Genomic DNA, 54,958 nt, shown 5'->3' on the forward strand with positions numbered 1-54,958 from the left:
AAAATAAAAATAAAAATAATTTATAAAAAAAAAATTAGTTAAAGAAAATTTAATAGTAAAAAGTAAAATTAATAAAAGAAAATTTTCTTTTTAACTAACTACTATTAGTATTATACTATACTATTCTTTATTATTTTAATCCTCCCCCTAATTTATAAAGTCCTTATACTTATCTAGATTAAGTTCTAGCTTTTCTAAAAATTAAATTTTAAAATATAATAGAAAATTATAATTATTATTTTTTTCTAAAACTTTTTTAACTTTATTAAATATTAAAATATTATCTAGTAAGTTTATCTTACTTATCTATTATCTATTATCCTTATAAAACTTTTTAATTTAATATAATAATTAAAAGTTATTAATTAATATATTACTAAGTTTTTTTAATTTTAGATTTTTTCCTTCTTTATAAATTTTAGTAATTTAAAATAGCTTTTACTATTTTAATTTAAATTTATTTTTAGTAAATATATTATTTTATTTTATATTATTATATAAAAAAACTAAATTATTAAATTTAAATAACTCTATCCTTTTCCTATAAATATTATTTTTATCTATCTTTTAAATTAACTTCTTCTAATATTTTATAATTTTTTACTTTACTAATTTTATATTAATTTCTTTTTATTTAAAGATCTTAATTTATAATAAAATAAGCTAAATATAGTTTATAACTTCTTCTTAATTAATTAACTTCTATATAGAAATTTAGATTTTTATTAATAATATTAATTTATATTTAAAAATTAGATAAAATAAACTATATTTTATTAATATCTTAATAGTAACCTTATTAACTAGTAAAGTAAAATTAAAAAGCTTTACCTATCTTCTTTCTCTTTCTCCTAACTTTATAAAAATACTAATAAGAATATAGTAACTAGCTTTAACTATTCTATTTACTAAAAGATTATATATTATAATCTATATTTAATAGATTTTATATTTCTTTAATAACTTTATTAATTCTATTTTATTTTCTAAATTACTATTAATAATAATATTTAATAATAATTTAAAAAAACTAATAACTAACTTTAAAAACTATTTAATAATATTTTTTACTATAATATTTATAAGATTAATAGTTATTATATATCTTATTAAATTATATCTAGCCTCTACTAAAAAGTAATACTTATAGCTAGAAAATATATATTAGATATTAATATAAACCTTTTAAAATAAGTAATTTAAGGAGATTAATATTACTTAATTTTAAAGTCTTTTAATATTAAAACTTTAATATTTTAAATAGCTCTTATATCTTTCTACTACCTAGCCCTAAACGCCTTCCTAGTAATAAAACCTATTAATTAGCTAATTTATATTATCTCTCCCCTTATAACCTAGTTTCTAATATAATTTTTACTAAATAGTTTTCTTCTTTTCTTTACTTTTAATTATTTTTCTTTCTCTATAACTATTATTACTTCTTAACTATAAAATACTTAATTTAACTTAGAATTTAAAAATTCTATTTTTAAAAATATAAAATTACTTAATAGTTATATTACTTAGCTTTTTAAAGGAAAATAGAAATTAAATAATTTATTAATATTTATTTAAATAGCTTTTATTAAGAAGTTATAAGATTTTTATATATAAAATCTATTAATTAATAAATTTATTTAAGTTTTACTTATTCTCTCTCTCCTATATATTAGATAGGCTAGGTTCCTTTCTTAAGAGGATATCTATTATTATATTATCTTTTCCTTAGATATAGTAGACCCTAAAATTAAATAGTTAAATATATATAATCTATTAAGTAATTAGAGTATTTAGGATTTTAAAAAATTACCTATTAAGTTAGTAAGTAAGAACTTAATAATTAGTTTTGAGGATAAAATAGATTTTTATTAGATAGGTTTAGAGCTTATAGAAAGTAGCTAGTACTCCTTAGTATTTTTACTTAGTCTGATTATAATTTTACTTTATTAATATCTATATTCTACTTTTAAATCTTATAGGGTATTATTTTATTCTAAAAAGTTAGGCTAGAATAACTCCCTATCCTAATAGTAAAGTATTAATAGTTAAATAGATTAGCCTAGTATCTATAGAATAGTCTAAAACTTTTAAAATTAGCTTAGATAAAAGAGTTTTCTTTAGAGAATCTATAGCTTCCTATTAATTAATAGTTTAGATAAAGGTAGCTCCCTTTTTTAAGAGCTTAGTAAGAAGTAATATAACTATAATATACTTAAATACTTAGATCTTATAGAATTTAGTAATATTAAGAAATTATTAAATATCTCTAATATTTTTATAGGTCTACTATTCTATAATCTTCTAGATATTCTAACTAATTAGAGATCTCTTTCTATAGTTATAGAGATAGCTTATAACTTTATAAGAGAGCTTTAACTATTTTATCTTTTCTATTAAGGTTATATAGCTAGCTAGTTTTAAGTTTAGAAGTATTTTATTAATATTCTATAGATACTTAAGGATATATACTCTTATTCTAAATAGTTTAAAAACCTCTTTTTTATTATATTTACTTATTAACTTTCTTATAACTATATTATTAAGATAAGTTATAATAATATAAGATATAAGATTATAAAAAACTATAGTAACTATTTTTATAAACTATCTAATAGAATTAATAGCTCCTTAGAGTAGTATATATATCTTTAGAAGCTTAATAAGGAAATTAAAAGCTATTAGATCCCTACTAATTTCTATAAAAGGAACTTAATTATAATTAGAAAATAAGTTAATAAGTATAAATATAAGATATTAAGCTACTTACTTTAAAAACTCTTTAGCTTTAGGAGGAGTAAAGATATCTTATATTATCTTCTAGTTTACTTTTTAATAGTTATTAATTAACTAGGCTCTACTATTTTTTTTTACTATAAGAAAGATCTTATTTCTATAAAGCTTATAACCTTACTTAAGTAGTACCTTATTTACTTTCTCTTTTAAAATAGAAATAATTAGCTTAAGTATAGCTAGTAGAATATAGATTAATAGTATTTACTAAGCTTTATAAGAGATAACCTTAATCTCCTAAAAAGAGGTAATTTTTAGTTTTATTTATCTAATCTTAGAGAAATCTTATACTAAGACTTCCTTTCTATTATAGAAGATTTTAATAAAAAGATCTATTTCTTTTTTTTTAATTAGAAGTTCTACCTTAGTAAAAAGTCCTTCTAAATATATAGTAATTAACCTAGAGCTCTTTTAGAACTTTATAAACTATAAAATAATAAACTTTATATATTTAATAAACTTAAAATAAGTTTTTATATATTTTAATATATATAGTTTTTATTTTAAGTCTACTTTTAAAATTAATCTATTAAGTAATATATTATTAATAAAATAGATTTTAAAAGCTTTTAATTTATAAAAAGTTTATATATAAATAGTTTTTGAAATTTAATTATTTAATTTTAAATTAGTAATATTAAAACTTTTTATTTTACTTATTAGATATTAGTTAATTAATTAATATATATTTAGTTTATTATTATTTATATTTATTTTTAATAGTAATTATAGATCAAAAGTATTTTTATATATAAAGCTCTTTTTTTTAAGTTTTATTAAGACTTAATATATTCATTTAGCTATATTATATAATATTTTATAGATAATATTTTTATTTTATTTAAAGAAGTTTTTAAATAATTAGAAAATATCTTTTAAAGTAAATAATAAGAAGAAATTTAATAGTAAAGAAGTAAGTATTAAGATAGCTTTTAAAAAATTCTTGTTAATAGAGGATTTCTCCTCTAGTTTTTTTAATATTTAGCTACTTTAAAGAATCTTAATAGTAATATAATAAGCTAAGTTTTATTAATAATAAGCTTCTTTTTAATAGAGATTAAGAAATTATTATAATTAAAAAAATATTTTTATAAATAATATTCTTAATATTATAAATATTTTTAAAAAGTTATCTGTAAAGATATAAAATCTAATAATAAGTTTTTAATTCTTTATTTATATTAAAGTCTTATAATAACTTTTTAAAAGAAAAGATTATTAATTATTAAATAGATATAAGATTATATTAGTTTTAATATATAGAAAGTTATTTTTTTTATATAAAAAGTATAGAAAATATTAATTTCTATTTTAATATTAAAGATATTAATAATAGCTTTATTTATAATATTATTAATTTTAATTTTTATATATAGTAAATATTATATTAAGTAAATTTTTACTAGATTAAAATTAACTTTTAATATTTATATATTAGCTTTTTAATTAGGAAATAGTTAATTAATAACTTCTTCCCCTATAAAAAGAGATTTAATAATATTTATATTAATTTTAGAAAATATCTCCTAAGTATTTTTAGCTTTTATTTTAAATACTTTTAATATAGTTATTTTAGTTTCTTATAAAGGTTTCTTTTTTTAGTAGTTTTCTTTCCTAATTAGTTTCCTAATTAGGACTTATATCTAAATATTATTAGTAATATTAATTTCTTACTTTTCTAGTTTTACTATTACTTAAGAAGATAATTATAATATTTTTATTATAGTTAAATTAACTTTAAACTTAAAAATCTTATTTATAATAACTTCTTTTAATAATACTAAAGATTTTATAAATAATATTTTTTAAAAAGCTATTTTATTAGAGCTTTTAAAGAGATTATTTAGTTTAGAGTTTCTTAGCTATTTTTTATTTTTATCTAGATTAAAATCTAATTAATTAATTAAAGTTTACTTTCTTTTAAAGTTACTTATATTAATAAAAATATCTATAGCTTTTTATTTTTCTTTAGTAAAAAAGTCTATAATATTAAATTATAATTTTTAGTTACTTATTAATTTACTTTTCTTTTTTATTAAGATTAGGTATATATTAACTTCTTTTCTTTTTTCCTTTTTATTTTTTTTTAGCTACTTTCTCTTTTTTTTTTATTTCCTCCTTAGCTTATTTTACCTTCTACTTAGCTTTCTTAAATTTAAAGAACTTACTTTACTTTATATCTATCTTTATATTATTTTAATAGGATTTAGTTACTAACTTATTATAAGTTAGCTTTTTAAAAGTATTATAGAAGTTATTTACTTTAAGTTATATCTTCTTACTAATATTAGAAAATATATATTTATACTTATTTAACTAATAACTATCTCTCCCTAAGATATTTTATTTAGATAGGACTATTATAATAAATTCTATATATAAAAGTTTATTATATTAGATATTTATAAAGATTTTCTTAAAAATAAATAATTAATATTTCTTATATTTACTTTCTATTTTTAAAATTAGAATATTAATATAAAGGTTATAATTATAAATTTTATTATTTTTATATATAAAAGTTATATATTTATATTTTTATATTTTTTTAATAGTAATAATATAAGAAGTTATTTTTTTTAATTAATATTATAAATACTTTAGCTTTATTATTTTCTTTAAAAGCTTTATATTTTAATAAAAGTCTTATTTATTTCTTTTTACTTATTTAAAAGCTTTCTTTTTATTTTTCTATATATATAAATTAAATTTATAATTTATATATTTTCTTTATTAATTTATTAACTTAAGTATTTATTATATCTTTTTTAATATAAAATAGTTAATTAACTACTTTTAATTATTAAAATATTTTAATTTTATAATTAGTTAATTATTTTTCTTTTTTAAAGTTAATTTTTAATTTAAAAAGTTTTTCTTATTAGTAATTAATATTATCTTATTATATATTTTCCTTTTTAAACTTATTTTTAAAAATATCTTAAATATAATTAATTAACTTATCTAAAATCTTATTTTTAAACTTTTTATAAGATAGAATATAGTTTATTATAAACTTTAAATAAAAGATATTATTTATAGCTTTTAAGAAATCCCTTTTTTTTATATTAGTTAATAATAAAATCTTATATTTCTTAATAAGTTATTACTAATTTCTTATCTACTTAATAATTCCCTTTTAGCTATATTTAAGCTAGCCCTTACTAATTAATATTATATATTATTTATTATAGTTCTTATATATTTCTATATCCTTATCTTTAAATTAATAGATTAAGTCCTTCTTAGCTTCTAATTATATAGAACTTTTAATAGCCCTTTAAATTACTACTTTTATAGTTAGAGGGGCTTTTTAGATAGTTTTTCTAAAGAGTATAGCCTTTTACTTATTATCTTTTCTTAAGAAGAAAGTATTTTCTTTATAGTATTTTATAAATATTATAATATTTATCTTATTAAAGAAAGAGAACTTTTTCTTATTTTTAGTAATTTATATAATAAAAATATAAATATATTAGGGGATATCTTATAATTAAAATTATTATAAGGCTTTATTAAATTAAGAATACTTTTTTTAGTTATTTTTAAAATAAGATCTTTAGAAGTTATATTTAAATTTAAAATTAAAATAAAAGATAAAATTAATTATAATATTAAACTTTAAGTTTTAAAGAAATAGGTATTATATTAGTATATTAATAATAAATAAATTAATAAAAATAAAGATAATTATTATTTATAATATTTAAAGCTATTAGTAAAAGCTTTTCTTATTATATTAAAATAATTATTAAAGAAGCTTTTATAATAGTAAAATTCTTCTTTATTTATCTTATTTTTAACTATTAAAGCTATAGAAATAGTAATTATAATATATTTAGGGGCTTTTATTACTAATAACTACTTAGCTATTAAAGCTATTTTTAATAAAAGTAACTAAATAAAGATTTTAATTATAATTTCTTATATATTATTAAATAATTTCTATTAATTAATTAATTTAGATATAAGTTTTCTAAATTAAATAAGATTAGATTTTAATTTTCCTAAGTAAGCTAAGAGAAAATTTTAATTTAGCTAGATCTTATAATATCTAAGCTTTCTAATATTTAGGTTAAATAGGTTTTTACTAAATTTTACTATTTTTAAAAATAGTTAATTAATAAGTTTTCTTTTAACTAATATATTTACTTTACTTTTTAAATATTACTATATTAAGTTACTTCTATAATCTATTATATCTCAATTTTTCTAGTTTTAGCTTAAGTAACTTATTTACTATAATAATAGTAATAACCTATAGATAAAGCTTATAGAGCTTTTTAAGTAAATCTTAATTAGACTTCTAGATAAAATAGAGTAGTATAGCTTACTTGAAATACTATAAAAAATAAAAAGAAATAGTTAATTAAAAAGCTTTAAAATAGTTTTTATAAGAAGTATTATAGTTCTACTTATAAGAATAGTAATAGATATTGGAAATAGTTAATTAATAGGAAATAAAGCTATATTATAACTATTAGAGGCTTCTAAATAGGGGGAAGCTAAAGATTATAAGAGTATTAAATAGAGGATACTTATATATATAAAATAATAGGAGAACTGTTAGAAGTTACTATATAAGATAATTTATGAGAACTAATAATAACTAAGTTAATTAAAAGAAGAACTAATAACTAAAATAATTTAGAGAGCTTGTAAAAAACTAATTAAAGAATTTGTTTCTCTCCTTCTAAGGGAGGGAGGGAAAGAAAAGAAATAATTATAGCTATAGCTTATAGTAAGGAATAATATTCTTCTGCTACTATGTACCTTTATAAAATCTTAAGAATGTCTCCTTTTTTACTAACATCCTCCTTTTTACTATTATAATATTATAATAATATCTTTAATAAAAATAAAACTTTTAAATATCTTTATTATTATAAAAAATAATATATTATAATATAATTTTTTAAAAATTTTAAATTTAAATTAAATTATAAACTTTAATTTCTTTATAATAATTTATAAATTATTTACTTATTAATAAAAAAACTATATAATTTTATATATAATTTTATTATATAGATATTTATTATTATTAATTAAAGTAAAAAATATAAAAAAATATATTTTAAAATTATTTAGATTAATATAAATAAGATAATTATTAATAAATTAATAAAATTTTTATTAAAAGAAAAGTTTTCTATTTTTATTAATTAGTTTAAACTTATTAATATAAATTACTGTATTAAAAAATAATACTTAACTATTAAATTTAAATTTAGAATAGCTTTACTTACTAACTAGAAGATATATTAAAATATTTATAAAAATATAAAAATAAACTTAGTTTAGATTTAATTAAATAATCTAATACTATTAAATATTATAAAATTTTTAAAATATAACTATAAAATAGGCCTTTTTAGATAGTAAAAGGTCTTCTAAAGTTATATTAAGGTTATATTATGGAAAAGAAGATATTTTAGAAATGAAAACTAGTTTTAACTAAGGTTTATAATATAGAAACTATTTTAGTAAGGAAGAAATTACTAAGATAATTTCTATAGAATTGGCCTACTCTTTCTAATATAAAACAGAAGGCAGCGAAGGGCCAATTCCTTCCTATCTAGTCAATGCACTAATGGCTTCTTCTACAATTATTTAATATTACCTCTCCTCTCTTACAACTGAGTAATCTCGACTATTCCCCTCCAGGCCCTAACTCTGAAGATTGATTCTTGCGGCGATTCCTGCGGAACTCATTTTGCCATGACACCAGATCCGCATGCCAGTACAGCACCGTCTTCCACTCTATCTTATCCTCAATTAACTCACCACTCCACTTGACGGATTCTGGCAGCGCTGGGCGCTCGAACCACTTCCCTGCTACAAAGGAGACGAGCATCCGCGCCCAGGGTGGGTACGGCTTTTCATCAGCACCCTGGTATGATAGCTTCAGGAGAGGCTTGCCATCCTCGCGCGCCTGCATTGTTTCGAGGTCGAGCACCCAGAGCCATACACTGTTACCGCCGGCTACCCTATACGCTTCTAATGTATCCTCAGGTGCTGTATGTGGAGGTTCTTTAGGCAGCGTCAAGAGGGTGTCAAGGGACTTGTCATCGATGATTAGGCACTTAGTATTCCGTATAAGCTGAAGCCTTTCGCGTATAAGTAGTCCGGTCATTTCAGGTTTCCCATGCACAGCTACTGAGGCGATAAATGCGCGGCCAACAGGAGAGAAATCCTCAGCGCCATTAGGCACATCAAGACCAGCCACAACAGCCTCGCGGTCTGGATAGTCTTCTATGATCTCATTCCAGAACCGGTCAGCTACGATATGCCCCGCCGTGTTGGTATCCCGGATGCCGAGGGCCTTTTTAGTATAGAGAAAGTACCAGCAGACTATAGCTTCAAAGCGGCGGAGACCCTCAGCAAAACGGGCATCGGCTTCGGGGTCTTGTCCAGCAACAGCCTTAGTTGCACGGTAGATAGTAAATCCCCAACAGTAGGGTACATGCGTAGCGTCTGGAGTGGTATATTGGGCGAGAAACCATAAGCGTCCGTAGCCAGGAGATTGTGGGTTATAGTCAAAATATTTGGGCTGCTCGAAATTAGGTGGTGCCTTGTTAGCAGACATTGTGTAAGAGACGTTTCGATTAACGTTATGTGTATGTTGAATTGGCAATAGTAAAGAGGATAAAGGACGAATATTAGACGAGTGCAATAGCTACTTTCAAGGAGGGAAAGCTCAATTGATGTCTTGATAAACTCGAGAAGGAGGAGTAAAAAATTTTTTCCTTGGCTAGACGGGGATATATATACCTCAACTGTGTCTGGCGATTCCTATTCGGAATTTGGGTTCGGCCTGGAATTCCAGGAAGTATCCTTTCAGATAGCAGCAAGTGTGCTGCTCCCTTTACTTCGTATATAAGATTCTGTCGGGAAGAAAAAAGGCTTCAGTTGCTTTAACTAATACCCATAATCCACCAGCATCCAATTTCTACCATTAAATCAAGCTTCTTCTTTCTCTCGCAAATCAAGCCTGTTTCCATTGTGAAATTAAGTCTGTTTCCATCGCCAAATCGAGCCCCTTTTCGTCATCAAAGTGAGCCCAGATTGACAGGAATATGAAGACTTGTCTTTTAATAACAATCTATCAATTGAAGTGCAATTAAGGCACTTACGTCTTGTCTTGAGATTATTTAATTTATAAACTAATAACTTATGGAGCGTGGAGAGAGACCGCTACCGAGGCGGCATTCTATGGATCTTCTTCAGTCCCCGCTTATACTCCGACAACAGCCTCTCGACTTAAGAATGCATTGAGGAGAATGTTCAGGTGGAGGGCAATGAGAGATGCCACTTATTCTCCTCTGACAGCAGCATCTCGTTTAAGGAAGGCAGCGAGGAGAGTGGTCATCTGACCCTAGATCGCCACCATCGTCAAAGTGCCGTCACGTCTCACCCGTCCGTTCCACCCTTTATTTCCCAGATACCAGTGCTACAGTAATGACCACCGTGGAGCATGCTCCAGAGCCCACCCTCAACGAGCCCACCCTCAACGAGCCCACCGCCCTCATCTCGTCTAGTCAGCTCGAACCATCTTGCGACTGGTCATCTTGCGTCGTACGGGTTATAAAGTGGATCCGCTGTTGGTAGAAGAGAGAAGCGGTGTGGCAGATGCTTAGGATATTTCAACAACCCAAACCGACCTACAGAGAATTGTCACTGCGCCGATGACCGGAATAGCTTCTCTGACGATCACGGTTATCGGTGGCGACACTGACGGAGAGTCGTGGCTCATGCCGCACAACCCACAAACTCATTTATATTATACGTACCTGCGTTGAACTCCCGCGTGGATGACACCATGCTTATGGTCGCTCCTTTCCCGTTTCATGAGAGACGATAATCATGCATTTGCGAAGAAGTCGCAAAGGCTGTTATGTTTCTTGTAGCAGCCTTGGCAGACTCGTGCTTGAAGAAGCTCAAGAGAACTGAATAGACGACGGGGAGGGTGAACCCGAGGGGCGGGGAGAATTTTCAAGCCCATGGAGCTCACTCAAGGGCATTGGTGGGCGATGGTGGTAGGGATGAACTGGAATAGGTGCCTGAGTAAGAGGATATGCGAATAAGGAGGACTATCAATTGGTGCAGGAGAGAGACTTGCAACCACCGCTGGGGCGGTGCGAGACGTCCACATCCCCCCGATGTCGTCTTTGGGCTTTCTAAAGTTGTCCATGCCCCGGAGTTCATTGAAACTTGAAAATTGAGAGATCAATAGGGTAATTATAAATTTCCAATTACAGCTGGTCAAGCAAGGGTTAATACACCAGAAGCGAATACATCAAAGAAGAGGCTCACACCCCGATACTTGAACCCCAAGCCTCAGACAAGCCAGCAGCTCCCGGAGCCCCATTGGGAGGCGTTGACGCTGGGGGATACCATGTCGTCTCCATCAGCTGCTGATAAGGAAGCAACCCCACAGAAGTCCATGGCGAATTGACCGGGATCTTGAGCAAGATCCTGGCTAGCTTCTTGGCTAGGTTCCTCTGTAGATTCCAAAGTGTTTGCATGAGACGAGTCTACTATTTAGTCGTTGGGTTCGCGGCTGGGAGCTGCCCTATCATCTTCGCAGGTGCATCCAGAGTCTGCCTCTAGAGTCCCCATAACTAGGTGTTCTCATGCTAGGTGGAAGTGTGATGGCATCTTCCATAGTGATGGTAATCTCAATCACTCCGAGGGCTACCATAATCGTTTTCTATTCCACAATTCCGATGTTGAGTCCGGGAGGCAGTATTCTAGGTTCGCCTTGGGCCTCGGCCACAAAGCAGACCGAGGGATCTGGCTCCCCGACCTCCGATGAGTCTGAAGGTGAGGGAACCCGAACCTGAACCGACCAGAGTTGAAGGTGAAGGGTTTAACTTCTCTATACTAGAGGGCCTTGAAGTCAGAAGATGTGGATTAGGAGCCAGAGGGGTCACCCCCGTCAAGCCCGGTAAACTGAAGTCTGCATTACTAGTGAAGGATCTACTGTCCCGGCAGCATCCTAAGCCACGGCATATAGTGCCAGGTTCTCGTTCATCTTATTGGACATTTACTACCAAAGCGAACCTGGGCCACGTAGGCTGCGCTGCCCCCTACATGTATCCGTGTCGGTTCGAGATCGGTCCTAATACTAGTACCATCCCCAGGGACATAGGCCCTAACGGAACAATGCCGTGGAATTAGATAAACCTAGCATATCCCGTGTTGGCTCATCGTTACCCCCTTGAGGTTGTTTCCCGGCCTCTTACCCCAACGCTACGACCTCACATACACATTGCTACTAATGAAGACTCGATCACAGTTATCGGTAGTTGGGGGGATTAGATTTCTTGCTTCAGATGAGTTTATCTATGATAGTTTGTTGATGCAGTGGGGGATCAACATGTTGGGCCGATATTCACAGACTGATGAAGGAGAATGGCCTGTGTCTATGTCAGTCTCTATATCGAAGTAAGATTACCCTCTTGGCATGGGATGATTTCACTTGTCCTGCCAGCTTCCAATGTCTTGAATCCGAAGGACTTCGTCATCCGTAGCATCCACGCGCCGAAAGTCCACCCCTCGTCTTGTCGTACAACAATGCGCCGCTTACTCTAGAACTGTAGATAGATCGAAGTTTACTACGGATGCAAGACATGTATTCACGGTCACGATTCCGCGCCAAATAGGCCATGATCCCCGGATAGAAACGGCTGTCTCCTCTGAATCGATCGAGTGGGTATCGCCGATCTGAACCGCATTCGCGCCACTCAGCCTAGGGCTTGTCCTGTTGGTAAGCTGGTGAGGGGAGCGAGCCGTCTCATTCACACCCGGAGGCGCTGTTGGCCTCAGTTTGTGCCAGACCCATGTGAGAGTCTCCTTTAGAAGGCACCGGGAGGAATTCTATAAACACTCCTCATAGAAGAGGTATAAATCTTTTAACTCGTCTCTCTCATAAAATCCCAGCAGTCTGGGTAATCGATGAATTACCCGCCATGAATAAATTTGTAACTTGGTGGTGGGTAGGTGCTGTTGGTGAAGCAGAATCTAAGGTAAGAGGGATTAGACATGGGATAAGATAACCTGGGAGGACGAAGAAAAGAGAGATCCCCGGAGGGTCAATACGTAACCTCTCCCGATTTATTTGGATAAATCTTGCGCTCCTCTCTCTCGACTCGTCACTAACCGAGCCTTTGGGACGAGTAGGAATACACTGCACTGTGAAGGCAGAAATCGACAGTCTTGTCCCCTATTCTAATGTTGGAGATTGGAAAGAGCGATCCTTTGGTGGGAGGAGGAACCCCTGTGGACTGGCGAAGGTTTGTACAAGAGGCATCATCTCATACTCGCTTTCCGGAAACTGTTCACCTCGGCAACCAACTATCTCGGTTATTGTAGCCGTTGTTGTCGTTGTTATTTCTATGAGCTTAAGCTAGAGCTGAAGCAGTCTATCTTACACCTTCGCCAGCCTCTCTGCTTCTAATTCCCTCTCAGCCTGCTGGTAATACTTTGCTGTGTCAACTCCGTGCTGGTTGTGGTTGACAAAGTTGAACCAAGGCATGATGGACATGAAAAGCGACGAATATCTCGACTGTCTAGCTGCGACTCCTTGCATATGTGGTGTGAGCTGGCTCTCTCCGTACAATGGCTCGCCTGCCTTCACCTTGGCAACCATTTCTTTCATATCCATCTCAATCTCGCGAGAATTTTCCGTAGCACCATAAAAGCGAACTTGGGGTTTGTTAAAACTAAATCGTATTTTCTGTATGGAGGAGGATGAAGAAACGTACGTGCTGATCGCTGGTAGAAGTAAAGAAATCCTCCAACGGCGCCGACTGCTCCTGCCAACCTCATGGCAGGCGCAAATCCTCCTTTGCCGACTCGCGAGGGAGAGAACTTCTCCATGAAAAGAAGAGCACCCGGCCCAAAGGCGGCCGCGACTAGGCCGTGGACATAGTCAGACGGCCTGGCGTATCCAATCACCCGCGTAAAATGTCTTTGCCGAGGTCAAGGTTAAGGTTAGCAGATATCGGAGGGAAAGAGACTCGGGAGGGCGCGTCGGCATACGGGTCATTATCAATCAGCTATAACCGGTGGTTAGAATCAACTTGCTAAAGAGCATCTATTGGAAGCTGAGCCGCTTCGTCCTTGTGGGGTTGACGTACAGGATACTCGGTTTGGATAACCTTGCTTGGAGCGAACGGTTCTCGCTGAGGTGCCGCCATTATGACTCAAGCAAGTACAATCGGCGAGCCTCTCGAATGCTGAAATAGATTGCGCGGGTCAGTGACCAGTGTCATACAATCCCTTTTGGTTGTGCGTCTGGATTTCGATCAACTGATGCGAAGGTTGATTGCAATTGGCGTCGATTACCTCAATTCTCGGAAAAGAATGATGCAGCTTTGAATGATGCCTAATATACAAGGCCGCAGAACTATCACTGCAAGCCCCCGATAGATGCAATTACCCCGCGATATTAAGACGCGTGGGAAACGCGTCTTTAATGGTTCAATGGAGACAGCTCCGAATCCCTTCTTACTACTTGAACCGCAGATGTGTGCGTCTTTGGAGAGTACAGAGACTTGCTCTCGTCATAACCGGAGACCGCCTGTTTGAGTAGAAAGATGGTGGCCGAAGAAATTTCAACCCACCCGAGGAGGCCGAACGATCTGGATGACTACGATGTTGAACTTGAGGATATTTTTCAGGAACCCAATGTCTCCTCCGTATCGGATGTTTTGGGAACTCGGAATGAGCGTGAAGGTCTAGGCCTGGAGGATGCGGTATCCGTGACGAAACGTGCTCATATACCGCGTGTGAAACTCGATGATCAAAGGTGCAGATTAGCCTGTTCTGTACAGCAGGACCCCTCAACATAGAAGCTTCTAGGCGCTGACATATGGTATCACCAGATTACTATCAGAGGCTGGCATTCCCAAGCTTCGAAATCGGGCGAGGAAACTTCGATTAAAAGGGAAAGGGCATGAGGTAAGTCCCTTTGTTTCTTACCCAGGGCCGAGATGAGAATTGCTGACCACGCAAGGGTCCTCAGTTTAGCGATGCTGCCCGCATCCTCTCTCTCTACCAATTATGGCTTGACGATCTCTTTCCCAAGGCGAAGTTCTTAGACGCCCTGTCCATGGTTGAGAAGGCTGGTCACAAGACGGCACTGTTTAAGCAACGCCAGGGATGGATCGACGAAGAGATACGAAGCATGTCGGCTGAGGCCGATGACCAAGTGGTATCAACTCCACCAATTAGCGCTGCACCAGCCGACGACGATGATGATCCTGACGGTGTCTACACTGCGACACCACATGGAGGAGCAACCAGCCCTGCCCCGCACCCCGACGAAGATGATATGCTCGAGTCACTGATGTTGGAGGTGGCTGACACTACTTCCTCCAACGCAATAGTTGATCCGGAAGCCGACATGTTTGCGGATGAGGAATCCGCGATGGCACAAATGGAGGATCTATGGTAGACAGGGAGGGTTATCCGCCCACCAATTGCATGTTTACCCCTGAGGCGTTTCTGGAGATCGGGTTTTCACCGTGGAAGCGTGCGATATGAGAATTACGATCGGTTTGGGAATATTCTGTATTCATAAAATATCGTTGGATTGCTCTTTTCTGGCTGATCCGCCCATAAATATTGCTTGTTGAGGGAAAATGGTTAGCCAACCGCCCATTTCCGATAATATAACCCCCCGTGACGCCTCAGATACTATAACTAGATGCCCGGATTCGCGACAAACATAAAAAAGAGAAAGAAAATGAAAAAGGTTACAAAGAATGGAATCACCACTGTACTCAGCCGAAACGCTGTCGCTTTTCACCCCCTCGCACTCTAGGATTAATCTCCAGGTGCCTCTTCCGACTCTTGGCGTCAATTTTGCTCCTATACATATTCGCGTTCCAGTAATTACCAAGACTGGTGTTCGAATTTGAAATCTGCGACTCCAGCTTGCGCTCCTCCATCTTCAATGCCCATAGGAGGGTCAACAGTGCTTCGCGAGATGGCAGTGAAAAGCCGTCCAACCATTGAGGGGGCGCGGGCTTATCGTCGCGCGTTGCCGAACTCAAACCCGACAAGTCACCAACTCGATCATTGCAACTCTCAGACACCAACCGCAATGCCTCCATCGTCGCATCCTGAAGCGGACGCGCCAGAGTGGGGCTGCAGGTTAAGATTTTCCGAAGAGAAGTGATTCTCAAAGTCGGCGAAATGAAGGTCGAGTTCGGCTTCCGCTGCGACGGATTGGCCGTTTGCCGCCGTGGCGTCGGACACGACTCCGTTCCCATCTTCGTGAAGGAACTGGGAGATGTCGAAGAGGTCCGTCGGGAAGAGCGCGGCCGCGTCACCAGCCAGATAATCGTTTTCAAAATCGACGGAGTTGGGGGAAGAGAGAAGCCCGCTTTCAAGGACATAGCTATCTGTGTCAGCGGCCGTTGGCAGGTTGAAACAAGTACCGACAAAACGAGGAGAAACATCTGGAACTGTGCGGACCGTGGCTGCACCAGATCCATCTGCGACGTTGTCCACGACCGCGGAAGATCCACCGAATGTTGACACTGCAGGTCGCACAACATCGCTGCAGGACGTTGTGTCAATTCGGTGGCTCGATCCGAGGTCGAAGACGCAGAGGCTGATGTGGTCGCCGGCGCGACTGGGGTTGGTTCCACGGCTGCCAACTCCTGCTCATCCACGTCGGGACTTAGCTTGGGCGAGAGGGAGGAGGGATCAACAGTAGTGCTGGATGGCTCGTTGAACATGAGCTGGTCGATCAGGACCTTGTGGCTATCTTGGGAGCTGAACAGCTCGGACGTCAGGGTAACGGGGTTTGATTGAAGAGAGTCGAGAGGCGACGAGGATCGAGTCACGACGCCTGTGGTGCGCCGGTATTTGTTTAATTCCTCGAGCAACAGGAGGTTTGTCTTTTCGATGCTGAGAACGCGGGCCTCGAGCTCCTTGTTCCGCTTTTCGAGAGCTTCAACCTCCTGGCGCTTGCGTTCCCGAGACGATTGAGCGGCCCTTCGGTTGCGAAGCACCCTCTCGACTCGGCGCTGCTCCTTCTCATCTTCGGTCTTTGCTCGTTTCCTATGCACCTGTCAGCTATGACCGCCTTTGGGCCTGTGGGCAATAGGTGCCTGCTACATCCTCACTCACCTCGGAGGGAGATTGGTTTTGGGCTCTGGGAGGACCTGGCCCCATGATTTCCGCTTTTTCACCGGCTTCTTTTCCGACGCCGGGGTGGATGGTGCCGTAGTATCTGTGGTTTCTGTCGAAGTTGGGACATTTGTAGGGGAGGCTGTTGGTGAGAGGGCAGCTAATGCTATTGTCTCTGGCTTGGATTCGGCTGAGAAGGGAGGTGGTGTCATCATGTCGATGGGATTCATCGTATTTGTTGAAGATGTGCCCGACGCGGTGAATAATGACGGATACATCTCACCTGGCGTCGAAAGAAAAGATTCTGCAGGTGATGCCTCAAACTTCACGACGGGCGAGGCTTGTTCTTCCCAGGTGGCCATTCTGGACAGACGTATCTGGCAGAGGAAGGGGTGGAAACTAGAGATTGCGTTCTTCGTCTTGTCACGATATAGGACAGGAGTAGCAGCGGAAGTTGAGGACGTTGACGACGATCTCGCGGTTCGTCACAATATCTTGTCAAAATCTCAAGGTGAAATATGGCCAATGTCGAGATCTCATGGTTTATGTGAAGTGCATGGTGCCTGCAGGCTCCAGCGAGTAGAGAGATTGACACGCCACAAACACAAAAGGTGACTCAGTGAGGCAGCGTGGTGTCGATGGAATGAGACTGGGAGATGGAAAAGGCCAAGTGTCGGATTCTGTATGGCAAATCGACAGGTTGTTGGAAAATATGATGATTCATCGACGAAAGGTTAAGGGGGAGCCCGGGCGCTTTTATCTTGAGGACACGTTTGCTTTCTTCTGGGGGAAGGACAGCCTTTTTGGCCTGAGGCATACAGGAAGCACCAATATAAGACGGCGCAGGAGGCACATTTATAGGGTACGTCGCTACTCAGGGGCGGGTTAATTTACTTCGTACTTCCGAGTGTAACTTCGCGCTGATGTCCATACTTCGTAAGCTAGTACTCGACCCACCCATACTTCGTGACACTATTGGTGGTATCGACGAGGTACCAAGGGGCGTGGACTGTAATTCGTGTGTCAAATGTACTGAAATAAGTGGGTCGTCTTAGTATCAAAGTCCTGCACGAGTGCCCCTTATTCTTGCTTTGTTGGTATGATTACGAAGGCTGAGTACAAAGGTCTGAGTACACTAGTACCTTTGTACAGTGGAGTGGAAACTACTTCGTACACCCACCTGCGGGTGGAATGTCGCGAGGCGTCTTCAGGAGAAGATATTCTAGTTTAGGGGTGCATTCCCAAGTCCTTCGTATGGAAGTATTTCACATATTCCGTCCAGAGCATAAACTATTTTAGAGACTGGGAAAGACGAGTGGGGTGACGAGACTGCTCTCTCCGATTTTGCATGGTGAGACGTCAAATTCCTCCCCCTAAACCCTCCCCCTTCCGGCCCTTCCCTTTTCAGTTTTACTTCTTTCCTTCCTTTTTTCCAAGAGACTCACCGACTCCTCTGAGCGAAAATGAACTGGCGAAGTACATACATCGGTACGCACAAAGTATGTTTCTGGACCACTTTTCTAAGTATTACTTTCAGACACGAGTCTGAAGGATGAGGCTCCTGTCACACACTCAACACACAGCCTTCAAGGCTCATCCTTTGCTGTTATTTATTTTTAGCGCATTATGAAGTGCCTGTGTATCACCCCCCCATCAACCTTACCTTCGTATATTGCCCCAAGATAATAACGTTAAATGACTTTTGCTAGTAACTTCATAAAGTGAAATAAATCCCTGGTGAGGAGGAGGAGTCGAGTTCTCATTCGAGCTATTATTAAACTCCCATAATGTTTATGACTGCCGAAGGCTTACGAGTACGGTTTCGTGCAGTGATGGACCTTGCGAATTGCTTTCAACGATACAAAGGTATACGAAGGTACTTTGTGCTTCGAGGTTTCCCTCAAATCGGAGTAATTAGTGCCATGTATGTCGTAGGATTCAAAACACTTCGTCAATTATTCCGTCCAGGCAGTGCTTGTTGAGAGACGCCGCGAACTCAAAGGTAGTTTACTTTACAAAGGTACAGAGTAATAAGTAATTCAGTCAAATTCGGGCCTTGGTTGATGTCTTGTTGAAGCCATGTCCGATTCTCCGCTTCTTGCCATCAGATCGCCCTCGCAATCCCATCATTCTGCCAAGATTCAACAGTCTCAAATCCATTCCAGCCACTCGCAAGGACCGACGCCTTTCCATCCTGGCCGTGAGCCCGCATGAAACGCCTGGCAATGCGGGATTAAGGTAGTCTCCACCTGCAGTACTTTCCCGCGCAATCTTCTGGGAGGCTCTTCTCTCGACTGTGGGCATATTAGGCTGAAATTTGCCTTGTCCTAAACCAGTGAACGAACTCATCGAGGATACTCTTAAGAATTAATGCCGATGGCATCTACATGTGGGCGTGGAACACTTCTTCCGTGTTTAATTAATCCCAGATGGCAATTCTCTACGTCGTTTGGGATGGCAGTTCTCGACATTGACCCTTCCGGGGTATGAACTAGACTTGATATTTTACATCAATACTATACAAATTATTATTGATTGCTCCGGGAGGCCCCGGGTGGCCAGCATTGTCATGACCACCTGGCAACGGCATACACCCGCCCGGAGTCCGACCTCTACTGAGGCTACGTGCTAATAGCAGTAACGCCGGAGGGGCAATCGTATGGAAGGCGTTTGATAATAGACCCCAGATGGAGTTGTATCGATCGACGTTAGTACCCATATCAAGGTTCGATGGGCGGAACCCTGAAGGGGACGGACTTGTAAACTAGAAGGGCTTCGGATTTTATCGCCGTTATCGAGCAGCACCTATCGCAGGCATGATAAATCATCGACGAGTGTAGGAAACGATGGTCTCGGAGGGTCTTCACCAGCCATTATATTTCGCCGAAACTCTTGACTTAAGTGGCAAAGGAGCTATGCGGTGAAGTAAGCACGAAGGACTTACTTTGCCGCGTAGCAAGCCGATGGGCAGTAATACTCGTAATAAGAGAACGATCGGTGACTAGACGGAAAATAATCGCATTGACAACTCAGCGAAAGTGGCCCGGTGGGATTCTCACAATGCAAGGTAGATATAATGACAATTGGGCTTCCCAGTATGCCCTCGGTAGTTGGACATTGCGTGACTATGCGGGTTTCCATCAGTGGCAACAACGTGGCGCCGAAATTGGGGAACCTTCTCAACCTCAGACGGCGGCCTGCCGGGAACCGCTCTGTATTCCAACTTCTGGGCCAGTCTTCAGTCGACTGCGAAGCATTTAACGCAAGGCGCCATGTACACCGGCTGCTCCGAAATGCTCAACCATCCTGGCGTCTCAAAGGCGCAACAGATAAACGATGTATCAACTGCCTCGAAGGGGGAAGGGGAGCAGACACCCCGGGAGGAATCTCTAGACGCTGATCAAGATGAATTGTGACTACATCTGGCGTGGGAGGAAAAGACTTCCAGAAGAAAGGCACATCAGTGGATATGTGTTACGCGGCGAGGAATGTGACGATCTGGCGCACATGCTGCGTTTTCGGGAGACTCCAATAGTACCCACCCCGTCATTCATGGCATGGCCGTGCTGTGTAGAAGAACCCCATCATGGCCTGGCTCGACCTATGTTCTAGCCGGAAACTTCCTGGGCCGAGTGTGGGAATCCAAAACAGCGTCTAATCCTGACAGCATATCCGCCATATACCTCCAGTAGTCAGATGCCCGCAACATCCTTCAATGCAAGCCAGTTTCACTCTTGCTCGCGATATATTGATTCATCTGCCCGGTTTAAATTGGATGACAGTGAAGGATTAAGGTAATAGAGGGGATACAACATGAAATACTGCGTACGAAGCATGGGGGATATAGTTGTAGAACGAGGGGCCTTTGGGGATCATGAAGAATTAATGTTGACATCGTTTAGCAAACTGGAGGAACATCAAACGGGTTGAGTGAGCAAGTCTATGTTCACTGTTTCTTTCAAACTCATTGTGACCGATTGATGCTGCACAGGGCAATGATAAGCGGATGAGCTGCGAAGTATGAAACGGCTGAAGACGTACAAGGAGGAGGGCACGTAATCATGGCTGACTAACCACAAGAACTCTTGAGTTCATTCAATTGTTGTCCGAGGTCGTTCGTCCAGAGCCTTGGCGGGACTTGAGGCCCTTGTCAATCAGTGTCAAACCCCACTATTGGGGATAGCCACTTCAGTTTGCCTTTGTACTCCGTGTCCCATGACGTTGACGAGACCAAGACCCATCAAGATTTTGGACGACTTCAGCGCCACCATTAACATCACTATCAGAGCGAAGTGCGAACATCTCCTCAACACTGAATTTATCAAGAAAGCCGTCTCATAGCCACCGCCCAGCCATAGTCCCCCCAAAAAATGTCGAACCGACAACTTGCCAGAGATATGCAGGTGGAGTTTCAGGCGAGGGTATGTCTGCCTATCCCAACCACCATCACTGCAAACTGTCAGCCAGGTACTGATCCTCTTCCCAGTTCCAAGCCAAGCAAGCCCGGAGAGAGGCGCAGAAGGCCGCAAAGCAGGATCCTATCCTGAAGAAGCAGATTCAGGATGTTCGTAGTACCACTCCACAAGTCCGTCCTCTCCTACTGCACTGCCCGGCTAACATCTCAACTCTAGCTCCTGAAGAAAGGCGAAACCGCCAAGGCTTATCAAAAAGCAAAGATGTTGCTTTCGAAACAGGCACTTGCGCAGCAGATGGATCAGATGGCGGACATGGCGGAGCTATCAGCTGCTCAGATCCAGGCCAATAACGCAATGAATCGCATGACCCACATGATGGCAAACTCGTCGCGGACAATGTCTGTTGCGCAGAGGAATGTCAACCCGGAAAAGGTACTGTTTTCAACCATGAGAACCCCGAGCTTCACCATTCATAGCTAATGTCCTCTCACGTCACAGACTCTCCTCACGCTTGAGCAGTTTAAACAACAAAACGAGGAATACGCCATGTCCAACGGCATCTATCAGGATGCCATCGCCCAGTCAACAAGTGCTCAGGTCTCGGACGATGCTGTCCACGAACTTCTAGGAAAGCTTGCCGATGACGCAGGCGTAGAACTTAGTGCGGAGCTCAATAGCCCGAAGCCAGTCGTCGCCGAACCGGTTGCAACGGAGCCGACCGCCGAGGAGGAAGATCAGCTGCAGCAGAGGCTGCGGGCTCTCAGGGCATAGATCTACTCGACCCCCCCTGTTGGGGTCTTCTTTTACGCGTAATGGTGGATTCAAGTCATGATGTTTCGGTGCGCGGAAGGTCAAATTGGAAAGGCGTTGATGGAGTTTTAACGGTTTACATGGAGGACATACATAGCATTGGAAGGGCACCGAATCACGATCCTAGAGGGGTTTACCCCCAGATATATATAAACAAGAATAGGAATTTATGCGTTTCGGGACTGGAGGCCTGGTAGGTTTGTCTCTACTTTCCCCTAGAGTTGGGGCTCGGAAATTTGTTTTATAGGATCTGTGCCGTCATTTCATCTCATCATAAACAGCCGCGCTGATAAAAGGCCCCAACGATGACGTGGCTACGAAGTACTGCCCATGAGACATAACAGCCAGGTTTTTTTTTTTGGACCCTCGATTACCACTTCCCCTTTTTGGGGGGTTTTTCTCTTGTTTCTTCACATGTATAAGCTAGCGACTGCCGTGATATCTCGCTTGATCATTTCCTGGGCGGCCTGCATCTTCTGGTAAAGCTCAGGGTCTCCCACAATGCGCGCCGCGTTCTTTACCTCGCGGCATGTCTCGTCTAGGCGGGTGATGGTGCGGACAATAGTGCCTTCGAGGACGTCGGTCAAATCCGTGATGTTTTTGAAACTCATCCCCCTAGCCCACTCATAGACAACTTCCATGAGGCCAAACCGGGGTTGCGACACAAAGTCGTTTGATTCGTCGGAAGATTGGATAACTTGATGCAGCGTCTGGACTTCGTTCACCTTCTCGCTGATTTCCACGATAGTTGCTCTGCCCCGTTCCAACTTGCTTGTCAGTGAGGGCTCACAATCAGTCTTCTCCTGGAACACGAATGCAGAAAGAAGGGCCGCAATTTCTGCTGGTTCGTAGTCCGCCAGGACATTGTCCAGGATGAGCTCAGTGAGGACAAGTTCGTCTCCTGAATGTATCTCGCAGGCAACCTTGCCCTTGAGTTGAATGCGCGTGTCATCGTCGATGAACTTGAGATCTTTAAGTACCTGGATCCGCTGTTCGTAATCCGGAAGGAGCTGGAGGTTTTGGTCCGAAAGAGCCTGGCGGAGCTGGGAAATGTGATCTTTGATAAGCCACTGGTCGTGACACATTGCGAACTAGATAGAGTCGACAGTCGTTAGCGTTCGCTAGAATTGCTTTGCAGGGTACACTCCTAGACAGGTATGGCCCCAGGGAAGGTGAAAGTACTTACGTGTTTTACAAAGTCGGGGCAACGTAAAGCGGGCGAAGCTGCTGCCGTGGCAGCCGCCTTCTTTCTCCTCTCCACCAACTCCTGCAAATATAGGCTTTTGAATCGTGACATGTCCGCCTCCTCCCAGATACCATCCCATGAGCGGCATAGACCATGAATCCGTTCCTTTGCTCTGCGGCCGGCATCCCCACCCTGGAATATTTCGGGCACAATGCCTTTGGTAACATATCTTGTGAGGCAGATGATGTCCTCAACCGGGACGTGGGCCGTCTTGATATGTACGTGTTTCTTTGCCTGTGGAAGAGGCGTAAGAAGGCCCCAAAAGGCCGATACAAAAGGTAAAAGATCTGTCGAATCTCTTGTATCCCTGACGGTTTTAATCTCGAGAACATGGACCATCGGGTTATTGGGGGAGCCCTTGATGCTGGTACCTTCAGCGAGTAGGATACCGGGAGTCCGTATTCCGTCCCTACTGTAGACGATCAAGCGCTGGGCAGTAAACATCTTGCGTCCGATAGGGATAGCCAAGAGCCCTTTATATAGCTCGGTCGTCAACTGGCGATATGTTTGCGAGGCCCCGTGGCACTCGTCCACGACGCCATCACAGACGTCGCAGCTATCTCGCTTGACGCGGGCAAGGTCGGCCTCGGACAGTCTAACAGCTTTCTCATGCTCGGGGAGAAGCTGCTGGGTGGCATGCTCCGAGAAGCTACGCTTAATCATCTCCTCTATCTTGAGCGCCTCAACCCGCAGAAGGTTCAATATCATGTTGTAGGTGAGCCTGAACTGAGATCGCAACTTGGACGGTTCGCCCAGGATCATGGTCCGCAGCTCGCCGGCAGGAGGTGCCTCGTCTCCGCCTGGTGGTACAATTATGACAGAACCAACACTGTCCAGCCCTCTCCGACCAGCCCTACCCGCCATTTGGGTGTATTCACCGGGAAGCAAATTGCGGAAGGAATGGCCATCATGCTTTCGATACCCAGAAAAGACGACAGTGCGGGTGGGAAGATTAAGGCCCATGGCAAAAGTTTCCGTCGCAAATAGGACTTTGACGAGTGTTTGGGCGAACAAGATCTCGACCAGTTCCTTGACGATAGGGAGTAGACCACCGTGGTGTACAGCGATACCTCGGCCTAAAAGATCTCGTAGGCGGATGATTTGGGGAAGCACCCGGTCTTCGGGCTTTAACCTCGCAATAGACTTCTCGATCGTCATGTGGATGGCACTCTTCTCGGATGCAGTGCAAAAATCCTGATTGCTAAGAGCATCGGCATTCTCCTCGCATCTCCTCTTGGAGAAGACAAATATACAGGCCGGGAGAAGGCTGTTCTTCTTCAGGAAATGGACCATGTGGACCCAGAGCGTTTTGTCTTGGGCAGCGGACGTATACCCACCTGGACGTCCGGTTCTACCCATATGACCAGGAGCGTGGCTGGCACGCGAAGGTCCACCTCGGCCTCCGCCCCGGCCACCGCCTCCTCGAGAAGAGTTTCCTCGCTGCCCAGAGCCCCTTTGGCCGCCTCGCTGGTTGCCACCTCTACCGTGGCCCCGGCCTCCTCCTCGTGCCCCAGCAGAACTCTCTGTAAGGGTTCTCGTCTTCCCCTGAAGTGCATGGTTGGCATCTTTCCAACCTTGCTCCAGGAACCGCTTCTCGGAATCGACTATTTTGTGGATAGCCTTGCCCGCCCAGAGGTAATGTTCCAATGGCACTGGCCTCTTGGTCGTCGAGATGACGTAAATATCCTTCTTCTTGGTCCGGCCTACCCATGAGGCGAATTCATACGTGTTTGGGACCGTGGCAGAGAGGAGGATGAGGGACACATGGTCCGGTAGCATGATGATAACCTCCTCCCACACGACGCCGCGCTCGAAATCATTGACGTAATGGACCTCATCGAAAATCACGAATTCGACGTCTCGAATCAGGTCAGCGCCACGGTAGAGCATGCTCCGCAAGATTTCTGTCGTCATGATGAGGCAGCTAGCTTCGGCATTGATCTGAACATCTCCGGTGAGGATCCCAACATCGTCGAAGGTAAGACGGAAGTCTCTAAACTTTTGATTGCTTAGAGCCTTGATGGGCGAGGTATATATCGCCTTGGTCATGTGCTTGGCAGCTAGGGCGATGGCGTACTCCGCCACGACTGTCTTTCCGGCTGACGTATGGGCGGCGACGAAAACGGAGTCGCCGTTTTCGAGATGATAGACGGCCTCCTTTTGGAAGGTATCGAGCTCGAACGGCCATTCTCTAGCCATGTCCGGCACTAGCTCTGCGAAGTTTGCCATTTCTCGTTTGATGTCTACCATGTGTGCATATTCCCGGCCAGCCCTGCGGGTACTGGATGCCGCCAGGATTCCGTGGGGCTCCAACGCGGGGAACTCGACGGGGAGAATGGCATCGATGTCTTCTTCCGCATCCTCGTCAGATTCAGGACTCTCCTCCCCAGCAGCAGGCGATACGATTTCTCCGTCGACGCCTTCGGAGACATGTATCTGATCCGGCTCCTCTCTGAGCTCTCGCACCACTTGCTGACTCTCATCTTCCTCAGCCAGAGGTGTTTTCTTTCCAAAATTGATGCCCCGTGATAGTCCGGGTGCTACTTCCAACAGCCCACCCTCGGCGCCTAGGGTAATGACTCTCTCCAGCTTGTTAGAAGCACCTGCCTTGGTGTCAGCGCCATCGGCAAGCTGCAGATCCTCATATGCAGCAGCAGCCTCGATACCGTCAAGGCCTCCCGGAGCAAAAGGGAAAAAGCCGGCGGCGCCGCGAACAAAGTCAGCCCTGCCTGCCGGTTTCCGCAGGAAAGAGGTGGAGTTTTTGGCAGTGGCGCTGTTCGCCGGCACCGTTACACTTTTGTACCCCGTCACCCGGCCCTCTAGGCCATGACGAACAAATCGTGTGACTGTTCGACTCTGGGTTGGAGCGAGGTGGAACAGTTCCGAGAACTCTACCAGGCTCTCCCAGCGTCTGAGATTGAGTGAGGGGGTGTTAGTTAGCTAGGGCCGATTACATCTCTGGGTTTGGATGCGACCACAGTGAATCGGGCAGATATGATGGCGAGGGGTAGGGCTTGAGCAACGTACTGTTGAAACCGATCCAGCCACTCCGGGGGAAACGATGCGGAAGGCGCCAAAAATTCGCCCTCGAGCTGTTGCTTCAAGTGCTCGTTGCTTATAGTGGCAGGTTTCCTTCGATTCACTGGTCTGGGTCCTCCAGCCAGTAGGTCGTCGATGACGGATACGGGTTTATCCTCTCGTTCCTCAGCGCCACAGCTCAGAACCGATAACCTCTCCATACAGGCCTGCAAGGCATCCTCACAGGCCATGGCGTGGGTGAGTATTCTCAATGTCCTAGAAACATACACCATATGGTGAGATTTGGGAGCTCAGACGTTCTCCGTAAGGTCGTAGGGGAATAAGAGACAGAAAGAAAAATAGAAGTTGAAAAAAGCAAGGCACGTTTGTGGAGAATGGATGATTATGAGAAGGTGCAAATGGATTGCCAGGTCAAGCAACAAACAATCATGCTCCCACTCCTCAAATTATCGAGGTTAGCTAACAAACGTTGACCAAATATGCCAGCATTGAGCCCTGAGAATTAAGACAGCAGAAAACTAAGCTTAATCGAGTCGGAGCAATCAGAAATTCCAAAGTCTTTTTTATCAATGATTGACTGAGCACCCTTTAATGTACGACATCCGTGCCGCCGCCATGCTGCAGGGTGTAAATTGTGAAGATGATGAATAGTTTTTTTTTTAATCTCGCGCTGACTATTCTCATAGAACCTATGAACCTATGTCCTGCTGAACCTCCATTTGCCCCAGGCAGTAGAATATCCCATCCAAAAGAAAATAGTGCTTGAATTGCGAGTGCAAAAGAAGATAGAGTTACAGCTAATAGTTTCCGAGCCTCCCAGACTCTAAGTAATGTGACGGATTACATGGGTCGAGAGTATGTAATTACAGTTTTCGGAACCGATTCACCCCTTTCCACTGTCCTGTTCCCAGTTCCCATCATCGCCCTAGTCTACGCGACATCTGGTCCCCTTTGCCAATGTTCCCCCCTCCGGTGGGTTGGTTCTACTTTCCATTACAACCCTTGGGCTCTCCCTTGTTCTCACCGCTGCTAATCTCGCCTCCCCCTCTTACACCCGAAGCATCTTGGCTGCGTAATTCTCGATTAACTGCTCGGTCGGGAAACTCATCTCTTCGAGATTCTGCGCGTATGGCGTCGGAACCTCAGCTCCGGTGATACGCTGGGCCGGGGCATCCAGATAGTCAAAGGCATATTCCATGGTCAACGCTAGAATTTCCGAACCAACGCCGAAGGCGGGGAAGCCGGATTCGACAGCAAGTAGTCGCCGTGTCTTCTTGACGGATTTGACGATAGATTCGACATCCATGGGCTTGACTGATCGAAGGTTGAGGACTTCAGCCTCAACGCCGTACTTGTTCTTCAGATTCTCGGCCGCGATCATGCACTGGCCTACGCATCGAGATAGCGACACAATTGTAAGGTCCTTGCCGACGCGCTCAATCTTGGCCTTTCCGATTGGAAGCACGAAGTCATCCTTCTGGGCGGCCTCGGACATGGGGAAAGATTGACCGTACATCAGTTCGTTCTCGAGGACAACGACAGGGTTGGGGTCCCTGATAGCTGCTTTGAGGAGACCCTTTGCGTCTTCGGCGCTCCAGGGGGCGACGACTTTAAGTCCCGGGATGCTACCATACCAGGCAGAGTAGTCCTGGGAGTGCTGAGCGGCGACACCAGCAGCGAAGCCATTTGGACCACGGAATGTGATATTGCATGGCTGGATACCTCCAGACATGTATAGTGTTTTTGCTGCCGAGTTGACGATCTGGTCTATCGCTTGCATGGCAAAGTTCCACGTCATGAATTCGCACTAGACATGATGTGTCAGGGTCAGTTGACGAAGAGAACAGGCAAGAAAGCATGGCGATAAAGTGACAAAAAATAACTGTCCAGAAAACCGGAGGGGATCAAACGAGACAAGACGTACAACAGGGTGAAGACCACTGAGGGCAGCGCCCACAGCCAGACCGGTGAATCCGCTTTCAGTAATGGGTGTATCAATCACCCTCTTATCGCCAAACCTGTCGAGCAAACCCTTGGTAACCTTGTAGGCTCCGTTGTATTGGGCTACCTCTTCACCCATCACGAACACCTTCGGGTTGGACTCGAGCTCTTCCGCTAGCGCCTCATTTAGCGCATCGCGAACGGTATACTCCTTGGTGGCCGCGGAAGCAGAGTAGGTTCGGGCAGCACGGATGGCGAAAGCTGGAGTCAAGGCGGTCCTCGCAAAAGTGGCAGGCCTTGCGGAAGCAGCCATTCGGCTAGCACGGAGAACGTACCGCGACATTTTCTGGATCCTGTTTGTCCTGGACACTGCTAAGGAATGAATGTGTGAAGATGTGGATTGTCTGGACGTGACGATAGAGCCGTGATGACGTGGAAACGAGATAGGCCGGGGCGGAATTGAACGCTATAAGGCGAGCGGCAAAATGGTCCTTGTCCCTGGGACGGAGAAGACGAAGACAAAAGTTCAATTGCCTGGATGATAAGTCGTGAGGAGAGATGTGGGAAAGGAGGTAATAGGTGAAGACCCGAACCGTTTCGGCAGAGGAAGGTTGATAGGAGGGAATTTTTCCAAAAGTTGAGTAAAGCTCAACAGCTTACCTTTCGCTGGGGCTAGAAGCGGAAAAATCGGGTGTACCAGCCGCCGGGGAAGGTAGAGGTACGAAGTATACTTGGTAAAGGATAGATGCTGATGCAATTGTCTATAATTATAATTGGAGGGGTTTGGGTGCAGAACATGATTGATTGAGACGATTGGCACCTCTAAGGTACTGGTACTTACTTCCGTCCTCTTACAACACAGGAAGTATCAATACAAGCCCGCTAAGCGGGCGCCTCCAAGAAGTTACAGGCACGAAGTACTTCGTAGTTTACGAAGGGGTTCAGGCGCAAGGATGTAGCACACAATTTGGTGCATTTCAGTAACCCTTGCTGATGGTTCTACCCCTGCTTCTGGAGGAGCTTTCCACAGTGTTTAATGTCAACCGAAAAATGCTGTGGATCCAAGTTCCTGGGAGCTAGTCGCGATTAGTACTGAATCGGGTCCCTTGCTCTCCGAGAAGAGTGAAGAGTTGCGTCTTGGTGTTCTTCTGCAATTAAGGTTTCTTCAGTGTTCCTTTCCCTTGGAGCATACGTTAGGTGCAATGCCACCGTGAAAGCAGTTTAGAACTATTATGATATTTGGGGAGAGTTCATCGGAGCCCACAATCATTGGTATAAACCGGCTTCATTCCAAACGTACGGAGGGCCCGTTTATGTCTATAAAGAAAAGACAGGGGGCAAAAAGAGAAAGAGAGAGACGTCTCAATAGCTGCGTCGAGAATGCAGAGTGCAAAGTACAGATTGCTTCGCTTGACAGGCCACCAAGCCAATGACACGCCCCCGTGCCCTAAATTATTGACAGAACACTCACAGTCGACACTCAGACATGGCGTTGCTTCCATTGAATTATTATTATCGGTGTACGAACTATGCATTATGTACATTCAAAATTATATCCACGGATTTCCAGCTCTGGCTCAGGGAATAAAACTAGACGGAAGCTGAAGATCTGAGCCTCTCACAAGATAGGCCGCGCACAACGAGAGACTCCCTCTCCATTATTGTCCTCCCGGCCATGCCTTTACCCATAGAAACGACTACATCGGCTGAAACGATTCTCACCCCTAGTATTTAATTCGACGGCTTCCTCGCCACTATCAGGTACATTGGGGTGAAGAGATGTTCCCTGCCTCCAGCGACCAGACAATCGGCAGCATGCGCGAGGCTGTCCGCGGTCTTCTTCGTACCGACCGGCACAAGGCCAACCTTCTCCATCACGCCAGCCAGGTTGTGCATGATTGTCCGGCCCCACCGCGTCATGCGCACGATGGAAAAGATATCACCGACAGATTGGATGTACCTCAGCTCTCCCGACAGGGGCCAGTACCATGGGAGGGCATCGTCACCCCCTGCAAGGTCTTTGTGCATAAGCATTTCGAATCCAGCCGCATCGATGGCTGCTAGAGCCTCTGAAACCTTGCACATATTAGAGATACCGTCACCTTGCTCAATACCCAATCGGATAGCTCGGTGGTGCAGGTCGTCATTGTCATATTGATCCGTCATGAGCCATTCGTATACGCCGAAGACACCGCCAGGTTTAAGCACTCGGAAAATCTCGCTATAGATGCCCTCTAGCGTTGGCGCGTGAACCGTCGCCTCGATGGCGTAAATAGCATCGAAGGTGTTATCGGCAAACGACATTTGCTATAGAAAAAAACCAATGACGGGTGAGTATGTTACACTACGTTCAATGCTCAGCCTAGGGTGGAAAAAAAAAAGAAGGCGTACCATAAAATCACCCTTAACGAATTCAAGCTGGTCAGAAAGACCCTCCTTGGCAGCGTAATGGGTGGCGCGCTCAATCTGGTAGTCGTTATTGTTCAGGCCGGTGACGTGGCATCCGGTGAACTTGGCGATCTCACGAGCTGGTCCGCCGACACCACAGCCGACGTCGAGGACCCTCATCCCCTCTTTGATGCCAATGCAGTGCGCAAGGTAGTGCTCGTGTCTTGCAATGGCCTGGTAAAAAGGCTCGCCATATGAGAAGCGGCAGAAATGGAACGATTGTCCCCAGCCATATTCGTACAGATCGGTAGCAAGGTTGTAATAACTGGCAAAGTCACTTGGTTAGAACCCATGCTTCTAAGGTTTATTCTGCAGTGTCTTGGGGATAGGGGGGGGATACATACTGCCTCGTGAGAGTCGCGTACTCAGCTGTGCGGGCCTATTTCGTGAGTATTAGCATCTATTACTGCCGGCATTGTCCACGTGCCGGAAACCTACTGCTCGATCCTCTGCAGTTTCGTCTTTGGCGGCCTTGTTATCCCAATGCTTAAAGTATTCTTCCGATGCTACTTTCTGGGCGGCCGTGTTTTTCTTTAGAATTGCGGCGATACCACCCGTGGCCTGCGCGCTGCTTCCGTGCATCGCCTTGTTAAAGGCCGCATCTCGGCCGTGGTCCTCCCTCTCGAGGTGCGAAGCGGTCGAGGATGCCACCATGGTCGCGGTGTGTCTTATCGAGATTGAGGTGAGGAATTGGGGGTTGAATCGACGCGGAAGCTTGCTTGCTTTGAGCAGAAGGGATTAGAGAAGAAATTCACTCCGAATTGGATCAATTGGGGAAGATGAAGCAGGGTCCGATACTTTATAGTTATACAAAGTAGGTGTGCTCTGCAAAGCTTTGGAGGTCAGGAAGCGAAAACGGGCGTATTCGGATGGACATGCTTTTTTACTCTCCCCTTTTCAAGCTTAAAAAAAGGCACTGACCGCCCGTTGTGGCGACTCCCCGTCATGTCCTCAGTACAATGTATTTCTCCTTTGTAGATATTGTCACTAATGTATCAATACCCCAGGCTTCATCGAAATAACCAGGTAAGGTCATGACCAATGGGAAAAGAGGAAATTTCGAATCCGAATACGAGTCAGGCACGACACTTCATTGCGATCTGGACAACTGCAATTGTCAAATTGAACAGACTTTTGCTTCATTATATAAGCAGAGCTAATTTCGTCGTCGCAGAGAGTTGCAGTCCAATTGAAAATTTGCCGTCCTTTTTTTTTAAAACTGGAAGAAAACAAATGGAGGGGCCTCAACAGCTCGACACATCCAGGCTGACCTGCCCCAATTCTCCAACCAAGTTCTCCTCGTGTTACATAATATTAATACGATTACGTTATATCGATCCGAAACATCCTGCGCAATATCACATAGTAAGGTCATTGTGATTCTCCTAGGCACCATAGCCACCACGCCACCAGCTTTATTCCCTCCATCGCGCCGCCGACAACATGCCTCCGCCTCAGATCAAGCAAGATCTTAACAGATCCGGATGGGAAACAACAGATTTCCCTTCAGTCTGCGAAAACTGCCTTCCAGAAAATCCATATGTCAAGATGCTCAAGGAAGACTATGGCGCCGAGTGTAAACTGGTTAGTCTACGCGCCTTTTTATATACTCTTTTTCTTGGTCCTGCTTCGTCTACACTTGCTAACCCAAGATCTGTTCCCTAGTGTACACGTCCATTTACCGTGTTTAGCTGGAGTGCCGACCGAGCGCAAGGCCGGAAACGAAGGTGTAATGTCTGCCTAACCTGCGCTAGACTCAAAAACTGTTGCCAATCTTGCATGCTCGATCTCTCGTTTGGTCTGCCTCTCGTGGTCCGCGATGCCGCATTAAAGATGGTTGCGCCCGGCCCTACCTCCGATGTCAACCGTGAATATTTTGCCCAGAACAATGAGCGAGCTATTGAGGAAGGTCGAGGAGGTGTTGAAGAGTATGAAAAGACGGATGAAAAGGCCAGAGAGTTGCTTCGCCGCTTGGCAACAAGCAAACCCTATTTCAGGAAAGGCCCGACCGTTGACGACTCGGGTGCCATCATTTCTTCCACAGGCGCCGGTCGCGGCGGACCTGGTCCAATCCGGACTCGCGACTCCCGAGCGGCCGCGGCCGCGGGCGGTGGACGTCAGAATCGACCAAAACCAGCCGCGGGTGGCATAGCACATACACCAATCGGCCCCAAGGATTGGATGCCACCAGATGACAAGAATATCATGTCCTTGTTCCTAACTGGGGTTGAGGACGACCTTCCTGAATACAAGATCCGAGACTTTTTCAAAGTCCATGGCAAGATAAAGAGCCTCATATGCTCTCATATGTCGCATTGCGCTTTTATCAACTTTGAGACTAGGGAGGCTGCGGAAAAGGCTGCTGCTGCCTGCCAGGGGCGTGCAGTCATTGCGGGCTGTCCCCTCCGTGTACGCTGGAAAATGCCAACGGCGGTTGGAACCATGAATCGAGAACAGAGGGCGCAGATGTTGATGGATGCGCGGCGTACAATCACTGGTGTGAGGGGCAAGGATAACCGTCGAGGTCACCCCGGGAGTACGCCGTCGGCTTCTGAGGGTGAACAATCCGCCGGCCCGGCCACCACCGCCGCGCCACCAGGAAGTGCTGCGATTCCCAAATATGCAAGTCTCGAGGGGGCGTAAGCTTATGGTGTACCCTGCCATGTCTTGTTTCAAATGAGCACGAGCTTCGCATTCTAAGGCGTTATACGGACGGCGGCGATTATGAGGATATGGAATACACGCGGGCGTTTATCGGGACAACAAAAAAACACTCTAGCTTCATTGGTAAACATGCTTCTGTATTGGCACAGTGAGTCCGGCAATCGGTATCGTACAAACACACCTGGCATCGGTGATGAGATGTCATAAATCAACTGCAACCGCATTTCCCGCCACCAAGCGTCTGCGTTGGCGATTTGATGCTATCGTTGTCGCCACGCTCGGTCTGATCATGTATCCGCAGCCCTACAATGACACGGTTCAGGTCAGCACCAATATTTTTCATCCCGTCGGGGCAAGATTATCCAAGAGAAGAACGTCGGGCCATACTGTATACATCGTTCTCCTCCTGCACACCCTGGACTACGTTCGCCCTGAGCACCGAGGCAACCTCCTGGGCATGTTGAATACGTTTTTGGAAGTCGGGGTCTGAGGGGCTGGCGCCAGCGCGGAATTCTTCACGGATACGATTTCTCGCTTCGATAAGGAGTCGCTGATCGCCTGCAGAGGGAGATTCTGGGTTAGCATCACAGAATGGGGGGCCGAGAAGGACCGATGCCCGTCAAAAAAAATATCGATTTGACTGACCCCGGAAGGCCACCTGGGTAGCTCGGAAAAGATTCCGGTATGCAGCAAGGGCCATGGTCGCGGTGCCTGTGCTGATGTATATGGCTAGGTAAAGTGGCTTAGGATATGGGATGGCTTGAGAGGGCCGTCGGAGGTAAAAATCGAGGCTCGATATATCCTACGCTCGTTCCACGATGATGGGGGCACATGAGCAATGGTGGGCTACAAAAGCTCGTTGCCGTCCTCAAACTACCAATTTCACAGCTGCTTAATAATCAAACGTATCAAAGTCCGTATCCCAATTGATGCATAGACTACTTACTTCATATGAATATCACTGAAAGAGGTATTTCAGTCTTTAGTCTTCGCCTTTCAAAGACTTTTTACACAGGTACCTTTTCCATGATCAATGGGCGTGGACGGGCCAACCATCTTTGTCGATTTCTCGTGGTTTCCTTGGCCTCGGGATGCCCGCTTTCTACAAGAAATTCCTCGAAATCAACCTAGAATTACTTTTTCTTCTTTTTCGTCGCTCGTAATTATTAGGAGTCAAAGTGATTTTCCCAAGGGGTGTAGTTTATACATAGGCTATATATCAAGTACTATTGCTTACTTGGGGAAAGGAAGGAAACAATTCGAATTCCATTGTAGCAGCCGAACATCTGGTCAGTGACTTCGCGCGACCTTTGTTCTTAGTCAGACACACCTCCAGGTCAAAGTTGGTCTAAGCGTTGCAGCCGCCACACCAAGAAATTTTTAGCTGTTGCTTATCTCCAATTGTGCCCCTCCAAAATTTTCTTGCCATCGACAAATTCAAGATCCCTTCGAGCAGAAAAACAATGGCTGTTGCATCAGTCACTAGCATTCCCCTCCCGGCCCTTCCTGCGGATTGGGCCGCGGGAAAGGATTTCAAACCTGTTGGCCATATCTCCGCCTCGACTTTGCGCACGATTGAACCAGTCGGACCTCACTTCCTTGCCCATGCCCGCCGTGCTCGTCATAAGCGCACCTTTTCCGAGGACGACCGTATCCAAGCCCAGGAGAAGGCCAAGAAGGTTGAAGACGAAGAGTACAGTGAAATCAGCGAGGACGAGGATCCTCTCATGCTTCAGCGTGACGCCAAGGACTGGAAGGTTAGAACCAACTCTCCCCCATTCATATCTTCTACCTCACCCTCTGTTGCTAACGTGGACCTTTTCTTTTTTTTCCCTTGCAAATTTTAGAGCCAAGATCACTATGCTGTCCTCGGCCTCACAAAGTTCCGGTATAAGGCGACCGAAGACCAGATCAAGCGGGCCCATCGCAAGAAGGTCTTGCGCCACCATCCCGACAAGAAGGCCGCCGCTGGCCGCACCGACGATGACAATTTCTTCAAATGCATTCAAAAGGCCACCGAGATCCTTCTTGACCCCGTGAAGCGCCGTCAGTATGACTCAGTTGACGAGGCGGCAGACGTCGATGCCCCGTCCAAGAAGCAGCTTGCCAAGGGCAACTTTTATAAGCTCTGGGGAAATGTCTTCAAGTCGGAGGCTCGATTCTCCAAAACCCACCCTGTCCCAACTTTCGGTGATGAGAAATCGACGAAGGACGAGGTTGAGAACTTCTATAATTTCTGGTACAACTTCGACAGCTGGAGGTCTTTCGAGTATCTCGACGAGGATGTTCCCGACGACAACGAGAACCGTGACCAGAAGCGCCACATGGAACGTAAGAATGCGAATGCACGCAAGAAGAAGAAGGCTGAGGACAATGCCCGTTTGCGAAAGCTTCTAGACGATTGTTCAGCCGCGGATGAGCGGATCAAGCGTTTCCGCAAGGAAGCAAACGCCGCGAAGAACAAGAAGAGGCTGGAAAAAGAAGAGGCCGAGCGTCGCGCGAAGGAGGAGGCTAGGTTGAAGAAGGAGGAGGAGGAGAGGGCTGCCAAGGCTGCCGAGGAAACAGCGAAGGCCGACCGCGAGGCGGCGAAGAAGGCAAAGGAAGCTGCCAAGAATGCCGCCAAGAAGAACAAGCGAGTTCTTAAGGGCTCCGTCAAAGATGCCAACTACTTTGTCAGTGGCGAGCCGAGCGCATCCACAATCGATAGTGTCCTTGCGGATGTTGAGCTCGTTCAGTCGAAGCTTGACAACGAAGGCATAGCTGCCTTGGCCGGCAAGCTGAATGGCCTTAAGCTCGCGGATGAGATTAAGACCGTCTGGCAGGATGAAATAGGAAGGTTACAGGGCGATGGGAAGTTGGTGGCTGCGGATATCAAGGCCCTTGGCTCTTGAACAAACCAGACTAGGTTTTCTTCCGCCTGATTGCTTCAGGTTATGCCCGTTTGCATATCTTACGATCCAGATATTTGAGGCATAGTAGGAGCAGCATTATAAGTCAAGTATCAATCCTAGGGACCGTTAAAAGAAGATTCGTGAGCACTGTTCTTTTAATCCTGCGATGAATATCCCCTCGCCATTGTCGTGGTTTTATCGGAGGTCTGAGAGCCAAGGTCGAGGAACCAACTGGACCGAGAATACAAGGCTTCAGCTGCTACTTCAGTCAAACGAAGCTACCCTTTCCAATCTACTCAGTTTCGTCGCATGTCGGATGTTGGCTTCTACCTAGATCGAGCATGGACTTTGGGCGAGGAGGTCGAAAGAATCTTTGGGCCCAACCCAGATTTGTTGATTGTTTTTCCTACTGGTTTTCTATATGAATGGGTTGTATCCATTATGTTCCATCCTCTGAATCATGAGCTGTCCGAGGCAAAAGGAGTGGTAGCGGGAGGCATTCTGGGGCTATGATCACCTATTTCGTGGGCTAATGGTCTCTTGCTCCAGTCGCGAATTCAGACAGGAGCTGCAAAAACAACGTATCTGCTTCCCTGGGTCTAGGTTCAAGATCCTCTTGCCTAACAAGAAGCTTAAGACAGCCAGCTGATTGCCTACCACCAGACTCTTGATGTGAGTTGATAATGCCAACGGCAGTCTTGATTGCTAACATCATCAAGCCTGCTTTCTAGAACTTTGCGGTTTTCGTTTTTCTGATAGCCGCTATCAGTCCTATCCTCCTCAAGCTATTGTACCGGCCCAATCCCTACTAACGGGAATAAAAGAGCTCGGTGTGCACACTGCTCTCGATAAAAGAACAATCACAGCAGGGAGGAGACAGGTTACCTACTCATCGTGGCCTATCAGCTAGAAATACATTGCCATAGAGCAGTATGGGCGAAGAGAACGCCGAGAACCCGCAAGATCAGCACCTCTGGGCTGAATTCGAACCAAATACCGCCCCGCAAGTTTCGATCGAGAGCGGTCTCGAGGTTGCGGTTCTCATTGAGCCGGATGCGGCTCCTGTAAGGCCTTCCGCCCAGGCTAGTGCAGGAGAAGGCGCCGTCACCCAAGCCACCCAAGTCACCTGGTCCTCCACCCCTGCCGGCATACTACGCAAACTAGGTAGCCGAAAGGCGATGCCTTGGATTGGCCTGGGAATCTTTATTTGCATAGCCATAGCCGTTGGCATCAGTGTCCCCTTGGTCCGGGGCAGGGTGGACGCCACGAACGCCTCGACAACAAGTGAAGGTCCTCCTCTCGTCACAAATACCGGGGCTTCCCAATCAGTTACGGGTTCAGCAGTTCCGCCGGATTCTCAGGTAAGTCTGGATTCGCCATTTGGACATCTAGAGTTGCTAACATGAAGAATTCACAGCCGAGTGGATCATCAGGCTGCAGTAAGGAGAATTACGTCCCCAGTGTTGACTGGGTTGGCATCAGAGACGGCCAGGGATGGGACTTTGAATTAGAGGCCGTAGGCAGTGCCCAGAAATGCTGCGTGTACTGTTACGAGGCTGCCAGTGAATGCAATGCCTGGCTGTTCATCCCCTCGACGCGGCCCGGCCCGGATTGCACTGTTATAACCGGGTATGGAGGAAACCATCCAAACAAGACATGCCCCCATGGACGACCCTCGATTTTGTTTAACAAAGTTGATGATAAACCTGAGAACTTTGCCGGCGGAGGTCCATGCTCAGATGCGGGAAGAGACCCAAGAGCCTGCTCGAGAAGGAGAAAGTCGGACATGGCCATAAGTACATGACGGGAGCAGAAGCTCCGCCGAGGAAATCTCCGGCACATGGGTTAAACCGGCAGTGTTTCCAGGGAAGCAGGACACATCTGGTGAAAGAAGCAACTAGGGATCATTGCATGAGATGAGCAAATAAATCCATCTACCTTCTGAGGCTCGCTCCATAGGAGACTGCGCATTTCACAGGGAGGATAGGGCACTTCGGAGGGTGTGCTTCGTTTTGGCTCGTCCCCTCTCGCGATACAGACGATTAAAATTTGGAGGGTAGGCACTCCTACAGGGGGCTGGCTGTGTGCTAGGGAACGAGGGAAGAAGTCGCAGTATCATTTCACGAAAGACGGCTAGGTAATTCTTGCTGAGGAGGAAGAATGCACTCTGTTGTCGAGGACTTCTCCAGAACATAGGACGGATAAACAGTGGGAATTGTACAATTCCAGAGCATCAATTACCAGGCGTGTCTCCCAACTTCCCATTACCCCGGAGACGTGCCCCAAATATAATGTATCTGTGAGATATTGTGGTCTTCCTCGCCCCCCTATTCCTTCGTGCAATGCCAGAAGTGTGGATTCACTCCATGACTCTGAACAATACTTCGTTCGACCACAGCGTTCAAACTTGGATCAGACTAGAAAGGAACAGAAGAGAGAGAAAGGAGGGTTCAGCCAACCTAGGGTGCCTTCGCGAGAGGCAGATCCCGCCAAGCCCTGGCGAAGTGAGTGAGGCCCGATACAAGACGGAAAACCATCCCGCAACAGGAGTGGATGGAGATGGCATCGGACAGACAATAGCAAAGCATCTTTCATAACGAAACACATAATCTACCATTTAAACATCGCTTCCATATGCAGAAATCTATATGTATATATGTGTGTGTTTACACACTTCCCACGGCTTTGCATTGTTTGCTGGGCCCGACAGGTAAGGATAGAAAGACGGGGAAACGGTAAAAGGGAAATGGGCAAAGAAGCGCATTAAAATGCCACGTGCGCGTAGAGGTTGTCGTATAAAGTGCCTATCCAGCCCGATGTGAGGCCACCTCTGGCGACTACACCTAGACCACCAGCAGCCCAAAGCAAGGCGAAGGCGGCAGATACGCCGTGGACACCGAACCAAGCTCTTCGACGACCTTTAGGAACCACCCTTGAACCATTCCTCTGTGTCCATTCGGATGTATCGGGGGCGATGCCAAGCCACTTAGCTGCACCCCAGACCATGTGCCCGCAGCCGACGGTGAGGAGGCCAACGTAAGACAAGGTAGAAAGGGCAGTATGGCGTGCAAATCCATGAGCGACGAAGGCAAGGCCGATATTGGAGCTGTCGCCCTCTACCACGAGTGGGAGGATGCGGTTGACGGCTACATGCGCGGCGAAGAAGGCAGTAAAGACGTAGCCCGACGCGCTAATGTAGCTGAAGTGCGGCCATATCCGGAGTGTCGGGACAGGAGGCGGATATTTGCCTGTTGATACGGAGGCGGCGTTGGCGGCGTAGCGGCGGAGATTATGGGAGCGCCGGAGGAATCGGAGGGCGGTGCCTGCGGCGATATGGGCAAGTACGGGAATGCCGATTAGGAGAGGTTCCGAGAGGGTTGTTTGGTAGATTTCGCGGGCCTGGAGGAGGTAGGTCTCGGAGGCAGGGACGGAGCGGGTGAACAGAGGTATTAAAGAGGTGTTGGCGAGATGAATCGAGGTGAAGATGGAGAGCGTAATAGAAGAATACCGCTGAACACGGGAGACTAGATACGGCTGGTTAGCCCAAACTCTTCCACCACTTTCCGATTGACGAGCGGGGCATAGGCGAGCGCTGACCGAGGACTCGAGGGTTTCGAGGCCAGCGCGGCTCTGTTGGGGGATCTTAGGAGTTCATACGAAGGAAGATGGGACTTGGGCTACCGCGATGCGGGGTCGGCAGTTCTCCCTCCATGGTCATCGGATATGTAGAAGTAGAGGCAGATCTCGGCCTGGGTTCGGGAGAGTCTTTAGGTAAGGAGGGCAATGGCTTCTCGAAGGCGGGAGGAGGAGCCTCGGGATCAATCGGGGTGGGGTCGAGCTGGAGAAGGGAGGCGAGGGTCTCCTGCGAGGCTTTGGCGTGGAGCGACGCCGTGTCCATGGCCAGTCTTTCGGACAGGATAAAGCTAGCTGTGGGTTGGGTGAAGACATAAACAGCGGGTGGGAGTCAACATTCGTACTTTGTAGACCCAGGATTGAATTGACGCGATTTAATCAATCGATCGACGTCGCAGGAGCGGCGGTTTCAACATTCGCCTCGGGACTCGTGCACTGTCATGTACTTTGTAAAGAGGTATAGGATCGTTGAGTCAATCAGTGGTAAGTTTAGGGGAGTGGAGACGAACGTTGGGGTGTCTAGCGGCAGATTGATACTGGGGTAACCGATCAATTATTGAACTGTTGACACTGGAACCCCCTACGAAGCAGTAATTTGTCATTGGGCAGCCCTACAAAGGTCCAGTGAACGTCAGCCAAATTTACCACGCGGCTATTGGCTAAGAAATCGGCAGTTTAGAGGCTCGCGCAGAAACTGTTTGAGATATACTTCGTACAAGGAACTTGATATGCAAAGAGAAGGGTAAAGATAATTTCGCATGCCGCTATACAATGCATACAAAACCAACCTATGAATCAAACCATCTTCATAAAATATAAAAATACGTGGCTTCGCTGTTTTCGGTCTCTCCTTTATGGATTCTACAGTCTTTCATAAGAGATGATGTAAAGCACGCTATTAGACCGAGCGTATGTCCCGATCTATTGATAAATCTAGCATCGTTCGCGCCAGCCTTGATTTCGTCGTCAACTGGAATGCGCATCTAGTAATGTCGAAGAGATTGGGAGAAAGAACCGCGCGTGCTGTGCATGAGATGTATCGCAGAAATCTCGACGCCGCGCCTAGGAATCAACCATGTCTCCAACTACACGTTGAGAGATAACATAGACATTATATCTAGGGATAGTTGCCTCTATTCCTGAAACCTTTTTCTCGATCTCATGAACTCCTTGGTTTGCTGCCATTCAAGACATGGACTCTTGCCAACCTTGTGCGGAGGTCGTCTCTTCCGTCGACGGCTCCAAGAGCGTGACTACCACGGCAACTTGCCTCTCGGGCAGCCGAATTCTGCCAGATTGGGCTATGATAGAGCCGCCCCCGAGATTGCTAGGGCCAGGCATTGGTAGCAATCCCATGAGTGCTTGCAGTTCATATCTGTCGGAGGGCGGGGAAACATGTACATAGATATACAATGCTGCAGTATCAGGAGAGCTTCCGACTTGAGCGACCTTTCTTTCGCGGCACGCTTGGGTGATTGGTTCGTCGGTGGAAAATATGTACCCAGGCGATCAGGGAGCCCCCTGACTTGGATACGCCAGATTAAGGGATACGAGTTGGCGAAACGGTGAGGCATGGGCCCTAGAGACAGGACGGGTAATGGAAGATCTCCAAACGCTAGAGGAACCCTGGCGGAAGCAGCCCAGAGACGACGGAGGCGAGGATGCGATGTTAGGAATAGCAAACTGCCACCAGAGAATCAGTCCGTTGGATGTCTCGGGTCATATCTCTCATAGCCTTCGTCTTCCGAGTCAGTGTCTGCTGAAATATCGAGGTCTCGGGTCTCCCTGGTAGCTGCTTCCTTGCCACCTTCAGTCGAAAACCGTCCAACCAGAGAGGCAGGACCTGAGCTTCCGGGCGCAGAGATGCTTGCCGGGTTCGCCGGGGCCGTAGAGGACCCGAACGCAGACTTGAAGCCCGACTTCTTAAAGCCACCTTTCTTGAAGCCTCCGCCGGAGTTGTTGCTCGTTTCAGTCCCTGTGAGCTTCAGGCTGATGATGCCGTCGGCCTTGGCCTCCGCCTTCCTAGCGCGGGCCCCGGCACTGGGATCTTTCACCATTGCCTTCATGTCTTTGAGGCGCTGTTTGTGGGTATGGTCATAGCTGCTAAGGTGGGCCTCATAGTCATTCATTCGCGAGTAGCCCTTGGAGCAGAGATTGCAATAGAACGCCTGCCGGGCCTCCCTGGCTGACGAGGTCTGAGGTGCTGGGAGAGTTTGATGACGCTAATCCAAGAAAAGGGACAAAAAGTATCCCAGAGGGGGTGAGTATACCATATATGTGATATGCCATGGAAGGAGGTTGGAATTACGTACAGGTGCCATATTGATAAATTCTTTCTTCCCCTCCTCTTACTTTTCCTATTCCTTTTCCCTTTTCTCGTGGCAGATCTCGGGCATCGAGATGAAAGGTGCTCAATTCAGCGACGTCGTGGAGCCTGTGATAGAAGTTGAGGTGAGATTTGAGAAAGCGTCGATTGACGGCGATGGTGAAGCAGGTGTTGGAATATTTGCAGGGATATGGAAACAAAACTTAGCTCGGACCTGATCGGACAATCCAATACCGTCGGATGTCACGGAATTCCCAAAATGTCACTGTAAAACAGGCCTTTTTAGACGGCAGAGGGTCTTCCGAAGTCGCACCAAGGTCACACCATAGAAAGGAAAACGTTTTGGAAATGGGAACTGGTTTCGGCTAGGGTTTGTGACGTAGGAACTGTTTCGGCAAGGAAGAAATTACTAGGATAATTTCCATGGAATTGGCCCACTCTTTCCAACATAAAACGGAAGGCAGCGAAGGGCCAATTCCTTCCTATCTAGTCAATACAACAATGGCTCCTTCCACAATTATTTAATAGCAGGAATGGTACAAAAGTGTACTTCGCCGTGTACTCAAAGTCAAGGGATCCCGTGGTGACGCTGAATAACCACTGCGACCCTCCTGCTGACTCAATGTGCAAGACCGCTAATGAAGGCCGCGCTAACAGATGGCAAATTTGGGGAAAGTGGTTGCAGTGGTTGGCGTGAACTGTAGAGGGGCAAGCTTGATTGCGCGCATCTCTGCTCGAGGCACCAGTTTTGTCCTCGAGCACACTTCCACCCATATCCTCAATATATCACTGTTCTCCAACTTCAAATGACCCGGCTGTATTCTTGATTATTACCATATCACCTTGTTGGCCACCCGCCGTGGCGCTATCATTCGAGATGCCCACGAAACGGCGCTTCGGGTCTCTACAACCCGACATATCTGTTCAAAAGTCCTCCGCGAAACGACGTAGGCTTGAGCTCGAGCCCTCTGAAGATAGCTCGCTTACCTGCGCAACATGTTTCGCCGCACCATCCCGGGACTTCCTCTCTTCCTTATCCGACGAGCTTCTCCTCCGCATCCTTTCCTTCCTGCCACTCTCTAACCTCCTCAGCGTCTCCCCCGTCTCTCGCCGCTTCCACAGACTTTCTTCCGATTCTCAACTATGGCGCCAGCTCTATTATCTCCATTTTGTTCTTCCGCGCGCCATGCGAATCCCCGGCTTCCGACCCAGCCTCACCCACGACGGCGCCGCTAGCAGTCGAACCGTACTTCGATATAGTGGCGTCGAGCTTCGCAAGTCCCGGGCGCAGGGCGACGGCTTGTTCGTTGACTGGAAGCGCCAATACAAGCTACGGCATAACTGGTCGAGAGGGAAGTGCGCAGTGGAGGAGCTGGACGTTGGCATCGATGGATTGGGAGAAAGTCATTTAAGAAGGAAACGTACTCTCGCAAAAGTCCTCGATGGAGTTGTTATTACGGCCGAATCGGCCGCCGGCCTTCGTGCGTGGGACTTGAAATCGAAGAAGCTGCTCGCCCAAATCGATCTCCACGACGCCGATTTCGCTTCCGAGCCCACCTGCATAGCCGTCGATGACCAGCACCTGGACGAGAAGAGGCTTGAGATTGCGTTAGGCTTCCTTGACGGAAGCTTCGGCGTATGGGTTCTGGAACTTGCGGAAGGCAAGATGTCGAAACGATACCGCCACCCCAAGTCAACTAATGGCAGGCTCATATCGGTGGCATACTCGTGTCCTTACTTGATGACCGCTACGAACCGCGTCCTTGTATCCTTGTACGTCTTCCGCGAGGCTGCACCGGCGGACAACGCGGCCGGGGAGATTGAGGTATCAAGAAACCCTCTCACCTTGTCGGAAATGCTCGACGCTTCTTTACGGAAGTCCTCCGGAGCCGCCATTGATAATCAGGAAAATGAAAGTGAAGATACCGCTGAGAGCTTGGGCGTGGCTGCGCCATACCTTATCACGTCGCTGAAGTCACACTCCTCTAAAGCACCTCTTGCTTTGTCGATTAGGAAAACGTCGACATCTACTATCGCCTCCATCGCCTACACCTTGCCTACTCGAGAAGGTTGGACTATAGGCATTCAAGAGCTGCATGTCAAGATAAACCGAGCTCGATTAAAAGCAGTTCCCGAGGTTTTTGAATCACGGCTTGCACATGCTCCTCCTGTGATCACGGGCCGCCGCCCGGCGAGAACGCAGCCGAGCAACGCCGCTTCCGAGGTTATAGATTCTTCAGGCGAGAATGATGTCGGGGATTCATCAGCAGACGAGGTGTCCGGACCTACAGCTTTGTGTTATACACACCCGTATCTCCTTGCGACACAACCCGACAACACTCTTATTCTCTATCTTTGCACGACGAACGCTGCCGGGTTGTCCATATCCCGTGGTATCCGCCTCTGGGGCCACACGTCTGGTATTGGCGACGCTGAAATAACGTCTCGAGGCAAGGCCGTCAGCGTCAGCTGCCACGGCGACGAAATACGCGTTTGGGAGCTCGAGGGTCGGTCTGGCGGTAGAAGCGTGGAAATTCGACCAAGTCTAGGAGCCTCTGCACAGGATCCACGGAGGCTGCCATCTCACGAAGAGTGGGATGATCGCCGGAGCTGGGTTGGCTTTGATGACGAAATGGTCATTGTATTGAAGGAGGCGAAGAGTGGGAGGGAGACGCTTATGGTTTATGACTTTTCATGATCACTTTGAACTAGAGACACGCTGGATTTCTGGGGATATCTGAAGTTTTAGTTTTACGGGTCTCAGGTAGTGCCATGACACTCTGACCGTGGGAACTACGTCCAGCTAGGCCGAAATGAAGGCATTCTGTGGCTTTGCTACCCCCATGTACATATGGGGTGTATTGATGAATACGATCACAATATCCGGACCGACTTAAACGAGTGGTGGTGGTGTCACTACACCTCGTATCTGTAATTGCTACTCTCTCCCTCCTCTTGGAGTCGCTTCTGGGCTATTCGTCCAGGAGTGCTGGCTTGAAGTGTCCTGCCTCCATTACACTCCGGACACAGAGGCTTTCCGCTGCTAGGTCGTAAGTCTCCCGTCACCGCTTTCTCCCTTTCCACGTCGGGGCGTGTGGCCAGGTGAGATGAGTTCAAGCGCTAGAATACTCATCAAGGGGGACCATGACAAGATCCATGCCTACTGGCATATTCCCGGCATCTAGCGTTCTGTATCTCCTCGCTTTTATCACGTCCTCCTTGCATCGTTTGAGTTCACTCACCTCATCGATAGCTTGCATAACTGTGAGACGTTTTCGGAAGGCCGAAAACCGAAGCGAATTCATCACTCTCGAGACGCCAGCAGATAGAACAAGATGAAGATATCTGATGCCGCGCAACGACGACCAGAATAAGAAAATAGAATCAATGCTGCCAAGCCCCAGTTCTTGGAACTAAATCTCAACTAGGCCTAGCTTTCGCTTCTGTTGGTAGAGGCGTGAAAAGACCCCCCGTTGGAATACTAGAACGCGACCAACGTAGGGAAACTTGCCGGCGAAGATGTGCTTATCGACGGGAAAGGGGCTTCGGGCTTGGAACGCTGCGGCGATGGTTTGGAGGAATGGGTGTATGCCGTTGCTATATCGACGACCATGTTGTGAGAGCCATAACTAAGGTCAAGGATCTTCTGGTGAGGGAATCAATATAGTCATCAATACTGAAGCTAGGCTGTTAACTGGGACCTAGGGCACGAACTCGAGACTGGAGAAATGCTTTCGATTTAACTAGGCAATTAAGGGCCTACATCACTGCAGGAACGTTGATGAGGAGAAAGACCTTCAGCATGCTAGCTAATTAGAGTACTGTGGCTATTCGTCTCGGAGTATGAGTGTCGACTGAGGCTAGGTGAATCTAGAAGATACGAGACGGAGCGGGTTACAGGCTTTAGCGGGGAGGAACTGGAAATGTCGAAGAACGTACCCGCGTTAAGAGACCGAGGCCGTGTGGAATATCAACGGGTGATGATGGAGAGACTCCTCGAAAATGCAATACTTATTAAGGACGATGTGGCGTGTCGCACTGCATCCTAGGTCAGAGGCGCCTCGAGGATAGGCCATTTGCGACTGTCTTCCATCAGCCTTTGTTCCGAGTATGTCCTAAGTAGCAGCCATCAATGCCCCTTCGAGTTGGCACGTAGAAAGGCGAATGTCACTCAGATGATGCAGGAACCGTTCTCATGTCGACTCCCTAATCATCGGCGGCCTCGCTCACTTGGTGTGCAGGTCTACATGCTAACTCGAATCAAATGGACAGTGGTAGAGTTTCAGAGGAACACTTGATAACATACTCTGCTTTCCCGAGGCTTTCCAGTCGGTTATCCTGTTCAAAAATAACATCGCGGAAACCTTGGAGAGGGTTCATCGGAGCAACTATGGGTGTAGAGGTTCGTTACGGTAAATAACTTGTGGCTCTTCGTCACGGAACGAAGTTAAGGAGCTGCTAGCAAGGCGAATTGTAGCGCTTAATAGTATAAGCTGACTGGGTCTCTTGAATACATCAAAGGTTTGTCGGCGGATTTTCCTCTCCACGCCTCAATAGATACGATGTATGCTACGCATTGAAGAAGTAAATGCCGTGGTGGGACATTTCCTCGCTCCGATCTTCCACGGAGCCGTGATGGGCCCGGCGGGGTACTTAGTACAGCCGGCTCCGGGGTCGAGCCGCCATTTGGACCCATTATTCCGCTGAGTCCTAAACCGGGATACCCGGCCTCGTTAACTTACGGCCGGACCACAACAGGAAGGGGTATCGAGAGACCGCCCAAGAAATCTTACGACGGAATTATGTTATGGATTCATGATCGCAGGGCAACAATGGGAACAACCATAAATCCTCTTGTCCCTCCCTTTACTGAGCACACAGTTGATCGTGACCGGCTAAGCCTACATGTACAATCATACCTTCATACGCTTTGCGCGTTCCCAGCCCAAGGTTGGTGCCCGGGGGTAGGGGGTAGGGGGGAAAAGATAAAATATTTAGATTAGGGCAGAATACCCTAATGATAATTGATTCAAAATCAACGTTCTAGTCTCGACGCGGTAGTGAATGGGCTTTTTGTCGTGGGATTGAATGAGCTTGCCACTGGGAAAGGCGGATCCATTCTAGGGCCATCGTAGCGTACATTGCATGCATTAGGCGGGCGGAACGAGATGGTCGAAAGAAAGGAAGCAAAAACTAATGCCGTAAAAAAGCGTGGCGGCCTTCTCATGGCACAGTCTCTTGCGATCAACTCCATTGACCGCTGATGGGCAGATCCTTGTCCTTGTCGCCTGCGTGGCCCTGCAGAGCCGAGCAACAATGGACGGAAACGCATGAGGAATTCTTTCGTTCCAAACTACAAATCTTCCCGCCTCGACCCTTTGTTTTCAATTGATCTTGTCGCCGGGCATTTTGGGCAGCAAACTGCTCTAACATCCCATGCACACACCTTTTGGAATCTAGGCGGAGCCAATGGTTCGTTTTGGTGTCTGACCCACAATCCCGCGCCGTTTTTCTTTGCAGACCGCTTTCCTCCCCGTCCACATATCCACATATCCACATCATTAGTGTAGTTTAGTGGAGAGCGGAGAATGGGATCTAACGAGACTAGCTTACATGCTCTGTTGATCCCGATTAACTTGGGTCTTCACGCAAGAAAGTGATGTTTCATCAATCCCAGAGCCGGCCAGGTTCGGCGGGTTCTTCTGGACACGTCTCAATGCGCAATGAGGTGGCCGATTAACGGAGCATGTTCAACGTACAGACTTTCTTGGAGCCATTGTCCACTGTGAGCACTCGTCCACGGGCTCTGCAATGTGGCTCGACTTTTGTGGGCTAGACCTGCATAGGAACCTGCTGCATCCGTGGTTGCCCCGCCCAATTGGTGACGTGCATTCGTCTGTGGTTGAATAGACGTCAGGGTGCGCAGTCGGAAAAGGACCCTGCGTGGAGTAGCCCTACTGGTTGCAGGAGGGGGTAGAAAGCGGGGAGGGAGGGGGTTTCGACCGGGTGGAAGCAGGAACAAGGCGCAACTGATAAAGTCATTGGGACGATTGGATTGTGTGCCACGATTCAAAGGCGGTGGTCTTGTAGGACTGCCGAAATCTTGATTATATTCAAACCGGTATCCCGAGCGACTACGAGGAAAGAGAAGCAACTGGCCCTGCAACCACGGGCGGGGGTAAAGCATGCCCATGGAGTGATGAAAGGTCGAAAGCAGGCTTGGAGGGGAGTGGGCGGGTGTGTTAGTGAGGTAATTGAGGGTATGGGATTAGTGCTGGCTCGACTGGCTGGAACTAGTACGGGGTAGATGCCCAATCCGTATCGGCGAACTGCTGACAGCCAGTCGAGATAGTGTTATGGAACTTGGCAATCACGCCCATTGAAAGGGAGTGAAGCAAACCTGCGAAGTACGGAGGAGAGAAAACGAACTCGTAATCTACCTCAGTACATGGAGGTGCGATGGTAAAATGAGCTTTCACTTCGTAAATGGCCGAGTTTAATTTACAGTGGACCGATGACAGCATTGACAGTACATGTAACAAGTATTTCATGCAGATTCAAACTTGGCGGATGATGTGGCGCTGGAAACTGGCCTGGCAAATGGTCAGACATTGCATTGTGGAAAGAGCCGACGGAACACTTCCACGTTGGAAGGTGTAGATCGTTCTACGGAGTAAAATTAGAACGTCGGAAGGTGGTATCCAGGAACTACCGATGTCCATTGCCCCGTTGCGATTGCCTCATCCCTCGTCCCCCATCCGATGTCAATGAGGAAGGAGGCAGGAACATCGAACATCGAAATGAGGAAGTTTCAGGGCCGAACCTCCTTCCCGAAATTGCCTCGGGAATTGGGGGTAACGAAGGCGGGAGATTGACTTTGTACAATTGTAGCGATTGGGGAAAGATTATTGAGCAGAGTTGTAGAAGTCAAGGCGTCAGTCAGTTGGCAGAAGCCGTCACATCAACGATACTACATAACCTCAAGTGCTCGACTTCGTAACAGTCGGTAATTGCAGCGTGTGAACAACACAGAGGTCTCCCGCTTTATCGTCCAGTTTATTATCAACGTCCACATCCGCATCCACGAAACGAAGCAATCGGATACGCAAAAAGCCTTGACGGTCTAGCCATCCTACTGTACCTGCTAAACTCTGCCGAGATACGATTCCGTTCCCCCTCTACTAGTCCACCATGAATGCTAAATGTCAGGCATTGGCGAATTGATTCTTCAATGTTCCCTCTCAGGCTCTCGGAGAACAGCCCCGTTCCCGGGCACCGAAGGCTCCTGTTTCCTTGTTCGCCTCCTCCTACTACTCCCACCCCTGGCCCATCTGTTTGGAATCTATCAATGTGGGCCCCTTCTCCGGCATCCTCAAGCGAGGTGCTTGTGAGGCAATGTCCGAGAGGATGGCTGTGGATGAAGATTCGTTCTGTCCATCGAGTCCTAGTATTCGCATCGGCAAACTGAAGACACATCCAAGGGCTGCCCAAGGGGTCAAATGCAATTGATTTTCTTGCTGGATAGACCGCTAGGCTCTGGTCATATCGCTCCGCTCCGCAGGAGGAGCTGCGGTCCAAACTGCCCCACTGCCCAACCTGAAGACAAACTAATCAATTGATGATAATAAACTGCAACGTCGAATGGATAGACACCGAGGGAGGGAAAAAAAAAAAAGGAGGCCAACCATGAGATTGACCAGTGCAATCACGAAATCACGAGGAAAATGATCAGGAATCGAAGGCTTTGAGCAATTATCCATTATGTTGCCCAACCACGTTGATCACCCGATCCGTGAGGACCCTGAGAAATATCCCGCCTCAGCCCAAGGTTTCCTGACACCATTGAGTTCCAAGATCGTATCATATCAGTGCTCCCAGCCGCTAAACACGTACAACAGCCAGATGAGCGAGGCATCAACTGTCGTTTATTCTGTGCTATTAGTTTACGAAGTCGCTCGCATCGATTGATACGCAACTCGATTCTCCTTAACCCCGTCGATGACCGATGACAGATGAATGGGGGGCGTGAAGTTGAGCTCCGTTTGTATTCGTTAGAGCAAAGAAAACAGTTGGAAGGATTCATTGATGGGTTGACAATTGCATCAGTACGTCAACTCTACCGCCCTAAATTCTGGTGTCAGTACGCTAGAGTCAAGGACTTTAGTTGCACCCCCACTGCCAACCTCAATTCAATCGATCAATTGATTGATGTTGTGAATGTCTTGAACCCTTTAGCGCTACTCCGATGCCGACAGTCCGACTCTGAATTCCTCAATTCCTTGCCACACTTTTACGATGCACCCGTTGACACGGCCATTTTCTGCCACCCTCCGTCGTGAGAAAGGTGCTCAGAGGTGTGGAGACTTCGTCAGATGACCCGCCTTCTTCGAGAGATAGGGACTACTTCGTAGAAACCATTTTACCAAGCCTCCTTCTCACCGTTACAATACCGCACCGTCTCATGGAAGCATGGGCCAAAGGACTCATTTGATGGGGTGAACGCCAGGCATTTAGAGACAGCATGACTCTCGACAACGGACTACCTGTGGGTCACAACGTTCGAGACTGGTCGCCTGGCTCGTCCCTCTCATCCGTCCCGACACACATGCTTACTCCCTTCGCCCACCATCTATCCTAGATCGGCCACGTTCCTATGGCCTACGACGTATGGGGTGGATGGTGGACAATGGATGGGAGTGAAGCGGTTCCGCTTGCTATCGTGCTGCGATGGGCCCACGGGCCGGGAGTACTCGAGCGTCATCTCGTCGGGCTTAGGGATGATTGTAAACTAAGGCAGAGGGACAGGCCATTCCGCAAACTCACCCTACGATTCATAGCGGGTGTGTATATGCGCGTCCGCATCTCGTTCCTACAAAAGTATCTCGGCCGAATACGGTGCATCCACGAAGTATGAATATCGCGCTGGTTGTGATCGAGTTACTTTGTATGTACGATGCATGGAGATTATTGAAGCGAGGGAGATCCCTGACCCTGTTATTGACGTCATTCAAATCGGGCGGATCAGATTGTATTGATTCTTGGATTGTAAACTCCGTTTGCGTCCAGAAGATCATACCCACAAACGAATCGCAAATTCTATGGAATGGCATCTGCTCAATTGGTTGCACACCTCAGATGAAGCCGAGTGTAGCATGGGGTTGGCTAGTGATTGCGGATTCTTACAATAGTACTTCGTACTCCGTCCCAACATATCGACCTGACGGCGTTCGAAATTCGAAAATGGATTCTGATGTGCTTAATCAATTTGGCACGGATCCCTCATCCCCGGGCTCCCCCCCATTGCATCTCGCATGCCCGACCAACTTTCCCATCTCACTGCTAATAAAAGATATTCACTGCTCGCACCTACCTGCCACCCCGGCTCTTCGTTTGGCGCCGATTCCTGTTTCTTCAACTCGTCAATCGGTCATTCACCACACCATCGGGCGGTTTAGAGAGCGTACACAGCCCACAATCTACTTCGCAGGTCATACTGCTCAGCATCCTGCCACCCCCGCTTCCCTACTCTTCCTCACTATCCCATTTGAACCCCCCACCACGGCACTGGTCACATTCGTGTCCAGGTCACTGGTGTGGGTTGGGGCTTTCGTAGTGTAGTTGCTTTTAGTCTCGCCCACACCCAAGTTTCTGTTACGTCCCTTCCTACACAGCAAAGGCGGGTCGGATCGGTCGGGGCTAGGGTCTTCCCCTTTCTCTCTTAAACTCTCAAACCCTGTATTAGCTGGAACCGAACATATGGCTGACGACGACGGGAGTTTACAGCCTCCGATCCTTTGATTCCGATGTCCTAATGTCCGATATTTCCGCTCCTCCCATATTCCAAAGTCCGCCATGATCCACCGAGTTCAAGGCAGTCAAAGGGTGCCGGAGGGGACGGAAGTGGTAGGTAAACCCCGATCGAATTCCAATACTATTGCTTTCGGGAAAGTTTCTGTGGGCGATAGGCTACATTCGCAAGCGACGCCAAGTGCGCATACCAAACGCGAGTCACTTCGAAAGGTGGGGGTCAAGTCAAGTGTCGCAAACAGGGAGGGTCATCGGATCAATATGATTTGAGGCCTGGTGTTTGCCCTCCCAGGCTCCCACTGTCTGTTCAAAGTCGTCAAAGGAGGGGGGTTATCTTGTTGATTATTCCCTACTCGCACCTGTCCTCTCTCTGTCGGAGAACGGTGGTAGCGCGTAGAATGGCAAAGTTTGTCTCCAGTACGCGACAAGGAGGCGCTGTTCGGTTAGTACGCTTGTCTCTAGGATCGCCAATATTCGTCCTGGTAGATAAGGACTAGACACATTGCGTGTTGTACTAGAGATTATCTTGAGCTGCCATCCATCAATTGGTGTGTCCCTCAATCGATTGATCAATGATCGCAGTGTACGAAATACCTGGATAATGGCTGGGTTGCTACGCGACAAGGGCGGTACACTCGACCTTGCCAGTTCGTCACTCGTCTTCCTTTGTACTTCGTACCTTCGTAGTTAGTTTACCTTTGGACTTGGCAATGGAAATGGAATCTCATGGGATCGATTTGGATTGATCAATTGGTGTGCTCATGATTACAGGGAACAGGAAAGTAATCTACATTGTAACATCGTGCCCGGGAATTTAGGCTTATCGATAACGCCTACCTGGTCCGCTCAGGCTTCAACCCGCCAAGCCATTCCACCCCGCTGAAACCCGCCCACACTTAGACCGATGAAGCAATGTCAAGTGACCCCTCCATGGACTGTCGCGACCTAGATTTGTTTAAGACCAGAGTGCCCGGCGAACTGTTTAGTCTTTGGTCTAGAACCACCAGTACCGGTGGCGAGAAGAACTGGCGGTGGAAACTGGAAAAGTCAATCTTTTCTTTAGGTCTTCCGCCGCGGAGGTCTTGATCAGAACACTAGGAACCGGCGGAAGTGACGGTAAGAGTGAGCGACAATGACTCAGAAACAGAGCCTCCGTTTCGGGCAGTTACTGCAGTGGTTCCTCCTTGTAGTTTATGTAGTGTAGTTTATGTACTGCGTAGTGTAGTTTAGTCCCAAAGGGCAGTCCTGGTTGCTTTCGCACTCCGCAGACGGCGATGACGCAACATCCTTGGGCGCTAAACGATATGCAGGAGGACTTTGGTGTGTACCCTGCACTTTTGGACCGGGTCATTTGGTGTTTATGGGGGGGATGGAGCATAATACAAGGACGGCTGCAGCGGGTACATCCCCTGCTTTCTTTGGTCTTGTACTTCGTACCCATGAGGACTTGGCAAGTCTAGAACCTCATTCCGATGAGGGGCGTGTAGAACGAAATATCATCGCTGGTTGATGACTATGAGATTATGGTATGGGCAATTGTAATTGCAAATCTGCCTCCTTCACAGAAACTGGGCCGCTAGACCTTGCGGCAAGCATGTTCCCCCCTCCATTTCTCCCCGGCCTCTCGCCCGTCATAACTCTTTTTCCTCTGGTCGATTCATTCCATTGGCATGTTGTGTTGGTGCCTAGACCTTTGCCTCCGGTGTGGAATGCCATGGACAGGTGTTGTTACGACGAACGTTCAAACATTACATTTGATACTGTGCTACTGGTTCGCCTTGTCAATGATGTCTTCAAACCTATTACGGTGCAGAGTATCCTCGTACCGAAATACACTTCAGCGAGCTTATTGACCAAAACATCCTGGTATGACGCGGGGCAAGGAGGCACGTTTGTGACGCACGCCGTCTATGAAATCTTATTCGACATCAGGGGAGGAAAACGTAGCGATCTTCGCAAGCCCTGATTAATTATTGGCCAATCCTTAACTCAGCGACAGAGAAGAGCTGCCTGGACAAGAGCTAGGGCCAGTAAATTGACTTTCAGCAGGGGAATGTCGACGAAACTCTACTTTGCAGTTGTCATTGATTTTAGTGACATGTACACATCGCCTAGCCTCGGTCCCTGAGGTTATGTTATCGTGTCAACAGGAGACCGCGGACCTAAGCATTCGTGATCCCTCCTCAACTGCCGGCTCGCGATCTAAAGTTTACTTGTAGGCAGCGGGCTCATCACACTGCGTACAGCCAGATTCTAGTTTGCTTTGGGACCGAGTTGCATTCTTCGGTCCAAAGTTTCAGGATGTCCTTTCCACCAGCCTGGCTAAGCTTATCGATTGGATATTATTAGGGCCGACATATGCTTGTACTTTGTACTATGTAGTGTGTTAATAGCTTACTTCGGACACTACACTGCATTGAGGCAGGAACTGTGGGGAAGAGGATGGCGCATTGACCATTGGTGATCCCATTGTTTTTGTTGGGTTAATATTATCGACAAAGTCCAGTACAAAGGTACAGTAACTATCTACGTACTATGTATGAGGGCACCTTTCTCCCACTGTAAGTCTTGAGTGTAAACTTCAACAGTCATGTTGCTGCCAGCGCATTCTAGCAGAAACCATTAAGACTCAATTCGACAATCGATCAATCAATTGACCACTGAATGAGCACACACTCTGATCATCAGCGTTCTGGCTGAGCCCTAATAGGCGGCCACGCCGACAAATTAAGCCTCAGTGATAGCAGGGGTGGCCGCGAGATTGACAACTTCTCAATGCGATGCGATCAGAATTCCAATG

The 54,958-nt window shown here is 45.6% G+C and overlaps 12 protein-coding genes and 2 pseudogenes across 12 annotated transcripts; 6 read left to right on the forward strand and 8 right to left on the reverse strand.

The window, feature by feature from the left end:
- Window positions 1-8,443: 8,443 nt before the first annotated feature.
- Window positions 8,444-9,379, reverse strand: SAPIO_CDS4849 (annotated as a pseudogene; the record flags this gene model as incomplete).
- Window positions 9,380-13,222: 3,843 nt separating this feature from the next.
- SAPIO_CDS4850 (NADH:ubiquinone reductase (H(+)-translocating)) lies at window positions 13,223-13,994 on the reverse strand (the record flags this gene model as incomplete). Its single annotated transcript, XM_016787304.1, has 4 exons — window positions 13,223-13,500; window positions 13,560-13,765; window positions 13,837-13,853; window positions 13,935-13,994. 4 exons carry the CDS (start codon window positions 13,992-13,994, stop codon window positions 13,223-13,225), a joined length of 561 nt encoding a protein of 186 aa, XP_016642979.1.
- Window positions 13,995-14,393: 399 nt separating this feature from the next.
- Window positions 14,394-15,253, forward strand: SAPIO_CDS4851 (Replication fork protection component Swi3; the record flags this gene model as incomplete). Its single annotated transcript, XM_016787305.1, has 3 exons — window positions 14,394-14,605; window positions 14,682-14,757; window positions 14,822-15,253. The coding sequence occupies 3 exons, from the start codon at window positions 14,394-14,396 to the stop codon at window positions 15,251-15,253; spliced, it is 720 nt and encodes a 239-aa protein (XP_016642980.1).
- A 635-nt stretch (window positions 15,254-15,888) lies between these two features.
- On the reverse strand, window positions 15,889-17,150 carry SAPIO_CDS4852 (Transcriptional activator hac1; the record flags this gene model as incomplete). The annotated part of the gene is made up of 3 exons (XM_016787306.1): window positions 15,889-16,201; window positions 16,279-16,869; window positions 16,939-17,150. The coding sequence occupies 3 exons, from the start codon at window positions 17,148-17,150 to the stop codon at window positions 15,889-15,891; spliced, it is 1,116 nt and encodes a 371-aa protein (XP_016642981.1).
- A 4,158-nt stretch (window positions 17,151-21,308) lies between these two features.
- Window positions 21,309-22,124, forward strand: SAPIO_CDS4853 (uncharacterized protein; the record flags this gene model as incomplete). The annotated part of the gene is made up of 4 exons (XM_016787307.1): window positions 21,309-21,359; window positions 21,425-21,502; window positions 21,570-21,785; window positions 21,852-22,124. 4 exons carry the CDS (start codon window positions 21,309-21,311, stop codon window positions 22,122-22,124), a joined length of 618 nt encoding a protein of 205 aa, XP_016642982.1.
- Window positions 22,125-22,573: 449 nt separating this feature from the next.
- Window positions 22,574-28,732, reverse strand: SAPIO_CDS4854 (Pyruvate dehydrogenase (acetyl-transferring); the record flags this gene model as incomplete). Its single annotated transcript, XM_016787308.1, has 6 exons — window positions 22,574-23,254; window positions 23,350-23,643; window positions 23,722-26,320; window positions 26,437-26,703; window positions 27,501-28,255; window positions 28,373-28,732. The coding sequence occupies 6 exons, from the start codon at window positions 28,730-28,732 to the stop codon at window positions 22,574-22,576; spliced, it is 4,956 nt and encodes a 1,651-aa protein (XP_016642983.1).
- Window positions 28,733-30,120: 1,388 nt separating this feature from the next.
- SAPIO_CDS4855 (Sterol 24-C-methyltransferase erg-4) lies at window positions 30,121-31,491 on the reverse strand (the record flags this gene model as incomplete). The annotated part of the gene is made up of 4 exons (XM_016787309.1): window positions 30,121-30,696; window positions 30,781-31,102; window positions 31,182-31,216; window positions 31,276-31,491. The coding sequence occupies 4 exons, from the start codon at window positions 31,489-31,491 to the stop codon at window positions 30,121-30,123; spliced, it is 1,149 nt and encodes a 382-aa protein (XP_016642984.1).
- A 789-nt stretch (window positions 31,492-32,280) lies between these two features.
- On the forward strand, window positions 32,281-33,480 carry SAPIO_CDS4856 (Pre-mRNA-splicing factor slt-11; the record flags this gene model as incomplete). Its single annotated transcript, XM_016787310.1, has 2 exons — window positions 32,281-32,421; window positions 32,503-33,480. 2 exons carry the CDS (start codon window positions 32,281-32,283, stop codon window positions 33,478-33,480), a joined length of 1,119 nt encoding a protein of 372 aa, XP_016642985.1.
- Window positions 33,481-33,709: 229 nt separating this feature from the next.
- On the reverse strand, window positions 33,710-34,201 carry SAPIO_CDS4857 (uncharacterized protein; the record flags this gene model as incomplete). Its single annotated transcript, XM_016787311.1, has 3 exons — window positions 33,710-33,804; window positions 33,889-34,059; window positions 34,147-34,201. 3 exons carry the CDS (start codon window positions 34,199-34,201, stop codon window positions 33,710-33,712), a joined length of 321 nt encoding a protein of 106 aa, XP_016642986.1.
- A 763-nt stretch (window positions 34,202-34,964) lies between these two features.
- On the forward strand, window positions 34,965-36,392 carry SAPIO_CDS4858 (Zuotin; the record flags this gene model as incomplete). Its single annotated transcript, XM_016787312.1, has 2 exons — window positions 34,965-35,258; window positions 35,349-36,392. The coding sequence occupies 2 exons, from the start codon at window positions 34,965-34,967 to the stop codon at window positions 36,390-36,392; spliced, it is 1,338 nt and encodes a 445-aa protein (XP_016642987.1).
- A 932-nt stretch (window positions 36,393-37,324) lies between these two features.
- SAPIO_CDS4859 (uncharacterized protein) lies at window positions 37,325-38,188 on the forward strand (the record flags this gene model as incomplete). The annotated part of the gene is made up of 3 exons (XM_016787313.1): window positions 37,325-37,753; window positions 37,810-38,021; window positions 38,104-38,188. 3 exons carry the CDS (start codon window positions 37,325-37,327, stop codon window positions 38,186-38,188), a joined length of 726 nt encoding a protein of 241 aa, XP_016642988.1.
- A 967-nt stretch (window positions 38,189-39,155) lies between these two features.
- Window positions 39,156-40,290, reverse strand: SAPIO_CDS4860 (N2,N2-dimethylguanosine tRNA methyltransferase; the record flags this gene model as incomplete). The annotated part of the gene is made up of 2 exons (XM_016787314.1): window positions 39,156-39,916; window positions 40,050-40,290. The coding sequence occupies 2 exons, from the start codon at window positions 40,288-40,290 to the stop codon at window positions 39,156-39,158; spliced, it is 1,002 nt and encodes a 333-aa protein (XP_016642989.1).
- Window positions 40,291-41,722: 1,432 nt separating this feature from the next.
- On the reverse strand, window positions 41,723-42,346 carry SAPIO_CDS4861 (Uncharacterized protein; the record flags this gene model as incomplete). Its single annotated transcript, XM_016787315.1, has 2 exons — window positions 41,723-42,247; window positions 42,338-42,346. The coding sequence occupies 2 exons, from the start codon at window positions 42,344-42,346 to the stop codon at window positions 41,723-41,725; spliced, it is 534 nt and encodes a 177-aa protein (XP_016642990.1).
- An 882-nt stretch (window positions 42,347-43,228) lies between these two features.
- Window positions 43,229-45,049, forward strand: SAPIO_CDS4862 (annotated as a pseudogene; the record flags this gene model as incomplete).
- Window positions 45,050-54,958: the final 9,909 nt, after the last annotated feature.

The sequence above is a fragment of the Scedosporium apiospermum genome, assembly GCF_000732125.1.
Source record: "Scedosporium apiospermum strain IHEM 14462 chromosome Unknown SEQ_SAPIO_0095, whole genome shotgun sequence".
Taxonomy (NCBI): domain Eukaryota; kingdom Fungi; phylum Ascomycota; class Sordariomycetes; order Microascales; family Microascaceae; genus Scedosporium; species Scedosporium apiospermum.